We start from the raw sequence: 54331 nt of genomic DNA on the forward strand, positions 1-54331 counted from the left end.
GAGTGGGATTGTAAAACCATCAAGGTATATTTTCTCGCAATTTAGAAAACTTCTTTTAGGGTGGATGCCTTCTTTGTCTAAAGTAGAAAGTAGTATATATGTTTCTACATTCAATCTCCAGACGTGAAATTATGAATTTATTTTCTTATGCTCATTTAAAGGCACTTGACAATCGATGATTTTTATGTAAGTCAGGGCTTTTCTCTCAGTTTTGACCTCTGAGAGTGCTTTCATTATTCAGGATGACATTGCTTCTGGGACCACCTGGATCGGGGAAACCACCTGCTGCAAGCACTTTCGGCGAAGCCCGACAAGGACCTAAGGGTGTGTTTATAATAGATTATCACTTTGGTTTTGTTAAATACCTAGCTCAAGAGAAGTAGAAACTCCAATTGAACTGATATCTGACAAATAACAAGCAGAATTTATACCCTTTGGCTGTCATTTAACATTTACATTAGTCTAAGTTCTGTTAAGGGTACAGATTATGTCCAATCTCAATTTAACCTACAATTGCTTCCCTCATGGAGTTTGTTCTTGTATTTGCAACCGTTCGAGAATGTTCCTGAATTCACTGTTGGAGATTTGCTACATTTTGTAGTCAAGCTCAGAATCTAAAGTTACTTCATCATACTAACATGTTCAGATATCTGGAAAAGTCACGTACTGTGGTCATGAACTGTCGGAATTCGTTCCCCAAAGAACATGTGCTTACATTAGCCAACATGATCTTCATGGAGAGATGACGGTGAGAGAGACACTGGATTTCTCGGGCCGTTGCTTAGAGTCGGAATGAGATACGAAATGCTTGCTGAGCTGTCGAGAAGAGAGAAGGAATCAGGAATTAAAACCGGATCCGAGATAGATGCCTTCAAGAAAGCCAGTGCAGTGGCAGGCCAAGAAATGAATATCGTGACGGATTACGTTCTCAAGGTTTGCACTTGATCTCCATAGCGCTTTCTGACCTTTTTCGTTATTTAACGAATTCATACTCATATGTCAATAATATTAACAGATTCTGGGATTGGATATCTGCGCTGATATTATGGTGGGTGATGAAATGAGAAGAGGCATATCTGGGGGCCAGAAGAAGCGCGTCACCACCGGTATGTGAAAACAGAACCTAAGTGACTAAATCTTCTTTGGGAAAACTTGGCTCTGGTTTGTTCTTGCCATTCTTAACTTAGCTGGGAATATACATAAGCTTGTAATTGGCAGGGGAAATGCTTGTTGGACCAGCCAAAGCTCTTCATGGACGAAATATCAACCGGGCTGGACAGTTCTACTACCTTCCAAATTGTTAGATTCATGAGGCAGATGGTTCACATCATGGATGTCACCATGATAATCTCCCTTCTGCAACCGGCTCCTGAAACATTTGGAACTTTTCGACGATATCATCTTACTGTCAGAAGGACAGATTGTTTACCAGGCCCAAGAGAAACGTGCTCGAGTTTTCGAAAAGCGTGGGCTCAGATGCCGGAGAGGAAAGGCAGCCGATTTCTTGCAAGAAGTGACTTCCAAGAAAGCACCAGGACAGTACTGGTGCAAAAAGAACGAGCCTTTGCAGATTCGTCAGCGTACCCGATTTCGTCAACCACTTCAGCAACTTCCACATTGGTCAGAAACTTCATCAAGAGCTTGCGGTTCCTTTTTGATAGACTAAGTCCCATCCGGCTGCCCTAGTGAAGGAGAAGTCCAGCTGGACTCTTCCAGTTGGAAACTCTTTAAGGCATGCCTTTCGAAATGAAGCCCGGCATTGAAGGTGGAGGGAAGTGGCACTATTCTTCAGTCTCATTAACTAATGAAGCGCAGCGCTTTTTGTATATATTCAAGATTTGGAGTCCAAATCACCATCATGTCGATAATTGCCATGACAGATGAACTAATCATTTTTCTAAAATTCGGATTCAAATCACATCTTTTTCATGTCAAAGCACCAGATGGTGCACTTTTTCGATTGAAGGTGGAGGAAGTTCTACCTGAAGACTTTATCATCAATAGCTCTACTATTTTTTCTTCAGTCTCATTAACGTTATGTTCAATGGGATGGCGAATGCCATAGCTCCTTGACAAGAATGACCATCGAATTTATTAGGCTTCGGTATTTTCAACGCGGGAGAAAAGGGATTTCTTGTTTTTTTGCATTCCTTTTGCATGGGCCTTCGGCTTACCGATTTGAAACTACGAATTTTACTGTCAAACTGCAATCATTCGGATCCCGATTTCAAATGGAAAGAATAAGATTGTGTCTTCAGATATGGGTTCAGCATCTACAGCAATATGGAACTCACCATATACTAACAAGCTTAGACTTTTCCTCACTTAGCATCTATTTTATGCGAGTGTAGAATTGGCCCGTTGTTTTCTTGTGACCGGTTTTGCTTCTAAGCAGCACGAGATACCACTTTTTTCTCATGACCTCTTTTAGCAATTTGCAGGTGAGTTGTAATTTCACATTTTGAAAAACTTGATTCTTCTTGATCAGTTGCAATCTATTAGACCCAGCACATGGTAAATCAGAGGGGTATGCAAGCCCTTCCCATCCTAAACACTATGAAACAAGGAAAACCTAATTATATTGCACAACTGTCGAACGCAAGAAAATATGAACTCAACCGCAGATGCTTCCTCAATCTTGTCAGCCAGGAGACAGTTGACCTTATAGGTCACGGAGCCCAAGTGATCCACAAAATCTTTTAATGTGTTCACCACTCTACAATATTGTCAAGGCAATTTACCAGATGTGCAACAGGAAGAAATGCTCAACCCGGTACAAGACAATGAAGTGAAAACCTATTTATCTCACATTTGTAGCTATGTACTGAAGAAAACTATAGGTGTATTATGAAGTACCTTCAGCTATTCGATGTTCAAGCTCTCTGTTTCATGGAGAGCTCATCATAATTGGAAGCTTCCTGAGAAATGGAAACTGAAGAAGGCAACTGGAAAATCCATCATACTAATGTTTAGAGTATCTTCACCTGTTACAATGAAGATGCAGCAAACAGATTCAAATTCACACCCTCGTGCATTGACTGTCGTTATCCATTTCCATTGAAAATATACAGACCCACTCTTCATTTGCCACTTGGGATAATCCTGCATTCCAAAAGATAACATGTGTAATTGTTCAGGCTCCACAATACAGCTTTTACGTGGATGTATCCTTCCACACACTATGAAGCACTTTTTAAAGCATGAGGTTTCCTTACTGAGCACACCTTTTCAAGTTCAAACTCAGCAGAGCCACAGCAAGGGCCAAATGACACATAGATGTGGTAAGTGCAAGTTTAACATCAGTCCTTGATTCCAGAAGAAGATAAACAATCATAATAGTTGAAGAGGACATAGATCAGCAACTCAACAGAAGAGATTTTATGAGACCCTTCAAAGGTCTGAACGGATACTGGAGCGAATATTATCTTTTGACTTAATTAGTCAAGCGAGAACAGAATTCCAGTTAGAGAAAGCCAAAATCCTCTCATAATATTTACCTCCATGATATATACCGCGAGTTCTTGGTCGCAGGAGAAGAGGAACATTTGCCAGGCGTCCCCGATTGACAAATAATCATATGCTTTCTCGCTACATCCAGCAATTTCATCGCCGTTGTTCAAAGCGAAAGAGAAATGTAACCACACGTAAAAGAATCTCCAAAGTATAGCTTGCGGCCTTACATGTAGGAGACGGGGATACTGATAACAACAAAAAATACAGGAGACTGGGAGATGCAAAATGCACTGTTGTATTTCTCGTCATCGTTTGTCTATATATACAAAGAAATCAATTGCACAAGCCGAAAGCAAGACGCCCATTTCAGATACAAATGTACCCCAGTTCCTACTCCACATCCGCATTTCGTCAAACATCTGACCAGCACTATGGAAATGATCGGATCTCCTCTCCTCTCCTCTCCTCTCCTCTCCTCTCCAATGCAGCAGCTTCCAACGATGACTGTCTTCCAACGCCACGATAAGCGACGACTCTTATTTCTTCAGATGCCTCCCCCCATCCAGCCTTCTTTTGGAGAAGCAACGAATTCGCTCCTCCTCCTCCTCCTCCTCCTCCTCTTCCTCCTCCTCACGGCGCTCGCTAGAATTTTGCAGTCTTCCATAAGCAAAGTTGCTGAGTTCTCTCGACAGCGAGCGAAACAACAGATTCCACCCCCCCACTGATTTGGAAGTCCTCAGGGATGAGAGAGAGAACGAAACGAATGATGATTTATGATGGAAAGAAGACATGGAAAATAATTTGTCGAGGAATGCCATAATACAATACCCTCTATTTTCACTTACAGATATTTTTTTTTTTTTTGGTCATAAGTAACGATTTCATTGAAATAACTAAGTCATATATGGAGAAAATACATTAAAACCATCAGCACATAGTAAATCAAACAGGGCAGGTGGGGTATTCTGAAGCCAATTTTGTGGAAGAGTATTGTTCCTGCAAGCTTTCGCCAGCCAATCCGCTGGCTGGTTTGATTCCCTTTTGCAATGGGCCAGGGAAATGGCCCGAAACAGCTTCATTTTTGTTCTGGCCCGGCTCACCGTAGACTTTGCTTCCCAACTGAAGTCTTCGAGAGTGTTGCAACTGTGCACGAGTGGGAGACAGTCGGATACCACTTCCAAAGAAAGGTGAGTTCGGTTAGAGAGGAAAATTAGGGTTTCGAGAAGGGCGATGGCCTCCGCATGTTCTGTCGTGGACGCAGCCACTAGTTTCGCAAATCCATCAACAACCCGTCCGCTGGAGTCGCGACACAAGCAGGCTATGGCTCCTCTGTTCTCGCTTCCTCCCCTGTATCCTCTTGATTCTGGTTCGTCATCGCTGCTTGGGAGAAATGAGGCGTCGATGTTAATTTTCAGCGATTCAGGGGATGGGGGCTTCCATCTTTGAGGTATGGTATCGCTGTGTTGGTCTCCTTTCTTTTTGTTGTTCCAAGTGGAGAAGCTCTCGTGTAGAGCCTCGGCTTTAAGAATCGTTTGCTGTGGGTGCAGAGGGCGATGGCCATATATGAACTGATTGCGGTCTTTCCAAATGCTCCAGAGGGTAACCGTGATAAGGTCGAACTTTTTTGCACTAGTTTGGTTTTTTTTTACCATGTACAGCCATTCGTCGAACCTGGTTAACCCTATTCGGGACACTTTGATGTGCAGAGGGGCGGCTTTCCATATCCTTGTCGTCCAGGAGCATAGCAGCAGGGTGTGCTCGACTGTTTCGGCTTCCTGTTTGCAAAGAGGGCACAGCGGATTAGGTACTATTTTCCGCCTGTATAAATTCTCCATTGTGGGTATTACGTTGTGGCAAGCATTCCATAAAAAATGTTTGATCTTGGGTAGGCTATTTGATTGCCATATAAACTTCCATAATGCTGGTTTTGGCTGATGCGAAGAAGTTGCTATGGCATTTTGATATGATGGAGTGCCTACTTGTGCTTTTTGTATGGTGGATTGTCTCTATTGGCATAGTATCCACTTTGAACTGTGTATATCCCTGATTTGGTCTTCTCCCATACCAGTCTATCCTCTTCATTAGGCATTCCGATTGGTGTTGCTAATATGTCTTGGACTTTTTGGTCGCCAAACAATGTTTTTATCAAATGTTCATTCCAATTTCCAGTCTCTGGATCTATGAGACCAGCCACCTGCCTTGGTTCCCCATCCATAGCCGAGCCACCAATCTTTCCGCTTTTAAGCCATTTGTCCTCTCTAGTCGATATTGCATTACCATTCCCAACGGAGAACATTATGTTCGGAGAAATAGAGTCTCTTCCCATCAATATACTCGCCATCCCCATGAGGATCTTGATCCTTTGCCGCCTTCCAAAACTCACTCGTGGATAGTACAACCCTTTCATTACTTTGCTTAGTAAGGACCGAGGATGCTGAGAAATTCTCCATGCTTGCTTTCCCAACATAGCCTTATTAAAAGCTATTAGATCCTTGAAGCCAAGACCCCCTTCGTCCTTCCTGATTTTCAGATCTTCCCATTTTTTCCAATGTATCCCAAAGCATTCCCGGGTACTGTTTCTCCACCAGAAATTCGCCACCTTCGTCTCTATAGCTTTGCAAATCGAAATAGGGATTTTGAAGATAGACATGGCATGCGAGGAATGGCTTGTATAAGCGATTTGATTAAGATTTCCTTCCCCGCTTTCGTCAATAAATTCTCCTTCCAGCTTTGCAATTTCATGTGAACCTTGGCAAGAATCCATCCAAACATATCCTTCTTTGAAGCCCCCAATCCGACGGCATTCCTAAATACTTCCCAGTTTTTTCAATTTCCGTCACACGTAGTTCGAAGCCATATTTCTCCTCAAGTTGTTCGGGCAGGTTTTACTGAAATATATGCCTCGATTTGTTGCGGTTTTACACCGACTGATGCAAAACAGTATTGATGTATAATAGTGGCTAGGTTTTGACACTCCAATATTGTTCCATTTAGGAAAAGATAGAATCATCTGCGAATAATAAATGTGATAGAGTAGGGCAGCTGCTATTTAACTTGATTCCCTTAATGTGCCATCAGCTATTGCTTGTTTCATCATGTGTGAGAGCACATTTGCCACTAAAATGAATAAATAGGGCGAGAGTGGATCACCTTGTCTAATCCCGCGTGTAGGCTTGAAGTAGGGTAGAGATTCCCCATTGAAATTTATGCTGAAAGTAACTGTTGAAACACACTGCATGACCCACTGGACCCATTGCTCACAGAAACCCATTTTGATTAAGCTTGCCCTGAGGAAGTCCCATTCGATCCGTCATAGGCCTTTTGCATGTCTAACTTTAGAACAGCTTGAAACTTTCGTTTATTCTCCCTTGTTCTCACGTGTAAAACTTCCTGCACAATCAATATGTTATCTTGGATTTGCCTACCCCCACAAAAGCGCTTTGTTCTTCAGCAATTAGGCTAGGTAGCAAAGTGGTTTAAGTCTATTTGTCATCACTTTGGAAATAATTTTATATATGAAGTTGCAAAGGCTGATTGGTCCGTCGCTCAAGTTTTTCAGGGTTTGGGATTTTTGGGATAAGGGTTATATGGGTTTTGTTCATTTCGGGTTTAAGTATCCCGTGTTGAAAAAAATTCTGTGTTTCTTTGAGGATATCCCGACATAAATCTGCCCAGGTGTCTTGAAAGAATAGTCCATGAAGCCCATCCGGTCCAGAGCTTTAGTTGCTCCTAATTGTTGCATTGCGGCAGTTATTTCCTCCATACGTACATCCGCCACTAACCCGTGATTCATATTCTCGTCCACCAAGGCAGGAATACTGTAGTAGAGGCTGAAAATCTACGGAGCCTACTGATTGGTATAAGTTTTGGAAGTATTTCCTAGGTCATTTCCTTTAGATGTTGCTCCTCTCTTACCCATACTTCTTCTTCATTCTTCAGCATGGATATTCTGTTTCGATCCTTCTCTCGTACATCGTGGCATGAAAGAATTTGGAATTTCGATCACCCCATTTGAGCCATCGAATTCTGGATCGCATGCCCCAATACATCTCCTCTTGTCTCCACAGTTGTTCTATTTCTTGTGTAATTTTCTTTACTGCTACACTTTCTTGTAGTTCGCCCGTTCTATTCAGCAAAATTTGAAGTTCATTTGTTAGCCATGCAAGTCTCATTTTGGCATTTGAGAAACGGTTTTTGCTCCACTTCATCAACTTGTTTGCTGTAATTTGTAATTTTTCCACCACTGTTAGTTGTTGGCTACCGGGATCAGCCCAAACTTCCTTGACTACTTGTGTACATTCTTCTTCCTCAGCCCAGAATGCTTCGTATTTGAATCTCTGTGCATGTTTCTTCCATTGCGGGTTAAGTGTGACTAGGATAGGGCTATGATCAGACCCTATAGGTGGTAATGCTATACTCTCTGCTATAGGATATATTGTTCTCCAAGTAGCAGTGCAAAGAGCTCTGTCGAGACGCTTCTTTACTAACTGATCCCCTTCTCACTTACAGATATTTTACTCTCATCAATTATATGCAGCATTGCGGTTATTCATCAATTTTTTAATTTTCCACATCTGCTAATTATTCTGGGGGGCCCACCGCCCGACAAGTGACAACCCACAAGCTCACGCGCCCCTCCCTCCCTCCCTCCTCTCTCGCCGGACAGCTGGGGCCACCCTTGCCTTGGCCACCCACATCAATATCCCTCTCTCAAATTTCGCCGCACTTCCTCATCTCCTTGGATATTTCGTTCCAACAGTCATATGTAGAGACATGTGAAGGTACCACCCTCAATTTGTCACAATGGGAGATCCCTAATCGAGAAAGATGAGGCATGGCTCCTTTAGCGAACCTCCACTCCTCCAGATAAGGTAATCCATAAGAAAATAAATGCTTGAGTTGAGGAAAGCCTCCTGCAGAGCAAACCATTTCCTTTCCCACGAAAGAGAAAATTCCCAGCACGAGAACAACCAAGTGAGGCAATTTCTCCAATATTGGCATCGGATCTTCTTCGAGTCGAGAAAATAGTAAGACCAGCTTCCTCAATTGCTGGGGTAGATTTTTATGTTCCGGTAACTTCTCTATATTTCCAAAAATGGATAGCTTACAAGAATAGGGATAGTTTGACATTTTATTCAATTCACCTTCAATCCATAAAGAATGATGATTTTTGAAATAAAAAGACGAGGATCGAAGATATTTGAAATTGAATTCAGCAATTTGCGGAAATATCTCTAGCTTGATAGGATCATCCCAAACAAAGACATTCAATTTTTGCAAATTGCTAAGCTTGCCTACATCATTTACATCACATTTCTTCGGACTGAAGTTTCTCAATGTCCGTAGATTCTTTAAAGTGCCCAACCGCAACTTCTTCCGGGCCCCATGGAATTTCTCCTTGACATCAAAGTAGTAAGGAAGACGGAGATACCTCAACCTTCTCATCTTCCACAACACATTTGGCATGAAAACCCTAGCATATCCATCCATAAACAAGTCCAAGAATTCCATACATACAAGGTTCCCCATAGATTGCGGTAAGCCCTCGAATTTACTTTTTGCTAAACTTAGGAATCTTAGATGGACTAGGTCTCCCACTGATTCAGGTAAATTTCCTCCCACCACAAAAATATGTTCCAGTTTCAAAACTCTAAGAAACTTATAGTTGACAAAAATAGGTTGAAATTGCTCCAACATCCATTGGGTAGATTTTCCAAACGAGAAGAACATAAGAGTTCGAAGGTGGGGCATAGCCTTTATTTGTTCCACCCTTGAAGTCACCTGTCCTTCACCAATCTCACGCATATAAAGAGAAAGCCTCCATGTCTTGCAAGTTGCCTCAACTTCTGCTGCCTTTGAAGAAGAACTACCCTCCCTTTCATTGTCCCATTGAATGTTATGAAAGCTTAGAAACTTCTCATGCCTAGCCTTGAAGACACATAATTCTCGCATCAGGTCATGGAGGCGACAGGTTTTGATATTTCCAATCAAGTTGAGTCGTACTTGGACTAGTCCCCTCTTAACCAACTCCATTAAATATTGCTCTGCTACATTTTCCATTGTAGTTTCTCCCTCTTCATCAGATGAATCGACCAGCACAAAGCCTTCAGCAATCCACATTCGAAGGACTCTCTTTACAGGGATTTCTAAATCCTCCGGAAAGCCACCCAAATAGAGGAAGCATGGCTTTAGATGCCATGGTAGATCATCATAGCTTAAGGCCAACACTTTTAATACACCGCTCTCATCACGAAAATGCAAATTGATGTTTTTGTAAACCATCTCCCACTTGTTGACTGCCAAAAGTCCACCAAGCACAATAACAGCCAAAGGTAATCCCCCACACTTCTTAAGAAGTTCATCTCCTAACTCCTTCATGTCTTCAGTGATTTCTACATAATATCAAGTAAAAAAATGAAAGTAGATAGTAATAGGAAGATGCGATGTCATAAGAAGATAACGTCAAGGACAAATATTTGCTTTTCAATATATGAATTAGATGTCATAGTTCCTTATGTTCTGTGGTTCATTTATGTTTTTGTAAGGAGAAAAACTATGGAGACCCCAACAAAGCTGCTATATATGCCTCCATCTATGCTTGAAAGATCAAGAACACTAAATTAACTAATGGAATGTATTGTCTTTGTTATCCGTTGCTTGAATTAATTGACTTGAGCAAGTGTATAACAAAAATAATGCTACTCAATGAAGAAAAATGAAAGCAGTGCGGGGATATCCCTAGTGACTTGAGTGTGCCACTGATCTCCCTAGAAATTCTAGTGAAATCTTCATATTGTCACTCTATTTTGTTGCATAAAGATTCACAATTTTAGCAACAATCCCAAGTCTTATTTTTAAACCAATTATTCACAAATGCAAGGAAAGGTGGACCTAAAATGAAGCCTATGGAAGAAGTAACATAGCTAGGCTTCACATTAATTCATAAATCCTATCAAAATTGCCTATTATGATGGCCAAATGAAAGCTTTTTCCGATATTTATCCTCATCGGAGGACACAAGGAGAAAAATTTTGGATGTTGGCTTGGAGGTAAAATTGTCAGCTATTGAGAAGCAAAAGGTGAAGCAAAAGGTGCACCCGATTCCTTAAATGTTTAAATTATGGTGCCTAATATTGATCATCTAAACTCCACTGTAACTATCGATTCATTAATTGCAAAAGCTTCCAAAAGGCCAAATTGAGCAATGAACTACCTGGTATTTGTCCCTCCATCTCTGATTGTCTTGCAATACCTTCTACAGCTTGATCGGCAACAATACCTCGACCAACTCCAAGTCCAACAGAAGAAGGTTCAATAGCTACATTGACAATAATTATAGAAGCGCCATAAATTAGAATCAAATAGGCAATATAATCCTTTGAAGCCACTATATGTTAGGTTAATGACTTTAGAGAAGTCTTACCTTTTGTTTCAGGGAACGTCTTCTTCTTTAGCAGATCCCAGCTCTCCTCGTGTGATAAGCACTGAGGTTCATGGAGAAAACAATGAGGATCAATATGCTGCGCTACTTCTTTATTGCGGGTTGTTATCAATAGCTTGCTTCTCGTGTCCTTGATTGGGAATGCGGCACGAAGACTGTCCCATGCCTGTTTGGTCCAAATATCATCAAGAACCACAATACATCTCTTCTGTTTTTGGGTCATGTATAGAGTTTCTAACAATTTGTCATCTCTCATCTTCTTAACCTGTTCTCTTTCATCAGGGATCAACTTAACAAGAATTCCCTCCAATATATCCCTCACGTGGTATTCTTGAGATATGCAAGCCCAAGCAAAACTATCGAAATGGTTCTTCACTTCGTCATGAGCAAAGACTTTCTTAGTGAGTGTGGTCTTACCCAAACCACCCATTCCACAAATGGAAATAACTCTGTGTTGTTTACCATCCTTCAACAGCTCGTTCACCAACAACTTGATACTATCTTCCCTTCCGACAAAATCCTCCTCCTCGAAATGGGCATAAGTCAGTTTCGGCGTCGAAGCTCTCGCGTGTTTGTGCTTGCCCTCATTCAGAGGTTTTATGCCATAATCCCGCATACTCGTTCTAAGATTGGAGATGCTGGATCTTAAGCCATCAATCTTTATCCCCACACCATGAGCTCGCACGCACGAGCACTTCGCCATGAAGCAAGCATACGCTTTGATTATGTTTTGTCCCTTCTTCGGCACGACTCTGAGGATGTATTGCTCGATGACGTCCTCAGCATCATAGGCAAGGTCTCGGAGTTGCGCGACCCATTCTCGAACAGTTTGGTCGTGCTCTTGTTTCGTGTCCGCATCCCTCAGCAAGCACTGGATCAGCTTCAGCTCGTTTTGCAGGTCCATGACCTTGCCCTCCACGTCCCACAAGAATTTGGCTTCGTTGATGAGCAGCTTTCCTATTGTCTCTACCGCAAACGATACAACAGACTCAGCCATTGGTATTCACTACTTGATAACGATCAGTGGAGCTTATGGCAGAGATTTTGCAGGTGCTCAATTACTAGCTGCCCTTGGTCTCGAGTCAGAGTTAAAATAGGCCGCTCAAAACGACGCTGCTCTTTCATCCGCCCAGCGACATCGGGAACGAAAATTTTTTTGGTTTCACATAGGCTAATCGCAATAGTTCAGCATCACAATTTTTTTAAAATTTATATCACATGGTTTCACATGGGCTGATTGCAAGAGTTCGGCATGATAATTTTTTTTAAAATTGATTCCACATAGTTTCACGTGGGCTTTTTTTAATATCTATTCCACATGGTTTCCCATGGGCTGATAGCAAGAGTTCAGCGTGATAATTTTTAAAATTGATTCCACATGGTTTCACATGGGCTGATAGCAAGAGTTCAGCATGATAAATTTTTTTAAATTGATTCCACAAGGTTTCACATGGGCTGATTACACGAGTTCAGCATGATAATTTTTATAAAAATTGATTCCACATAGTTTCACATGGGCTTTTTTTTTTAGAAATTGATTCCACATGGTTTCCCATGGGCTGATAGCAAGAGTTCAGCGTGATAATTTTTTTAAAATTGATTACACATGGTTTCACATGGGCTGATAGCAAGAGTTCAGCATCATAATTTTCGTTTAAAAAAAAAAGGAGTCAAATCTTCATTTGATGAATGTGCAGTCAAAAGGAATCATATTTTCGTTCAGCGTGCCCTCAGAAGATGGGTTTCACATGGGCTAATGGCAAGAGTTCAGCATCATAATTTTTTTGAAATTGATTTCACATGGGCTGATGGCAAGAATTCAGCTTCCAGACTGGTTTCCCATGGGCTGATCGCGGTAGTTCACCATCATAGTTTTCGTTTTTTGCGTCATCAAAAGGAAACAAGTTTTCGTTTAATGTGCAGTCAAAAGGGACATAATTTCGTTCAGTGTGCCCTCAAAAGATGGGCTTCACATGGACTTATGCTTCTTCTTTTTTAATTTTTTTCAGACTTGGGCTTATGCTAACAGCAACTTTTTTTGTTTCTTAGTCGTGGGAAAACAAACCATCACAGATGTATTATCCGGGTCCGTACCATCCCATGGATGCACCCACAAACCGGCGAGACTCATAATGTTAATTAAATCAACTCCTCAAAATTAAGGGTAAGTTGTGATGATCGTATAATTTGAAAACTCTATATATTCACTTCTCTCTTAACGACTCATCATGAAAATAACAAAAATTTTGAGAAAAAGGATGACCTCCTTACTTGAAGATTTGGCAAAGTGCTTAAGCCATTTTGCGGTTACTTGATAATTAGATGTTTTGATTCGAGACTGTGAGTGTGGGAAAGGACCACATGTTTATAATCACAGCTTCACGAGAGAAACAATTTTGAATACTTTAACATGTGATTGCAAAATGCTATCTACTCCTTTATATTAATGGATGATATGTGTAATTTGTATTATCTATTCTCGTAAAATCCTAAAAAAAAATTAGTGATAGGTTGTTTTTTTGTTTTTTTTTTTTTTTTTTATGATCTAGGGCATAGGCATCAAGAAGCCCATGGAAGACTATATAAATCCCCCAATCCTGTCTTTGACAATTATAGGTGACCGAATTCAAAACAATTTATATGCAATTGGTGACATTTAGTGGGCAACCTCCCAATTGTGATGTGGAAATTTCCTGACGTTCAAACTACACGCGAGAGCTGTCAAAATTACCAAGATTTTGCAGTTCAAAAAGCATGATACTTTAAAGTTTGATCCTAATTGGAAATTGAAACTTTTTGTTGGGATTAGGTTCAGAAAAATTTTACGGAACCATTTTTGTAGGAGGTCAGTCCTTTCCTGCGGCTTTCCAATGGCGTTAACAATGTTTCTTCGGTGTTGCATAAGCAAATCCCTTCGGGAACAGTCCTAAATTTGGGACAGACGTCCTATCCTGTAAATTCCACTACTTGACCAAGACCAACCTCCTCAGATGCAAGGGTATATGCTTGTGCTCTGGCAAATTCTCATCTTCGGCTATGTAAGTATAGTTTACAAGCATAGAGATTGCTTGACTTTTTATGCAAATCGTCTAGTCTAAACACTTGCCAAGGAGCAACGAAACAAAAGAGGTGAATTGGAGGGGTTTGAAGGTAGTTTCACCAAGTTCCAGAATATATCCGTTTTTTCAGACCGTGCAGATTCCATACGGACAACTTTTGTAATTTTTGGCAGTATGATTAAACTTTTCACCTTGCATTTCTTTGGACAAACTTCCTTAACTTCTTTAGATTCTTCAAAGAATACAACCGTAGCTTCTTTAACCGATAATGCAGAATTTTATCTAGAAGATGGAGAAACCTCAAGAGTGTACATCTCTTTTTAAACCAATATTTAGATGTGGAAGTTGTTAGTGAGAAAGAATTGGATGAATGTGATTAGCCTTCTCAAGAGTACTTAGCTTTCTCCGCATGTCACCAACAAGAGTATATAGTACGTCTCTCTGTAAACCAATATTCATATCTATATACTTCATTATTTAAATATAGGGATATATGCTCTAAAAGTCATAAAACAATTTTAATGGAACCCTTTTTTGGGTTGTCAATCCTTATGTACGACTTTTCAATGGCCTCCACAATTTTTTCCTCAATGTTGCATATGCAGATCCTTTGGGTTCAGTCCTCAATTTGGGACAAACATTGATCCCAACTTGAGAAAGACATGGCATGGTTCCTTTAGGAGCTCTCCTTCTTTCTAAATGCCCCAACCTAGCCAAGACCAACCTCCACAGATGTAGGGGTCAATACTTGTATTCCGGCAAATTCTCGATTCACCTATATAAGTATGATTTACAAGCATTGAATTACTCGACGTTTTATGCAAATCATCTAGTCTAAATCCTTTCCAAGGAGTAATGAAACAAAAGGAGATAAAATTGAGGCACGTGAAGATAGATTTACCAAGTTCTGGAGTTATATCCAGCTTTTCAGGACCGTAGGAATTGCGAACGAACAAGTCCTGTAGTTTTGGCATTTTAATTAAATCTTTCACCTCACATTTCTCTAGCCAAACTTCCACAATGTCTTTAGATTCCCCAAAGAATATATCGCAACTTTTCTGTATAGGCAATGCGGAATTTATCAGAAAAATGGAGATACCCCTAGAGTATACAATACATCTCTTTATAAACCAATCTTTATAGGTGGAAGTTGTTTGTGAGAAAGAATTGGATGAACGTGATTAGCCTTTTGTTGCATGTCATCAGCAAGAGTATATAATACATCCCTTTGCAAATCAATTATATCTATTCTTTAAATATAATAAAAACCCGAGGACCTTGCAAAGTAACAACGAGGGACCATAGGAAGAGTCAGCCTTGATAAAAGAAGCCTACCCATTTAATTTTATAATTTTTATTGACAAAAGGTCTTAATGGGAACTTCATCAAAAGTTCTCGACATACACTTGAAGACAGAACATATTTTTCACTGTACTAGAAATGAAATGCAAGAGATTTCTCCTTACAAATTGAATTTTATGAATGGGTGCTTTAAAAATACTTGTTATGTATCCACTAAAAAAATATTTCATTTTCAAACCATTGTTTTCTTGTGTTATGTATAATTAGTACATTGAAAATGAAATTTTTTTCTGTTAGTTATGACTAATAAGTATTGGGGAATGATTCCTTATTAAGATCCTAATAAATTGATAAAAAGCTGTCGAAATTGGCCGGAGAAAGGATTCTCTCTCTTCCCTCGCTCCCTCTCATTGCTTCCATTCACATGTTTAGAGAAGGTTTTCCATGACATTATGATGCGACCTCTCCCTTCCAGATTTAATGATTAGCATCCAAAGGGACGAAGAAACAACTTTTACAGGAAATACTTTCGCCCGGATAACTGTGAGAAAATAAATTGTTAAGAAAGACCAATGCACATGAGAGGGTAGCCAATAAACAGAATCTGTCAAGGAAAGAAAAAGAAATGAGCAGTTGGAGCGGGGAATTTATTATAGGAATCCTATAAAGAATTGCAAAAAAAGAGGGAGGTTGCTTCTTGCTTCATGCTTCACGTTTCGACCACCAATTGCTTTGTCTCTTGTTTTTGTCTTTAACTTTTTTGTCTTTTTGGGTCCTTTGGTGGACAACTGCAAAAAATTGAAAAGAGAGACCAAAGCTCAGGAGCTGAAGAAATTATAAGAACTAAGAAGAGACCTGAGAAGGTGCCTCAATGCTTCAACCACCGTTGCTTTGTCGTTTTTCTCCATGTTGCTCGTCCCTTCGTTTAAGATATATTGGAAATGCCACTTGGTCTTTTCTTAATCACGGTTTTTCTTTTTTCTTGTTGAGTTTATTTTTTACGTCATTGTTCATCCAAACGCAAGAATTGAACTATCCAAACCCAGAACAACATGCCGCTTCTATTACGTGAGCTCGAACACAGTTTCAACTCACATGGGCATTTTGTCAAGAACCTAGCAGGGAGTCGAAAATACTCGGATCTTCCCTTTTTTAGCGTCGACTTTGACGCGATGCCATGAGCAATGACTCTCATTTCAACTTGTCTTGCATCAGCGTCCTTCGAGAAGCATTGGATTCACCTTCGCCTCCTCTCGCATGCCCTTCACTTGTCCCCTCGCAACCCCAAGAATTTTGCGTCTTCTACGAGCAAGTGACGAGCTCACTCTACTGCCAGTGGAATTAAAGAGAGATTACGCATTTGAAGCCCACGAGGATGAGAGGGAAAATAAAAGTTGGCCCCTAAATTTTTAATTACTGTTCAATTAGTCTTTGAAATTGAATTTTGACCAAATTGGTATTTGTACTCTGGTATAACCTAATTAATCCTTTTAGCCGATACATAATTTAACTTACTCCAAGAAACAAATCTGAAGCCACAAAATATCAATTCGCTAGAAAGGTCCATGAGCAACATTGGAGCCATCCATGAGCTATTGGGCCATAATTCTTGTTTCCAGAAATTACTAGTCCACTTTGTTGAAAGATTCAATTAAAAGTAAAATTTTTAATCCCTGCATTTGTTTATAGAACCACCCGTCACTTTATCACTCATTGCGTACTCCTTCATTTTGAATTTTTTTTTTTTTTTTTGTACCTTCTTCAATTTTAAACCTCGTCAATCAATTACAAGTTTGCTATCTACAAAGTCAAAATAGCCCTTACTTAAATAGGAGTCAAAGATTTTTTTTTCCGAGAATTACAAAATAATCCACAAGGATGATAGGGAAAATGAAACGAACAAAGAGGGCAAATTACATAATGAATAAATTATGATAATTTATGCATGAGTTTCAAAACTATAATACTCAATGACTGAAATAACACGGTTAAATTTCTAGTTCATTATTGAGAAAGAAAAGGCATGCTTCAGATATAAATATGATACAATCAATTTTAGAGATGATTCTAATTAAGCCGAGCTTGAGGTAGCCGTCCAACTTGTTGCCTGAGTTTGAGACCCACAATTAAAGATGGCACTTTCATTTAAGTTGATCATCAATTCCATTGTTTACTATTCAATTAACAACAAGCAAACCTTTGAAGACCCAAGTGCTTATGGTAATTTGTTTTCCAAAAACATTCTTTTCTCGAAATTCGATCATCGATTCTTCAACCAATGGCTTCTCTTCATTCACATCCAACTCTCTTGACCCATCAAGCATCTCACTCAAGCTGAATGCCTCTTCTCATATAATTCTGCTCATGTCTACTTACAAATGCTGAAAGTAATGGAGTAAATAAGGTACGATGCTGGTGCGATGACTTTTCAAACAAGTGATGATAAAATGGAACATCAATGGAACGCATTCATTTTATTAAAATTATATACAGTATACATGTTAGTGCTTGCACTTCTTGTGTAATGATTTTTTTTTTCATGCTATCAATGTACAAAATTAAAGTCAGAAATAATGAATTGTGGTGTTTAGGACTTTATATATACCGCTTTTCCGGGCAAACAGAAACTGGAAGTATCGAGTAAATGTTTCATCTCGTTAGCCATTGTACTAGTTATGCTATCGAGCTTCATTAATGCGATTTTCTTTTGTTACAAGTTAATAATAGCCAGCTTCACATTCAGAAGCCTAAGTGAAGGGAGAGAGACTATAATCTTGGTTTTGGATTTACTACCTTTTCACTCAGTATGATGCAAGACCTTCTTAACTCGCTGTGGAATTTTGCATTACAAAGTTATCGAGCAAAATCCAATTGTCGATCTAATGGTGAGGATTAGCTTGTTGTCTCCCGATCAATGATGCATCTCTTGCACATCCAACGGTAGAGAGGCGGCAAAACTTTTTTGGCCATTTGAAGAGTCATGGCAATTTCCCTTCTATATTTGGCCATGAAGGCGTGAGATCTTGTGTATAGAGAAGATAGATTAAGTTTTTCATCATCACCACAACTTCTTTGATGCACACAAACTTTGGAACATGAAACTTTCCCTAGCTTTTTCCCCCTCTTTTCTGACTATAATTTCACAAATCCAGCTCTCCTCTTTTGACACGCTTTAAGCATATCACACATCCAATCATATAACCTCTGTACTGTGATTCCTCAACATTTATAAAAACATTATATCTCCATGTTGCAACATGACAAGTTATTAAATTTCATTCTCTATACGTCTGGCATAGGGCGCAAGGTAATATTTTTCATTAAAGAAAAATCTTTTATGATTTTCCTATGTTGTCTAGCCAAAGTGGATCTTGCAAGATGGCTTCGGAATACCAACAATCGAGAGTAAACACAAGCCCACAGGCGGTGCCACGGCTATTTGAATCCTACTAAAGTAGAAATTAATTGATCTGGACATGAACAACCTAGTTGGCCTATTCCTACGTCAATGCCTTACAACTCTTTGACCAATGAAGACGTGTCATCAAGTGTGCATAGAGTCAATTCTACTATCATAACAGGTTAGGGTCAATTCTACTATGATAACAAGTTAAACTCAATTTTGTCTAGGTCTGTTCATGGGGTTAGATTGATTAAGAGTGACACATGCATTCTCCAAGTTGTCCATCTCCATGTGAGAACACTAATTTTGATATCTACTTCTTCCGAGCGGGTAAGACAAGGAAAATAGCCTATTGATCAAATGCAACATTTTGTTCAACAAAATGACAAGGATATGAGTACCAACATGAATTACCAAGATAGATTCCATCGCAATGATCAAATGAAGTTCCAGGCTCTAGAAAGAATATCACGTTTCTTGAAATGAGCAAAAGAGATGAGATCACATTAGCACAAAAGTAACCAATCTTTGAATGGTGCAAATACTAGTGCAGACCACCACGAGCGGCAGGTACTAAACAATCCGTCCTGACACTCTTGCTCAACCCAACGTCTGATTGATAAGCAATTTCCTTTGACGGTGTAGATTCCTTTGCCTTCTGGAAATATACAAACCAAATCTTAATCTTCCACTTGGGATGTTCTGAATTCCAACAGATATAGAAACGTTCAGCCTCCGCGATACTGTTAGAAAATAGTAAAATTGTTTTTGTGTTTTGATTATCTTATTTGTCTTTTAATTATTTTTGGCTAAGTGTGTGAAAGCAAGAGTTAGTCGGTTTGTAAAAAGCCAAAGAAAAGTGGGCTGCAAAGGAGAGAATTCTTGAAGAAGCTACAAGTGGTACTTGAAGAGTAGGAAGAAAGCTTCAACTTTGGAAACTTGAACGTGAAGGAAAAGTTTCAGCCCACAATTGTTGACTCCTTGGCCAAGAAGAAAAGTTCAACTTCAACTCTTGCATGTTGAAGTTAATGGTGGTGAAAATGCTTATAAATATAGGGTTATGTTAGTTTTTTTTTTTTAGAGTGTGAGAGTGTCTGTAAAAGTGAGAGAAAGTGAGATTTTAGAGAGAGTTTTAAGCTTAGCAAAGTTAGTGTGTGTACTCTCTTAAGCCTTTACAAATGCATATTGTGTAATATAATCTCTCTTTGTGTGTGTACTCTCTCCCTCCAAATCCTTTTGGTTCCAACAATTGGTATCAGAGCTAGCCATGGCATCCACTAGCTCCGTTCAGATGCAACTTCCAAAGTTGAACGGAAAAAATTACAACAACTAGTTCGTCCAGATGAAGGTTCTATTCAAGTCCCAAGACTTGTGGAACCTGGTGGAGAACGGCTACACCGAAGTAGCTGATGCTGAAGAATTCAATGCTTTGAGGAAAGAGGAGAAAGAAGCGTTGGTGGAATCTCGAAAGAAAGATTAGAAAGCATTATATGCGATCTTTCAAGCTGTGGAGGAGACGATATTTGAAAAAATATCGAGTGCTGAGACAGCGAAAGAAGCATGGGATATATTGCAAAAATCCTACAAAGGTGATGATCGTGTCAGGCGGGTGCGGCTCCAAACACTTCGAGGAGATTTTGAGTCTTTACGCATGAATGACTCTGAATCTATCTCGGCTTACTTTGATCGTGTACAAACCATCGTTAACCAACTTAGGGTTAATGGTGAAGAGCTCCAAGATGTGCGAGTCGTAGAAAAAATCTTGAGGTCTTTGACTGAAAGATTTGACTACGTGGTTGCGGGGATCGAAGAAGGCCAAGATATATCAACCATGACGTTGGAGAGGTTGATGGGTTCATTATGTTCGCATGAGCAAAGAATGAACCAGAAGTCTATCGTTCGAATTCTGAGCAAGCACCGCAGAGTCGGGTCACTCAATCAAATCGAGGAGGTCATCATGGTGGCCGAGGTCGTGGAGGTCGTGGTGGTGCCCGAGGTAGAGGTGGAAATCTGAATTCCACTAAAAGATATCAAACACATGACAAATCAAAAGTCAAGTGTTTTAACTGTAACAAATTCGGACATTACAAATCCGAATGTCGAGCAAACAGGGGGCAAGAGCAGCCAGAATATGTGCATGTTGTCGATGCAAATGAAGGCGTGGTGTTAGCATGCCAAATGGATGACTCAAGTACCATGGACACAAAAATTTGGTACCTTGATACCGGGTGCAGCAATCACATGTGTGGTCAAAAGGAGCTATTTTCGAAGTTAGATGAAACAGTTCGTGGTGAAGTCAACTTCGGGAATAAATCCAAAATTCTCGTGATGGGCAAAGGTAACATTGATATCAACTCAAAAGATGGTACTAATGTTACTATTGCAGACGTTTACTTTGTACCGGGACTCTTTTGGAATTTGCTAAGTGTTGGGCAACTATCCGAAAAAGGCCACAAAGTTAACATTGAAAATGGTGTGTGCACCATTAGAGGCGCAAACAATAAGTTGATTACGACGACACAAATGACGAAGAACCGGATGTTTCCTCTATCCCTTCAGACAAAGACTCTATTGAGTTTTCAAGCAACAACAAAAGATAGCAAGTGGCTATGGCATCTTTGGTTCGGTCATCTAAATTTTCGTGGACTTAAATTACTAGTCCAGAAAAAGATGGTGACTGGCATGCCCTTGATCAACGCTCCAGACCGCTCATGTGAAGGATGTCTCGTTGGAAAGCAACATCGGAAATTTTTTCCAATTGGGAGAGCTAGAAGAGCCAAGCAACCTCTCGAGTTGGTACATACAGATATCTGTGGCCCTGTTGAGGTGGAATCATTTGGACAAAAAAGGTACACGCTAATTTTTGTCGATGATTTTACTAGAAAAACATGGGCTTATTTTTTGAGAGAAAAGTCCGAAGCTTTTGGCAAATTTAAAGAATTCAAAGTCTATGTTGAGAAACATAGTGGCTTTAATTTAAAGACATTGAGATCGGACAGAGGTGGAGAGTTTACTTCCAATGAATTTGACAATTATTGTAAAATTCATGGAGTGAAACGTCAATTGACTGCTTGTCACGCCCCGAAGTCCGAGACACGTGAACAACCCGCCATGGTCGTGCAAATGCGACATTCCCAGGTAGCGTCGCCGACCCTGATTTTAATTTTTAATGCGCAAGCGGAACGTACTAAGAAACCCCTTACAAAAGCATACGGGATAGGACAGCAGGAACATCAACTCAAAATCAAACAACATACTTTCATACATCATCAACAATCCAGGGCTTACATACATCAACCGGATCCAGGGCCTATGCACCAAAAATGGGTTAGGGTTTATGTGCATCAAAAAGGGGTCAGCCTACATAGCAAGGATTAGTCCACCAAAATCAACCACTCTAGAACTACAGGTCAGCCCCATTGGACGATCCCACGTCCTCAGGATCCGACACCCAAGATTGCGGGGGCGAGGCGTTGATCACTCCACCGGTAGGAAGGTCCGCCAAACCTTCACCCAGGATGGCATTCAAGACTGCCAGCGGAATATCCATGCTATCTAGAGGGCCGACCCTAACACGGTCTGCTCCGGTACGATACCAAGCTCTAAACATGTATGGTAGTCTGTCATGCACGTTCACCTGGACCCAGATGAGGGTCCTAACCAACTGATAGACCCAAGGACTCCCAGGGTCAGGAGCACTCTCCGTCGTCTGGTCAATCTCCGTCAGCAGGCCACTCATCTCCGGGGGTCTTGCCATCTACGGTCCTGTAATATTTTTCCCCAAACCGGGATGAGACTTTGTCTCAGCAAGTTCACCCCTCCTAAACCCTTATTAGAAAGTAAATACGCCCCGAAGTAGCTTAACCACAACACATGGAAGACTTACCTCGGCTTAGCCCTCATCTGCAGGTTAGCACAATTTATATAATTCAACCACGTACAATTATGATAACCTACCAACCATGGTACAATCACATCATCAAAACGATTCAACCACTTGGATCGTCTCAGCGATCAATCGACTCAGCTGATTACATGTCATTTTAGCAAATCAATCATTGCTCTCAGTCACGGCTCTACTCGGCCAAAATTTGTGTGACAGCCTGAATTTTCATAACTTGTTTTCGATTAAATAAATCGGGCCTTTCATCGAAACGCTAATAGTGATATTCTCTGAGCTGATCACTCACGAGATAACTGGACTATCCGGGGAAACAATTAGGGAATCTAAATGCAATTGGACTTGAGAATTCGACCAAGAATCGACTGCTCAACCGTGTTGATCTGCAAGGGCCATTACAGCACCGTCGAGATCGATCGAAATCAAATATAGGTCGATTCGACCGAGATATGTGATCAAATTGTGGGTGATTCCACTTGATTGAAAAAATTCTCATCGATCGGCACTAAATTGATTTTACGTCGTTTTGGTACCCGGTGCCCGTAATTGAAACCTTGAGATTTTCACGACAACTGAGAGTTGCTAATGTGTCGAAGATGTACTTTGTGACTCGAGATAAATCGATCACGGGTCAATTGCACCAAAAATTCCTAAAAGTTATCCGGTAGACTAGGTCACGCTAAAAGCGCGCCGGATTGAAAATAACCGCAAATTTGAACCCGATTTCAGAAATTGAAAGTTCTGAGGTGTCACAAGCTATTTTAGGAACATCGACTCACTCTCCGAGAAATTTTCAGAGATTCCGGGATTTTTGCGGAAAATTGATTCGGACGTTACGGAAAATCAGCGGAAATTCAGATGGGCTAAATCGATGGAAATTGGGACTTCTAAACTGAGCATGTGAGCGTCAGGGACTTACAGAAAATTGTTCGGGATTTTTCCTTGGCGAAATTGGACCTCGACTTAGAGAATTGGTGACGAAATTGAATGGAGAGATTGAAGACTAAAGTGTGAAATTCGAATTATGCTTGGACAGCATTTTTTTGGCTTCATTTTGGATTAGTTTGTGAAAATTAAATTAGTAGAAAGTAATAGGGGACAAGGGAGTAAATGGAATGGCTAAGGGTTGAGGATATTGGGCCCCTCCTTGGCTTCCTTCACACGCCTCTCCACCGCCTCTCTCCCTTCGTGCGATGAGCTGAAGACCAATTGCATCTGTCCTTTTCTTTCTTTCGTTTTGGTCGAAGCTCCCTTCCCACGCTCTCGCCATTCCCACCATCTCTTGTTCTCCACGTCCGCGAGCTCGCTTCCTTACGCCGAGTGTTGGCCAGCAAGTTCCAGCGCCCACAGTCAATGGAAGACACGAGCAAGCTGCCCGTGTGTTGACTCCAACAAGTGGCCGAAGCTGCTTCTCCATCTCGCTTCCATCGACGCCAAAGCACGTGAGTCAACAAATCAGTTCATCTTTCCCTTAACCGACCGCAGCAGTCCACGTTTTTCGCCCCTCCTCGCGTCTTCTCCACCAGCTCGCGGCGAAGCCCCCATCATCGGTCAACAACCCAAGCTCTCCCTCTCCTTAGTTGACCACCGGGTGCAGCAACCGAAGCCACACCCCACCGAAACTCCTTGAAGCAGCTCACGGCGAGAAGCTGCCACCGTCCGTGACTCACCACCACCGAAGTCCCTTTGCTCGATTTCTTCAGCCCATTAACGCCGTGGACTTCATCCGCTCGAAGACTCCACCGCCAGCTGCTTCCCCGCTCCATCTTTCGTTTGTGTCTTCGCCAGCGTCACCTTGACTCGACGCCGCCTAAGCCAAAGCAAGCCCCAAAGACTGCAGCTCCGTTTACGCCGGTTGACAGCGCTCGGTCCAAAGTGGATTTCACGGCCCAGCGGTTGGGCCCGTCCAAGAAACCAGAGAAGCCCATTTTGTTTAACCCAAAGCCAAAGCCCAAATGATTCAAGCTCGGGCCCAATTCCATTGCAAGCTTAAGGCCCACTTGAATTCAAGCTCAACTCAGCCTTTCCAAGCCCGCGTTTAGTGAAGCCCAAGTCCACCGAAGTTCAGCCCGCGAATCAAGTGAAGCCCAGCCCAAGTTGGAAACAAATCTCAGATTTGGGTTGAGATTTGTTGGGCCCGTTTTAGGCCCGGTCCGAGAGTCCGCCGACGCCGCCGAAAATTAAGGTTTCGGCCGCCGTCGCGTCGTCGTTGCGGTGAACCGGTTTTCGCGATACACCGGTGAGTTTATACTCTAAACTCTGCTTAGTAGGTTAATGACGTTTAAGGGGTGTTTAGATTTATTTTATTAGGAATTAGGTGGTTAATTAGATTAAATTAGAAATTGAATTATTTAATTGAGCATGTTAGGTGGTTAGCATGGTTTAGCTAAGGCCTAAATAAATTGTACTATTTATCTAGTAGGGTTCGGAAATTTTCCGGGTCCGTATTGGTTACTAATTTAATGATTTTGGCCTAGGTTATTATTTGTAGAATTTAAATTGATTTATTTAATTAATTTCAGTAATTATTTAATTATTAATTATTTTTCCGGAAATTAGGCCGGGATAGCCGATGACCGGAATTTCGTGCTGATTGCAATGGTGTGGTTAATTTATGCAATTGAGTGTTAAATTATGCAAATTGAGTGCTGATTTGATTTTTGGTATTTAATTCCAAAAATTGTGAATTTCCAATATTTATTCAGAAAATCCCAGGTGTCGGGTTTTGATACCGAAAATGGTTTTTAGCACTATATGAAATAGTGGGGTTTGAAAAAGATAGGTATCAGTCTTCTGGTTCGAATTGACCGTGTACCCACACACGACTATTTTCGGGATGTTTTTAATACGAAGAAAAAGGCCAGGCTCACCATTTTAATTGAAGCATTTGAGTGCAATGCACGGTGCCCTGGGCCATATTTGAGTGATCGTGTGATGGCTATGAGAAATCGTCCCGGGCTGTTGAGCTGGACGTTATCCTTATTTGGGATACCCCCTGGACAACGGGAAGCCGGTCGCAGTTGATTCTGGACCCTATGCTCCTTCGGGAAAGCCATCGATAAAAGAGACGTTGCCATGCTCAATGGGGTGAGACGATGCCGGCAATGCCAGAAGACCGCCGAACTGAGAGTAGGCCGTGCTATATGCCGAGATCAAATCTAAGAACGCATGATTAATTGAGTGTGGCGTGTCAATTAATGGAGCTTATTTGTTGCTCATGCTCTCGTGTTGTCTGTGAGATAAATTGTACTGACCTGCAGGGTGGATCTGAGACGAGATAAGTCTCCTTGATTGTGTGATTGCGTGCTTAGGACGCTTCTTGGCGTATTTTCTCCTAATTGGGGTTTAGAGCTTAGACTCGCTGAGATGATATCTCACCCCGTTGTGGGACAACATTTTCAGGGTCGTCGAGTGGAGGACCTGGAGCCGAGAGGAGGTGATTGGAAGCGTAGGTCGATTAGGACCGCTTCTTTTGGAAGGCCGATCTTTTGTAGTCTTTTGGCCATAGACTTGTGTTCATGACTCGGTGTATATATAAAAGCATGTTTGTGTGTGAATCTATTATCCCGCCTTTCTATCCCGAGATGATTACCGTCGGGGATTTTTTTTCGCTTCCGCATGTGCAATAAAATGGAAAGGGTCGGCGACTCGTCCTGGGAAGTCGCAAATTTTTATCGACCAAATAGGGATGGGCACGCGCTCGGGGTCCGGGGCGTGACAATTTGAATCAGTGGCATCACGGCCCCACTCGGCGCAACCTCTAATAGGTGGCATATCACGGCCCCATCGGGCGCGACCTCTAGTAGGTGGCATATCATGGCCCCATCGGGCGCAACCTCTAGTAGGTGGCATATCACAGCCCCATCGGGCGCGACCTCTAATAGGTGGCATATCACGGTCAACCGCTCCTCAATTTCCACATTTAGAATTTTATAAAGAATCCTCATAAATCGAAAGCACATTCAATTCGTCACAACCAATCATCAATTTCAAATTCTACAAGCACAGCAATGATCGGCACGAAATTCTGAGCAACTAGGGCCAAAATAAATTTTCGAGTTTTTTTTTTTTTTATAAAAATAATATTTTAATTAATTTCGTAAAAAGATATATTATTAAATAATCCAACAATTTCAAAGCATTTATTTAAATCATAAATAAACTCCGTTAAGTCACATCAATGTTTATTTTAAAAATAAACATACTTAACCATTAAACTAAACACCATTTACCTTAAATAATCACCTTAATATAAACCACAACTAATTAAGCCAATCTATCCACCTAATCTCAATCAACTTAAGCTAAACATACTTAGGGCATCATTATCTCGCTAATCGCGGATTAGTGAGGTAAACTCACCGGAATCGCTTTCCGACGGGTTTTCGGCGAAGAGCACGACGACGCCGACGACAAACCTACACGGATCAAGACCAAATGAGCACTAGAAGGGGACCAAAACGGGCTCGGAAGATGCTAGATCTTGCTGGTTTTCCTTTCCAGCAACTAACCGGCTTGAAGGGGCGGCTGAACGGTAACGGCGTGCGACGGCGGCGAGACGACGACGGTGTGCGGCTGGCCGGCGAGACGGCGACGAACGGCGAGGCGGCGACGAACGGCGAGGCGGCGACGAACAGCGACCAGCAGCTCGGGCGAAGAGACGGCGGTGACGAAGACGTGACGGGCTCGCACCCGAGACCTCACGCGGACGAGCGGCGAACGGCGACGGCGTGCGACGGCGAGCGAGGCGGCGACGAGCAGGCGACGGGGGCGGACGGGCTGCTGCAGCTCGTCGGACCCTCTCTCCCTCTCCCAAATTTTCGAATCCCTCCCCCCAAGGTGCTAGAGGTTGAAGATGAAGTGGATGGGACACCCCCACTTTTGGTGGGCCAATCGGCTGGCGACACTTGTCAAGCTCTCCTTAATTTTGGCCTCCACCATGACATCACCTGCTGATGTCACTTTCCACTAACTCAAATCCTCACAACATCTTTCAATAGGTCCAATTCATTTTCCGCCGGGGTCCAAGCTCTTGCACATTTAATTATTTCAATTTCCATCAATTCTCTTCTAATCAAGTCCAAATTAAAGTCCATAAATTAATCCAAGGTTCCTAATAAGATTTGCAACACCCTTTGACTTTCAAATTTTAGAATTCAATTTCAATTTCACGGTTAATTTCACTCTGGTGCGATTTTAGCGCGCCTAGTCCACTGAGTAGCTTTTGGGGAAATTTTTCTTGCATCCGACCCGAGGGTGATCGGTCCCCAAGTCGACGCGGTAAAATTCCTTAATTACTTCGCTCAATAAACTAGTTCTCTCGTGAGTGGCCAACTCGAGAAACGAGCTATATGCACGAGATGAATTGCCCGACTCAATTGACTGAAAATAAACTTGAGAAAATCGGGATGTCACACTTTGCTAGCTATACTCCTCAGAAACAAGTATAGCGAAAGAAAGAATAGAACAATTTTTGAAATGGCAAGAAGTATGCTAAAGGCTAAAGCATTACCGAAGAAGTTTTGGGCAGAAGCATTTGCTTGTGCTGTATTTGTGTTGAACAGTGTCCAACAAGGAGTGTTCTTGGAAGAACTCCGGAAAAGAGGCTTGGAGCGGCAACAAGCCGGATGTTTCGTTCCTACGGGTATTTGGGTGTGTAGCATATCCCCATATACCAGATTTAACGAAGAAAAAAGTTGGATGATAAAAGCGAGAAGTGCATTTTCATTGGATATAGTAATGTGACTAAGGGTTATAAGCTATATAATCCTGTCACGGAGAAGGTAATTATTAGCGAGGATGTCCAATTTTTGAAGATGAAGCTGGGGACCGGAATCAAAAAGGCTGACCGAAGAAAGGCATTCCTATGGAAGATGAACCATTGGTGAGGAAGACCGAAGAATCTTCAATTGAAGATCCATCACTTTCACTGGTAGTTCATCCTCCTCACCAAAGAACGACGAGAACCATTGATTTGTCGTTCACAACGACCGCAGAAGACGCCAAGTAAAATTCAAGGATTATGTGGTCACAAGAGTTGATCATAATGACGGTGACGAAATCACTGATGAAACAATGGTAAACTTTTGTTTATTTACCGAATGTGACCCCATATCCTATGATGATGTAGCAGTAGATGAGAAGTGGAATCAAGCAATGGATGAAGAAATCCACTCCATTGAAAAGAATGACACGTGGGTGCTAACTTCTTTACCACGGTAAGAAGCCTATAGGTGTCAAGTGGGTGTACAAACGAAGTACAAACCCAACGGTCGGGTGGACCGTTACAAAGCTAGACTGGTGGTGAAAGGCTACAAGCAAAAGCCAGGTATTGATTATTTTGAAGTGTTTGCACCAGTGGCTCGAATGGATACCATTCGGATGATCTTGGCACTTGCAGCTCAGAACCGTTGGAAAATCCATCAAATGGATGTGAAATCGGCATTCCTTAATGGTTTTCTCGATGAGGAAGTATATGTGGAGCAACCACAGGGTTATGTGAAGAAAGGGCGTGAAAATCAAGTTTATAAACGAAGAAAGCGTTGTATGGGCTAAAACGGGCACCTCGAGCTTGGTACACGAGGATTGATACTTACCTGTTGGAGCATGGCTTTCAAAAGTGCCCTTATGAGCATACATTGTATATCAAATCAAATACTAACGGCGATATTATAATTGTTTGCCTTTATGTTGATGATTTGATATTTACAGGAAGCTGTGAGAAGATATTTGCTGAATTCAGGGAGGCCATGACAAGTCAATTTGAGATGACAGATTTGGGATTAATGTCCTATTTTTTGGGCCTTGAAGTGAAACAGACAAATGAAGGCATATTTGTTTCACAGCAGAAGTATGCTAATGATATCTTGAAGCGATTCAATATGGAAACGCTCAAATCAATTCGAACTCCTGTAGCAGAAAGGTTAGAGTTGAAGAAAGAAGGAACCGGTGAATTGGTAAATCCCACTTATTTCAAAAGTATTGTTGGCAGTTTAAGATATTTGGCTACCACTAGGCCAGATATAACTTATGGCGTGGGAATTATTAGTCGGTTTATGGAGAAACCATACCAATCACATTTGCAAGCAGCAAAAAGAATTTTAAGGTATGTCAGTGGAACTCGCGATCATGGAATTTTATATTCTTACACTGACAACTTCAGTTTAGTGGGGTATACAGACAATGATTGGGCAGGTGATACTGAAACATGAAAAAGCACTTCCGGATATGCGTTCTTTCTTGGATCAGGAATAATTTCTTGGTCATCAAAGAAACAACAAGTTATTGCACTCTCAACAGCTGAAGCAGAATACATTGCAGTATCTTCAGCAGCATGTCGCGATGTGGCTTCGAAGGATGCTTTTTGAGCTTATGCATGAACAAAAAGGTCCTACTAAATTGATGTGTGATAACAAGTCAGCAATTGCATTGGCCAAGAATCCCGTATTTCATGGCAGGAGCAAACATATCGACATCAAGTATCATTATATTCGTGAGCTGATTAAAGAAGGTGAGATGGAACTTGATTTCTGTAAATCCAAAGACCAGATTGCTGATATTTTGACAAAACCATTGAAGGCGGACTTGTTCGAGAAATTGAAGACAATGCTTGGTGTCGTTGTTTTTCAAAATCAATTTTAAGGGAGGCTGTTAGAAAATAGTAAAATTGTTTTTGTGTTTTGATTAGCTTATTTGTCTTTTAATTATTTTTGGCTAAGTGTGTGAAAGCAAGAGTTAGTCGGTTTGTAAAAAGCCAAAGAAAAGTGGGCTACAAAGGAGAGAATTCTTGAAGAAGCTACAAGTGGTACTTGAAGAGTAGGAAGAAAGCTTCAACTTTGGAAACTTGAACGTGAAGGAAAAGTTTCAGCCCACAATTGTTGACTCCTTGGCCAAGAAGAAAAGTTCAACTTCAACTCTTGCATGTTGAAGTTAATGGTGGTGAAAATGCTTATAAATATAGGGTTATGTTAGTTTTTTTTTTAAGAGTGTGAGAGTGTCTGTAAAAGTGAGAGAAAGTGAGATTTTAGAGAGAGTTTTAAGCTTAGCAAAGTTAGTGTGTGTACTCTCTTAAGCCTTTACAAAGGCATATTGTGTAATATAATCTCTCTTTGTGTGTGTACTCTCTCCCTCCAAATCCTTTTGGTTCCAACAGATACAGCTTTTTACGTGGATTAATTCTCCAATGCACTATGAATCTTTTGTTTACTATCTACATCAGCACTTCCTCAAGCACGACGATTCCCTAGGTAGCCAACCCTGTAGGCCAGACAACACGTAGATGTGGTAAGTGTAAGTTTTGAATCAGTTTGTGATTCCGGAATAGGAGAAAATCATAACCATTGAAAAGGACATAAATTAGCAATCCCATAGGAAAGGTTGTACGAGACCTTTCGAAGGTCTGGACTGACGTTTGAGAGTATACTATCCTTCTGACTTTATTAGTCAATTTACAACAAAATTCCAGGCAGAGAAAGCTAAAATTCTTTCATCGCAGGATTCTAGCAACATTTGCCGTGAGTCACCAATCGACCAATTTCGTGGAGGAAAGGCAGGTGTAGATTGTGGAGGCTGCAAACTTCGTCTCTTTCTCTACTTCACCAGTCCCCAGTTCAAGTACGTCAAGGTCCCCGCCTTCTCTCTCTCTCTCTCTCTATAGCAGGAGTTACAGCTTCACATTAAAGGAAGTGGAGGGAAATGGGGACGGAGTCTGGTGAAGAAGGCGTCACCCATGTCCTCTTTTGAGGGCCTTCTTCCCGGCTTCTCACAATTACGCCGAAGACTCAAGCCAATACCTATTTATCCAGTTTCAGACCATTTTTACCCAGCGTTATATGATAGAAAATGCTTGACGTTCCACTTTCTTCAGGCGGAAGTGGTTGATCGAGTTACCTGGATGTGTTTAGAGCGGTACAAAGGGATTTGATTGCATCACCTTTGAGCTCTCGACGCTGTCCAATTATTTTTGCATCCATTGGTGGAGCCAGATTTCAACTACCTATTGCACTGAAGTGATATCCCATTTCTGCCTCTGACCATTGTAACATTGTAGAATTGTACAATTTGAGGCACTGTCGTAGGTTATGAAAGTTTTACCTGGCTGAAATAAAAACCAATATGCTCTTGTCGGGTCCTACTTAAACTTGCTGGAACGATCCCATTGTCGCCAGCACATGCCTTTGGATAAATAACAGACTAGGAATAAAAAAGCATGTTCAACTTTGTACGTTCGTTTTGGTCTTATGTACAGATGTGAATGTATCCTCGTTAATTAGTGTGCTTCGTTTTATGGCAGCGTAAGGACTTATTGTTTCATATGTTTCCAAATTTTGTCTCTAACTGCACCTTGAAGATCATTCATTCATCTGTTTTCCATTTCTGCAGGTCAATAAGGCAGTCCTTGATGATGTGCCACATATTATAGGAAACTACCATATTTGTGTGGTTAAGAACAAGTGCCTCGACTCAAACCGTAGCTCGAGCGAAACAATTGAAGCTTGTAATGCAATTTGGTGTCGATCTCGAGGGCGCCTGCCCTTGTTTGCTCGCATCTGTGGGGCCAGGGGAGTTTGGTTTATCTTGTCGGTATTATCACTATGTTCCGTTAGATCTTAATTGAATTTAGTACTCGACATTTACATCTTTATGAAGTTGTTGATATGGACACTGCCACCAAAAATGGAATAGAAGTTGCCAGAATTCCAGGTGACATCACTGGAAATGCAGCATCATGTGCAGAGCTGGCTATTTATTTGATGCTGGGTTTACTTCGAAAGCAGGTATGTTTGATCGCTAGAAAAATCTCAAGTAGCTGGTACTTCATCTGATTCATTCTTACATTTTAAGTCCACAAGGTTTAGTTTGTCACATGTCGTGCTTCTTTTAGTTCCATCATAAGGAATGACATGAAGAATACTCTAGCTGTAACATTTTCTGAATTGAAATGAATTCCCCACTGTTTTGCAGTCTCATCCTTTTTTGGTCAAAGTTCCCAGTGAATGTTTGATCATTGGCACCAGTACCAGTAAATTATGTTTGAAGCCTCTGTAGGGTTTTTCAAAATGAAAGTGCACAGGTGCTTATCTTCATTGATAAACTGGGAAACAATCGTTCAAATTATACCCCAATTTCGAACCATAGCAAGACATCTTGCATGAGGCCTACATCTGAATGAAAATGTTAATTTACAATTCAAGGAAACATAAGGCTTCATATAAGGCTTCCTGTGTTTGCACGACACCACTTGGCATAGGGCTTCTTGTGTTTGCATTCCTTGGCTGCATACTGCTATCGCCAGCCATATTACTCATAGGTGCATCCACTGAAGATGTCACCATCATGGCCGAACTCCCATTATGCAACAATCCAGGAGTATCATCGTTGTCATTGAAATCGGATTGATTGGATTTCCATTATTAAGAGAAGAATGCTCGATCAAATTACACAACTGGTACTCCAATTTGCCTAGATTCATACACTCATCCTACATAATTGTAATTTCAAAGTAGCAAAAGAATGTCAAGTCCTATTCACCAAAAAGAGAGAGAGAGAGAGAGAGAGGAAATACTGATAAGCCCAAGGAAGAACAGGTGAAACCAGGCAAGAGAAATGAACAAATTATTGGCTTTCAAAAATGTAAAATGCAATGCACTAAAAAAAGAACCCAATAAAGGGCAATCATAAGCCGCCTTTTGTACTTTTAGAAAGAAGAAGATGAGAGAAATGATGAGGAATGGGAAGACCTTTGAGTAAGCAAATTTGAAGAGACCCTGTTCTAGGTGTCTAACGATATCCTTCAGCTTCTGCATTTGAGAATCATTAATTGGCTGTAGATGTCGCTGTGCTAAGAGAACAAAGCTGAAAAGGGACAGTGAAAAGTTCAATCAGCAAATAAGGACCAATGGAACTGTGGAGGTTAAAGCATAAGAACAAGTCCTCTAGATTAGATTACATCTTGTCTTGCATATAGTTCTGAGCTCTAAGAGGATCAGTGTCCACGCTCAACACAGCATGAGAGGCACCACTGCCTACAGCTACTAAATTCAGGACAACATTACCACTTTGCTAGGACACCCCAGGCAACTTAGTGCCTGATTGACTAGATAAGTGCCCCGACGTATCCACCTGCACATTCATTGCATCAATCTACAAAAGCTCTCACTCTTATCAGTCAAACTCACAGGGGGTCTACACATGCCTGAGCTTGCGCTACATATATAAAAACTCTATTCACAGTGAACAAACCACACCCAATACCACCGAGCACCAGTGCAGATGACCATAACAAGAAATTATAGAGAGCACATGCCTTTGGATACATTCTGTTAGGCATAAGGCTCGACATAAGGCTTCTTGTGTTTTCATTCATTGGCTGCATGTTGCTATCCCAGCCATATAACTAATAGGGGCATCCACTAAAGATGTTGCCATCATGGTCGAACTCCCATTATGCGACAATCCAGGGGTTGGAATCATTATTATCATTGCATCAGGATTGACTGGATTTGGATTATTAGGCGATGGACGCTTGATCAAACTATGCGACTGGGACTCCAATGTGCCTAAATTCATATACTCATCCTCCATAATTGTAATTTTCAAGTAGCAAAAGAATCTCAAGTACTATTTACCAAAAAGAAAGGAAATTACTGATAATAACGAGAAAAAGCAGGTGAAACCGGGCAAGAGAAATCAACGGAGTACTGGCTTTTGCAAATATAAAATGTAGAACACTGAACCCATAAAGGGCAATCATCAACCGCTTTTTGTAATTTTACAAAAGAGAGGAGAGAAATGATGAAGATGGGAAGACCTTTGTGTGAGAAGATTTAAAGAGACCTTCTTCTAGGCGTCTAACAGTATCCTTCAGCTTCTGCATTTGAGAATCATTAATTGGCTATGGATGCTACTGTGCTAAGAGAACAAAGCTGAAAGGGACAGTGAAAAGTTCAATCGGCGAACAAGGACCAAATGAAACTGTGGAGGTTAAAGCACAACAAGTGCCGTAGACTAAATTACATCTTCTCTTGCATGTAGTGCCAAGCTCCGACAGTAACCATGTCCACGCCGTAATAAAAGCATGAGGGGCACCACTGCCTATAGTTACCATATTCGGGATGACATTGCATTTTGCTGGGACACCCCAGACAACTGGGCACCCGATTCTCTAGATTCATGCCCTGACATATTCACCTCTACATTCATTTCGTCAGTCTACAAAAAGCTCTCGCTCGCTCTTCCTATAATCATTCAAACTCGCAAAGGGTCAACACATACCTGAGCTGGTGCGACATACATTAAAAAAACTCTTTTCACGGCGAACAAACTACACCCCTATATCGCCAGACACCAATGTAGACAGCCATCACAAGAGATTATAGAGAGCATCAACAAAACAATCAAAAGCAGACGACGTTCCACATCACTCTCTCGAGAATCTCCCAAGCACGGGAAGAGGGAGAAAATTGGAGGAAATTCACATCCAGATGCTGCAAAAATTCAAAGCTTTAATAACTGGAGACAGATTGAAGGATTGGAGAACCGTCGGGTGCTAAACAGAAGAGGACGAAATCGGGACCGACGATGCGTCCTTATCTTTAAATGTCATGGTGAGAAAAGTGAATCAATCAGAGTTTTTTTTTTTTTTTTTTTTTGGTCGATAATCAATCAGAGTTGGAGTGAGGGCTTGTGAGTGAGGAAGTAGGATCTTGCAATTTGCGCAGTCATGGGTGTCAAAACCAAATCAAAATTTCGTGCATTTTCGGTTCAATTAGTACAATGGAAAAATAATCAATTTTTTTTTTTTTAGGTTCAGTTGGATTAAAGAAAATATCTCTTCTTTTTCATCATTTAATTAGTTTGGTTGCAAGGGGGAAAAAAGAAGAAGAAGAAAAATAAAAAAATCCAACCGAACTGAATCAGGTTTTGATCGGATAAAATCAAATAATTATAGAATAGAATAGGATCAGAGTGAAAAAAAGAAAAAGCGGAAAAAAAATCCCGTCATCATCAGTCTTCGAGGAGAGGCTTTTAAGCTCGTTTCGCGCTCATATTAATAATTCATCTCCAGCCACGACCGTTTAAGTTCTCAGAAGCGGTATCACTCTCGCAGCAAATCACTCGCAGCTCTCGGAAATCCCTAGAAGATCTTTTTTCTTCATCCCCCAAATGCAGAAACCGCCATGGATGAGGCTCCGACGACATGGAACGTCACCTTCACGAAGCACCTCAAGCAGAAGCGCAAGGTCTACCGCGACGGCTTCCTCTCTCTCTGCTCCTCTGCAATCGATATGTGAATGTTCTTTCCCTGAATTTAGCTTGCTCGCTCGAACTAGATGGCATCGTCTGGAGGCTGCTTGGGATTTCGATCTTGTCTGTCATCGCCGATTGCTCTGTCCGGGTCGTTATGCTCTGCAGGATTGGGCTTGTTCGGAGTAGATTCGGTCGTTGCGTGATTGATGGTCGGATGTTTGACAGGTAATGCTGTATGATGACAGCGAGCAGCTGTTGGAATGCAGGATCTCGAAGAATGATGAAGTTGTTTGTTCTGGTGAGACGCTGACGTTCAATGCTTATTTGGTTGATGTTTGAGAGCCTGAAGGAGGGCAGAAGCCTTTGGATGATACTTATATTCATGACCGAGAAAAGAAAGTTCCTAAGCGAACGGCTTTGCTTCACAGGAACAAGTTCGTCGACGTGTCCAATTGCACCGGTATTGTCTGTTCTTGCATATTTGTCTTTCTTAATGCTGGTGTCTCCATTGATTTGAAATTTGACAACTCGTACATGTATCTTTGTAGTGTTGTGCTTATCATCTATCTGTATAATCGTATAATCCACCTACCTTACTTTTTAAGGAGATGAGAAGACCAAAGTGGAGAAGGATAAACGTCAGAGAATCAGGAGAAAATATTGGGTACCTCAAAGGACCACGTCATCGGTGCTCTGAACGATTCACCGTTCGACACCTGTCCAGCGACAGGTCCACGTCGGCCTCTTCGCTTCTCTCGCGCTTCTCTCTCTCCTCTCTTGTCTCACTCTCTCCCAGTAACTCCGCGGCTGGTGGCTCGGCTCGGCTGAGTAGAAGAAAGCACGAGCGAATAGATAATAAATGCGCAACATCCCGCTTAAAATTTCTCTCTCCTCACTTAAATATTTTTTGGACTCTCTCTCCTCGTGAACGAGCTGCAGTTCTTCTGTTTCCTTTTCAGCGCATTCCACCCCTCCGCCTCCGCCTCCGCCTCCTCCTCTCCAAGAGGCCTCGCCGGTCATCTACCCTCGGCACGTCGCCTCCTCCAAGAGCCCCACCAGTCGCAGCTGGTTCCCAACCCCTTCGCCTCCAACGGTTTCCAACGCCGAGATCATTTGTGCTCGCGTTGGTCTCTCGGCAACTTCGGGCCTCCGTCCGATTGCCTCCCTTCGACGAACTCGTCATCAACTCCGACTCCGAGCCGCCGCCGCCGCCGCCGCCGATGGCGTCCTCCGTCTCTCGGCATCTGCTCGTCCACCCCCTCCCTCTGGCCGAAGATACTGCCGGCCTCCGCCGCGAAGCCGTCGGCCTCCGGCAGGAGGGAGGCGGTCTCGGTCTCGTTCCCGAGCGGCGCCAGGCTCCCGCCGTTGACCGGGTGCTGTCCCCGTCGCTGGTCCGATCGGTCGCGAGGGAGATCTCGGTGCACCTAGGCGGGGGCCGACGGCACGGCAAAGAAGGAGAGGTGCGGGCTAGAGGGTTGGAGGTCGCTGTGGACGAGGTACGTGGACTGGCTGCACCAGCACCGGATTTAGGGCTTTTCCTTGGACACAAGCCAAATCGGGTTGACGGACGAGTTCGTGGAGAAGATGGAGCCTCGGTTCCAAGCCGCGTTCAAGGCGATGGAGGAGCTGGAGAAGGGCGCGATCGCGAACCCGGCCTGGACGAGGGCCGCATGGTCGGGCACTACTGGTTGAGGAAGTCGGAACTCGCGCCGGCCCGATTCCTGAAGGCGCAGATTGAGAGCACGCTCGACGCCGTCTGCAATTTCGCTGCCGACGTGGTCAGCGGTGAGGTCAGTTCTGGAATTCCGGTCGTTGTTGCTCTGTGTGGTAAGAGAGTCTGTAGTTCCCTGCGTTTTTTTTTTCTTTTCTGGGAATCGGTGTGCTGTCGTAGATGCCTGTGTCAGTTTTCTGGTAACTATGCTGTTTCTAAAGTCGTGAGGCACCTTCTAGTTTTTCTTTATATTTACACTGAACCCTTGTTGAATCATAACAGTGACCATAGGCAAATTTTTGTCTACAAGATAAAATTTTGTCCTCTTTTGTGTCAATTAGATGTCTTGAGGATTCGTATCATTTCGATGTTGAGGACTTTTTGAGGACCATCTATTGTTCTCTCGGTGGTGGTTTTTGTAACATTTTGTCTTGCAGTATTACTATGAAGGCGTTATTTGTGATAGCTCCCCAAACCTTTCATATTGAGTGCCTTGATCCTCCTCTCAAGGTAGTTCATAGCTATTTGAGGGGTCTTGCCTTGAGTTCGATGTGTTAATTGCTGTCATTTGTCTTATCGTACTTGATTGAGATAATTTAGTTGTCTAAAAATGGGGAAGTTCTTAGTTGAAGATGCTCTCCTGTCTGTCCTCTTATCTAAGATTTACTTTTGATCCCAATATGCTGTTCCCTAATGTGGGTTACTTGTTACTTTCCAAGCAAACCCGAAGAGTGTTGCTTTAATTATACTGGGAGGAGGTGCTGGAACATGATTGTTTCCACTTACTAGCAGAAGGGCCAAGCCAGCAGTCAGTGATTATTTGTATATGCCCATTGCTTACCCACATAGCACTCTCTCAACTATATATTCAATTATGTGGTTTTTTTAAATTTGCAGGTTCCTATAGGAGGATGCTACCGGTTGATTGATATCCCAATGAGCAATTGCATTAACAATGGTATCAGAAAATATTCATCTTAACGCAGTTTAATTCCTTTTCCCTCAATCGCCACCTTCCTGGACATACAACTTTGATAATGGCATTAGTTTTGGTGATGGATTTGTGGAGGTATAATTTTTTCCAATTTATTATTTTGGATTCCTGATGACTTAACTCAAGAAACGACTGAAGTTAATATGAAAAAATTTGGTAACACATATAGGTCCTTGCGGCAACTTAAACTCCGCGTGAAGCTGGAAAGAGGTGGTTCCAGGGGACTGTTGATGCTGTTAGGCAATTCATATGGGTCTTTGAGGTGAGTGCTTAGGGTTTTGGCAATTACTTGTGCAAAGTTTTTTGGAGTTTCTCTTGAAGTTGAATGTTTGTTTCCAATTATTTCCGCAGGATGCCAAGAACAAGAATGTGGAGAATGTCTTGATTTTGTCTGGTGATTACCTGTACTGGATGAATTCCATGAATTTTGTGCAGGTACTTTGAAGATTTCATTGTAAGCTCCTTCATCTAATATGTTTGTGAGTTTAAACTGACCAGTTGTGGCTTGATTGCAGAAGCATATTGATACAAATGCCAATATCACAGTTTCATGTGTCCCAATGGATGACAGGTTCTCATTGTGGTTAAATATATTGCCTTAAAAGATTTAAGAGTATTTAAAGCTCAGAAGATTTAAGAGCATATAAAGCTCAGTTCTCCTTGACATTCCACTTATGGTTGGGAAGAACAAATTTTTTGTGATTATATTGTTTCTTACGTCCGTTTTCAGTTGCACTAAATTTATAGCTACTGATGAGTTTTGCAACAAAAACCAGAAACTAACCCTTTCTGGTTTTTGTTGCTGCAGTTGTGCTTTGGGTTGTGGACTGATGAAGATTGACAGAACTGGACGGATTATCCAATTTGCTGGAAAACCGAAGGGCAATGAGCTGAAAGCAATGGTATCATTAATGCAATAAACACTTCCTATCATTTGACGTGACTGCTTTAGCTGTTTCCTTAGCAGACATCATCTCTGCACATCATGTAATGCATCAACTAGTTACTAATCTTATTTCGATTCTCGTCTCCTGCACAAACCTCTGCCCATAGCAAGTTGACAGTACTCTTCTTGGGCTATCAAAGCAAGACGCGGTGAACTTGCCATACATTGCCTCAATGGGCGTCTATGTATTTAAAACCAACGTGTTACTAAAGCTTCTGAGATGGAGCTACCCCTTATGCAATGATTTTGGCTCTGAAATAATTCTGTCAGTTGTTGCAGAGCATAATGTCCAGGTCAGGACATTTTCTTTAACATAGACTAAGCTGCAGGCTTTCTCTCTGTCTCTCTCCCCCTCATTAGAGATGTGTGTTTATAGGTAACTTGTACTTGCAAGCTACCTTAACAGAAATGCTGACTTATCAGGGTGCATTGATTTGTCAGGCGTATCTGTTTAATGACTACTGGGAGGACATTGGAACAATCAAGTCATTCTTTGACACTAATTTGGCCTTAACAGAGCAGGTGTGTGTGTGGTATTGCATCTTCTGCTCGATAACTCAAAATTGGAGATGTCAATGTCATCTGCTAATTCAGTCATCACCTTCTATAGTCGTTAATCACTTGATATGCTGGCTTAACCTTAGGGCTGGAAAAATACTTACTCTTTAGATCTTTTTGGCTACAATTTCTATGTCAATCTGGGGCCTCATCTCAATCACATTCTCAGAAAAATCATAGAAGCTTCGAGTTCAAACTTTGGCTGTCATAAAGCGATATTGTTTGTCCTTTGAGGAGACAGTGGGTTTTCTAATAGTGGGTTAATTTCCTGTAATGCAGCCTCCAAAGTTCGAATTTTATGATCCACAAACACCTTTCTACACATCTCTGAGATTCTTACCCCCAGTAAAGTTGATAAATGTAGGGTAAGCTTGTCAACACAATAGAAAAGCCTCATTCTCTTGCGTGAATATCTCTAGGTTTGAAGTTATCTGACATGGCTTCATCCAGGTGGTTACTGAAGCAGACATCGAAGAGTTTGAGGCAAACTATAGAGGTTCTGATTCTGAAAAGAATGATCTTATTGATCTCTACGAGAAATTCAAGGGTAACATGAACAGGTGGGGTTTTTTTGATATGTCCTTTTTCCTCTCTTTTTCCTTTCTTATAGATGCCTATCTGACATAAAAGTATTTGAAATCTTTTGTACCTTTTCCTTCGCAGGCTTTTCTGTTCGATGCTCTGCTCAGATCCCAAGCTTGATTCCCACCGCTTTAAGGATATCATTGATGATGCAATAGCAGCAGGTTGGTTTTTTGACAATTTGATCTCTTCTTGACTGTTAGATTTACTCTTAAACCTCAGTCAGAATTTGAGACTTCAAGCAGGGCTGGGCTTCATCGTGTTTTATAGAGTTTAATAACAGCGAGGTCAATATTTAACAAATAATTTTCTTTCACAATGATAAAATTTAGCACAGGTTGCTCATTTACTTTTATGGAGGGCATCCTTTTTTGTCTTTTTATGTTTCTAAATAATGCTGGTCTGAGGATATTGGTGTTTAGTAGCCTAGATCTTATGCGTGCTTGATAATGTAGCGTACACTATCCTGATATAGTGCTTAATGCATGCTCTGTTTCTCTGTGTCCTACAGGAACGTTGAAGACAACCAAGGCATACGAGAAGTGGGCAAAGCAAATTTCCAAAACTGAACCACCTACAGATCCTCTTAGAAAGAGGGGGAAGTGAGTGACACAGCTGCACCGGGCTTTCTATTCTACATAATTTTTGCTTCAATTTCTTGACTGTACTGTTAGTAGTATGTTCTTCTTTTGAATTGGAATGCTAACCTTTGTTTTCCATTTCTGATAGAGCGAAGAAGAAGTCAGACAATCTTCTTGCAATCATATCTCAGTGCCGTAGTGAGCGAAAGGAGCATTTTGATTCCATGTTTTCATCTCTGGTGAATAAATATGGTGGTGGAATGCAGAGTTCAGAACCCAGTGAAGAAGAGTTTGAGGCTGCAAGAAAGAAACTTGAGAGCCAAAAGTCTGCCAAAAAGTCCAGGCAAAAATAACAGGAACATGTGATGTATTGGATTAACTGTGTATAGCTTTGGTTGATTTGAGCACTCTCTTATGCTTCTAATTTCGGTAGCCAAAATTGGTGTGTTTGATTTCCCCTTTGTTTGAATGATATTTTGCGATGACAGATGCTCAATGCACTCTTGGTTTGTTTCCTTATCTTCTGGCAGCGCAAGAACTACATTTGTTGTAATACTGGAAATTGCTGCCTATAGTTTTGTGCATGCTTAAGTTACAGGAACTTTACTTTCCCAAATGGGATTGGACTACTTTTCTACCAAATGGCTAATCATTCTCCAGGGGTTCATTTGAACATTAAAAAGACTGCCAATGAATGTTCAGCAGCTTCTAGATGAAGAAAAACTAGAGAAGCTCAAGTTTTGGATTATGAGTATGGTTTAATTCATTCTGCTTTCTTGATTTCATCAACACCACCTGTTTAATTTTGGTCTATTGCATAAGGTGATGGCATGAACGAATTGTAATAAATATTATTTTACATGAACTCAAGACATCGTTCATTATCCTTGAGAGATTAGTTTGAGTTGATTCCATATTTATGCTATCCTTGAATAGAGGGGGATGTACATATGATCTTTTGAGTAGAAGACTTGCTCAGTATACTTCATCTCAATTGTCAAAACAGTGGAGCCAGATTTTAAGTATATAAGACTGACTTGTTCTCAAATCTCTTTGTTTGCTTGGCAAAACAAAACTCGTTAATGCTTCCCGCAAAACAAGTAGGTATCAAGCAATTTTAGGTTGCACTGAACTCTCAATTCTGAAATGAATAAGGTTAAAGCTTACACGATTCAGTCAAAATTCTCGATTGCAACTTCAGAGCAATGTCTTTGTCTAATTAGATTAGAACCGATCAAGATTTTAGTATAATGCCATGGCCGCATCTTGGGGTTAGGAGCAATGTGTCCTACTTGACTCAGTTGGAAATAGTTGAAAGGAGAACTAGCATTTAACTGGGTGTCCAGCGTAAGGACGATCAGCAAGTTGGGAATTGGATATCCATTTTGTGCAGATTTTGTTTGCAGAGCCTAGGCCAGTTCACATACTAAAATGCACGAGACGTTTTGCATGCTTACGATTTGCCAAATCTTAACTAGTAATACTTCAAATCACAAATTTTTACAACCAGAATGACACCATCCATCCGAGATTCCGAGTGGCATGTCGTTAGAGACACAAATTCCGTACCCAGCAACAAATAAATTGTGCTATCATAAGCTGTGTTGCAAATGCTGTTTACATGAGAAAATGTCCTCAATGCTAAAGCTTCAAGACATGAGCTAGCTGGCATGCTGCGCTCACAGGAAGTCAAACTAGCATCAGACTAGTCTGAGACCCTTCAACGCAGCTCCCGCATTCTAAGATATTATCAAATTCTTATTGCCTTGATGACGGATGGGGATTCCTTTAGCAATAGCATCCTGGGCAGCGGTCCAGTGATCAGAGGGGCAGCCATGCATATCAGAATAGTGATGCTGATGCACCATCTCGAAGAGCAACCGGAGGTCATCCGTCTAATCTCATCTATTTAGTGCAAACTGCTTTGGATTAGGGCCACCTGCATAGGCCAAAGGACTAGATTTAATCAGTTCATGAGATTTGTCTTTATTGCATGGTCTCTAGGTAGCTGGATCTTCTCACCCGTGCTGAATTATAGGAAGTTGCTGCACCTGCAGTTGAACCCAATCAAATCCACCTGCTTTCATCAGGCAGTGCACCCAGTAGGTCCAAAACTTTTGAATAACATTATAGCTGAATTACCACTTGCATTGGATTTTGGTGAACTCCGATTGAGGAGACTTTGATATCCAGCGCAACCCTTGCACAGCCCTTGCTCCAGCAACTGTGTGCTTCCCACTCTTGCCAGAGCTTCCCGTGACAATGCTGCTACCAGGACAAGCTGCAAGCTTAGCTTGTTCTTGCCTCGGCAGCATATCCATGTGGCACTTGGAAGTTGGGAAATATATTGGCTGTGGTGGCACTTCCAAAAAAGCCTCAGTTATTGATGGAAAGGATGGGACCTTTTGTAGTCTGGCATCTTCACTTGCCATAAAGATTCCTATAGAGTGAGAGAGAGATATAGTAAACAGGGGCTTCTGCATTCTTAAACCTGGATAATTCAATCTGAACACAAAAATCATTGATCACTTAATTCCCTTAACTAGATTATATGACAGTTTCTTTTATATGTATGATTTCAAGTGCTTCATCTCAAATCATAGTGAATTCTTTCATTGGTCTAATCATTAAAAAAGGCCCCACCCTCTCGCAGAGATCATTCATTGGAAGAAGACAAGAAGTAAAATGAGTTTTTAACTGCTCCCAAGCACGAGAGCACAACAGCTTTGAAATGACAACTAAAAATTCACAAGAAAGCATCAACATAGGTATTGCTAGTCCCTAACAGAATATACCTAGAGCATGCAAGCTGATAAACAGAAAGACTGTAGATCCAACATGATAAGTTGACAGCAAAGGCAAACAAATATTTCGCAATGCCTTACTTCTAAATCATTCTTGCAAATATGATTTGTAACAGCACAGAAAATACTCTCCCAACACTTGTATGAGACAGTTGCCTTCTCAGTTTGAATTTTATGAGCTCAGAAAACAAAAATCCTTGCTTATTGTCATTTCGTAGACTTTCTTTCATTCTAAAAACATCAATATAATTCTTAGGAGTATCTTTTTTGTTGTGGGTGCAACTTCAGACAGTCTTGAGAATATTTTTCCTAATAGTTTGTTTAACCAGAAACAGCCTCTTTTTTTTTTCTTTTTCTTTTTTTCTCTTTCCATATTCCGTGATTGAAACTACCATTTTTTTTAGTCCCAAATTTTAACTCTACCAGAAAAGGAACAACAGATACGGCAACAACTCACTGTACATTATCAGCATGGCCTGCCCATGAATGGCCCTAAACTCTAGAAAGCACATCTATTGTTGAAAACACAAGGTAAGCAACTTCAATTCGTGTTTCCCCTAAACTTTATGTAGCAAGAACCACTGAGTCTCTTCCTCCCTACAGGCATCCTCGACACAATATCACACAATTTATTCCAAAGAGTCCAATGCCCTACATCTTGGGATGGCAATTGCAACCTGTTCACGTGGCGTTACCTTTCCTCCCACTTGAAAGCAGGCGTTCTATTGCCAACACCCCAAAAAGCAATTAATCATGCTACTCATCATCAAACAAGTCGGGCACACAACATCTTCATCTTGTACATTTGCAAATGAACCAAGCACTCAATCTAAATCTGACCAAAAGAACTACCCACATGAAAGCATTCGAGAAAGACCAACATAATGGAATTAGGCGAGGGAGACGGACCGAGTTCTCTGTAGACCTTGCTTCTGCCGTCGACGGAGCTACAAGCCCGGACCATACAGCGCGAGACCATGGACTTGTGCGGCTGCGGAGCCCACCATCTTGACCCAAACGAAGCAGATTCTCAAGACCTTGCTCTTGTTGAAGGAAAATTCTCAAGACCTCATGGTTTTCCATCAGTACTATTCACTTCCCTGCTCAATAATAACTCAGAGAGAGAGAGTCAGTATGGTCCAAAAGCGTGGAGGTCGTGGGAGAGGCGAGCGAAATCGGCCGTCGGGAGAGAGCGCGATTTAAGAAGAAGTGCGCTGAGAGAATGGAGCCCTGAGATGAGGCCGTCGAGGGGAGAGAGAAAGGCCGTCGTCAGGAGGGAACGACGGTCGTCGGAGGAATCGCTAGACCGGAAGGAGCGTCGGAGGAGGAAGAGAGAGCAAAGAGGAGAGAGAAAACTGTCTGCTCTTCCACGAGGAGAGAGAGACAAAACCCAGAAAATTTAAGTGAGAGGAGAGAGAAATTTTAAGCGGGAGTGCTGCGCATTTATTGCCCATTCATCCGTCCTCTCTTCTATCAGTCGAGCCGAGCATTATTGGAAGGAAAGAAGCGACGAGAAGAGAAAGCAGACGTGGACCTGTCCCTGGACAGGTGTCGACCCGTGAATGGATCAGAGCACGGATTGCGTAGCACTGTTAGGGTACCAATTTTTTCTCGAACTGAAGGACATCAAGTACCGCAGGTGAGTTTGGACTCCTGCTGACTCATCTATGCCCATGCCAGGCCGTGTCTTTCTCTTGATGTATCTCCTGGATTGTAAATCCGTTCTTGATTTTCTTTGAGGTACAGTTTCTGCACATCTTTATACAACATACAGAGTCTTTTCAAGGTCGATAAGGATTCTCTCAACTCTGCTGCTTTGTATATCAAATCTTTGCAATCACAACGGTTTCATATATTTTCATGGCTTATCTTGAAAATCATTGGAGCTTTTTAGCATATATCCAGACATCTCTCAGAAAACTGGTCTCCATATTCTCTATGCAGTTATATTCGAGAGTGTTATTGTTGTCTCAGCATGGCAGTTGACATGATATCCCTTTTGATGTAGATTGGTATGCCTTGTATACAACAAACTTCAACTCAAAAGTCGAAGAAATATCATGATGATTCTTACGGTGTACGAGCAGTGGATCTATGACTAGGCAGGTCAAGCTCTACAGTCTACGTCTCCTTCGCATTTTTACCCTTACATAATACCACCATTCTTTACCGTTGCCCAAACCTGAGCTAGAACAAGCTGTTCAGTTGATTCTTTGAAGTCATGAAGAGCCTGGGTCATCCTTTCTTTGATGATACAGTATCCATCAGGATTTTCAAATGCTGTCAGCCCCAAGTATGGCGATGGCAGCTTTTTTCGATCATTATACCCAGCAGGGGCTTCAGTCTCTGAATTTTGATGATGTATAAATTTGGAAACAACTTCTCAGTAAAAACTCAGTAGCCGCGGCTTCACGTGCCATTGCAGACAGTTGGAACATATCAAACTTCAAGCAAGAGGCAACTTCATATTTTAGGACTCTCAGAATTCATAATTCTCACACAATTTATATGAAGTCAGGTGAAATGGGAGGTGGAAGTGGCGAAGAGCCACTGATATTTGTAGAAGGAGAAATCCCAACAATCAATTCAAACTGCTTTTTGAAGAGATAGAAAACAGAACCGTATCATCAGACCCAATTTCTCGACTAGTCAAAGAGGAAAAAACAGTCAAAATCACACGCGACAAATTCAGATTAGTTCCAAACGAGGAAAAATTTCGATTTTCCAAAAATCGTAAAACCAGAGAAGACGAAAACGAAGCAAGTAAACGCGGGTGGAGAAATAGTCAACCCTCAATTCTCAAGTCTCAGATGGCCGAAAAAACAGAGCTTTTCAACGACCCAACTCCAGCTCAATCAGTCGTGATCCGCACAAACCCGACTCGAAACCAAAAGCGAACAAATTCGAACGAACTCAAGACTGACATGCGACAAACTGAGAGAGCAATCGGAGAGGCGGACCCCGCCTACACCGCCTCCTCCCCCGCCGCCGGGTGCGGCGGCGAGCTTGTCCTTGAACCCGCAGGAGAAGGCCCAGAGAGGCGAGTTGGGCTGGTCGGAGGCGGACAGGACGAGGGGAGAAGCGGTGAAGGGGAGCTGATGATCCATCATTGGCCAGGGACTGTAGACGTCGAGTTCTAGGTCGGGCTGCGGACTCGTCGGGCTGTCGCGGCAGGTGCGGCCGGGGCCGTCGTCCTCCAGCTCGGGCATTTTCTCGGGAAAGGACGGGATTTTCCGGGAGAGTTCGCGAGGGTAGGAGAAGGAGAGGAGGATGGTTGAGAGAGAGGGAGAGGGCGATTCTTATCCATTTATTTTTCCGGTTCTCTTCTTTAGTGGAAGTCAAGCAGTTGGACCAGTTGCGCCACGAGGAGGGAAGAAATAACAGGGGAAGTGATTCTCTACAGCAGCCAACCACCATGGATTGTCTACAAGTACTATTCTCAGGTAAACTCGGTTGACATTCTTAGCTGAAAGAACGACGACGACGATGATCATTTAAGGAAAATTAATTTAACTATGTGATGATAATGTAAGTATTCCTTTGTCGAGAGTACGAGTAAGTTTTATTAGAATAGTCTTATGTTAGAGAATTGATGCGTTAGGATTTATGAGCTAAGGGATAGTCTAGGTAGACAGTTTCTCTGAATGTAGGCCTCCTAAAAGGTAATGAATGCGTGCAAAGGTTTCTTCGGGTCAAATGGAAATTGTCCCTTGGCTTGATTGCAAGATCCACTGCTGAGTAGGGACGAAAGTCGGCCTTAGTAATTCAACGATGCCAAGTGGAAGGCCATTGCTCAACGGATAATAATTACTCTAGACATAACAGGCTAATCTTCTTCAAAAGTTCATGTCGGCTGTGAGGTTGTTGATATCTTATAATTAACTCTCAACTCATTGATTTGAGTGTTTTTTGGTAAATATTTTAATGGATTCAAAATTGGGATCCCTTTTGCCGATATCAACAAATGGATCTGTAGTAAGAAGAGATGTAATATTAGTTTTGCATTGCAACCTCCTATGGGAGATTCGTCATTAATGGAAACAACGTGAGATCTATTTTAATGTAGTATGTTATGAGTTGAAATATAACAAATAGACACAATTGATATGTTAGATCCATTCAAATATGGAAAACATAGTTTTAGAAGTTCTTGTTCTTGCTTACAATTTCGATCAATGACCAAAAAAAATAAAAAAAAAAAGATCTATCTTCATTCTTTTCATCTTTGTTAAAGGTGAAGGAGCTCTAACATAATGTGAAGTAGTCATCGGGATGGCAAAATTTAATGTCTTTACATTCGTTTTTTCCTCTCTTTTAAATATAAGAGGTCGATTTCCTTGTAGCCTTTTGTCACGCCCCGAACCTCGAGCGCGCCAACATCCCACTGCGGTCGATCAAATGCGACGTCCCAGGTTAAGTCGCCGACCCCATTTTATTTTATTATTGCGCAAGCGGAACGTATTATAAAACCCCGACCATAAAATACGGGATAGAAAAGCAGAAACAATTTCACAACCAATCACTTACATAACTCAACGTAATTACAAACAGAGGTCTACGGCCAACGGTCACACAAGACAAGGCTCTTAAAAAGGAATTGTCCTATGGCCTACAAGTCGGGCACGTCCTCCAATCCTTATAACTTCCCTCTGCAACTCCTCAATCCCAACCAAAGCTATCTGGTCGCTCCGCCCACCAGGGACCTGAAATTTTAATCCCACAACCGGGATGAGACGATGTCTCAGCAAGTTCAACCCCCTAAACCCCTATTAGAAAGAAAATACACCCCGGGTGGCCTAGCCACATCACACAGAAGACTTACCTCGCCTCAGTTCCTTCCTGCAGGTTAGCACAATTTCAAATCACTCAATCACAGATAGTAATAAGAACTTAAACAACCGGAACGCATTCTTTTTCATATAACCAACCGTGACGTCCCGAAATTCGACCCGTTTCGATAAAGTGAAATGGGCATTTCGTCGGCGTGCCTATAGCCTTTTTCTCTCGAGCCGATCACTCACGAGTTAACTAACCTATTGGGTGAAGCCGTTCGAAGGGATGTATCACCGTAAAATCCCTAAAAGCTACCTAATTGGTTAGATTGAGCTAAAATCACGTCCGATCGATTTTTAACCACGAAATTGAACTCGATTTCGGGAATCGAATTTTAAGCGCGTCATAATTCTTATTTTAGGATCCTGTCTCATCGCTCGTCAATTTATTGACGAGTCCGAAATTTCAATAAAGAAATTATCGGAAGAAAATTGAAGCCCAAGTGAAAATAGAAAAGAAAAGGAAAATTTGCATAAAAGAATTATGTATTTCCTTTTCTTTTTCTCTCTCCCTCTCTTTTCTTTTCTTTCTTTTTCTTTTTCTCTCTCTCCTTTCCCTTTCCCTTTCCCCTCGTGCGAATAGCCCCACCCACTCACTTTTCTCTCCCTTATCTCTTCCCTCTCTCTCCTCTCTCTTCTCTCCCACTTTTTCCCCCACGCAACCGAACCCTCTGTTTTTCTTTCTTCCTTGCGTGCGAACGAGGAGCTCGGAGACAGCAGCTCGCCGAGAACCGCTCGCCGCTCGTCCCGCCGCCGCACCGCCGCGCCGCGCCCGTGCGCCCGCCGCCGTCCGTGCGCGCTCAGGCCGCGCGATCCAGCGACCCAGCTGCTGTTCGCTTCTGTTACAGCTTCGTCCAGCCATCCCCGGCCACCTCCGGCCACCGCCCAACCCCGCCGGACCTCCCCCGCAACCCCCTCGCCCTCCGCCGGCTTTCCCTCGCCGCCCTAGCCGCCGGAGCAAGCCCGATCGGCTCTCGTCAGCAGACCCACGGAGTGGGTTTCAGCCGACTTCGGGCCCGCTTTTGGGTCGTTTCCGCCCCGAACCCGAGCCGTGCTTTGGGAACAATCGTTCCTCGCGTCGCCGCCGTCGGATTGATCCGATTTGCGGGCGATTTGGTGAGTAATCTCACTAATCTTGGATTAGTTGACTAATTATGCTTTAGGTTGGTTTAGTTTTAATTAATTATGTTTAGGTTGTTAGATTAGAATTAATTAGCAATTATTAGTCAATTGTGATGTGATTTAAATAAATTGATTGTGCAATTAACAAGTAGACGTGGTCTACTATTTATTGAAGCATCTCGAATTTTCCGACGCCAAATCGGGCTTCAATTTGGCGATTCGGGCCTAAGTGAGATTTTTGGGCATTTAAATATTAATTTTCGGAATTAACTTAAATAATTATTTATTTTCCGAAAATTCAAGGGAGATGGTTCGGAACCGGAATATTATGCTGATGACCGTGGTGAAGTCTGTTTATTTAATCGGGCTTTATTTTAAGCTAAATTGAATTTTAATATTAATTATTTAATTTTAGAAATTAATTAATTAATTATTTATTTCCTGAAAATTCAACTGAGATGGCCTGGAACCGGAAAATTATGCTGATGACCGTGGTGAAGCCCGTTTGTTTAATTGTGTTTTAGTTTGTGCTAATTTGAATTATTAGTATTTATTAATTAAATTTCGAAATTAATTAATTAATTATTTATTTTTCGGAAATTAAGATTGAGATGGCCGACGACCGAAATCTCGTACCGATTGTCGTGACGCAGTCCGTTTATTTATTTGAGCTTTGAATTGTGCCAAATTAAATCTTGCAAGGGGTCGAGTGGGACCGTAAAGCCATTAAATCTTGCAAGGGGTCGAGTGGGACCAGTAAAGCCATTAAATCTTGCAGGGGGTCGAGTGGGACCGTAAAGCCATTAAATCTTGCGGGGGTCGAGTGGGACCGTAAAAGCCATTAAATCTTGCAAGGGGTCGAGTGGTACCGTAAAGCCATTAAATCTTGCAAGGGGTCGAGTGGGACCGTAAAGCCATTAAATCTTGCAAGGGGTCGAGTGGGACCGTAAAGCCATTAAATCTTGCAAGGGGTCGAGTGGGACCGTAAAGCCATTAAATCTTGCAATGGGTCGAGTGGGACCAGTAAAGCCATTAAATCTTGCAAAGGGGTCGAGTGGGACCGTAAAGCCATTAAATCTTGCAAGGGGTCGAGTGGGACCGTAAAGCCATTAAATCTTGCAATGGGTCGAGTGGGACCGTAAAGCCATTAAATCTTGCAAGGGGTCGAGTGGGACCGTAAAGCCATTAAATCTTGCAAGGGGTCGAGTGGGACCGTAAAGCCATTAAATCTTGCAAGGGGTCGAGTGGGACCGTAAAGCCATTAAATCTTGCAAGTGGTCGAGTGGGACCGTAAAGCCATTAAATCTTGCAAGTGGTCGAGTGGGACCGTAAAGCCATTAAATATTGAATGTTGCTGAGTGGGACTCTGAATAGCAATAGTTTGAATGACCGGGAAATGGTCAGGTTGACATGTAATCGACAAGGTCGATTGATCATTGTTTTGATTTGATGTTGTGAATTGATTGACTGAATGGGAATGACCGTGAGTGGTCTTGTTGAATTGTCATCGACTAGGTCGATTTGATTGATGCCTTGATCGGTGATACGATTGCTTGAGTGCCTATTGTGAATTGTACTGACTTGCAGGTGGGATATGATGCTAAGGTACGCCTTCTGACCTATGTGTGTTTAGGCAGCCTTTAGTATAATGGTTTACTAATCGGGCTTAGTGGGGTAGAACTCGCTGAGACGTAGTCTCATCCCAGTTTGGGGAAAACCATTTCAGGACCCCGCTAAGGAGCTGAGGAGGAAGAGTTGGAGAAGGATTTTTGGAAGAAGAAGATAATCTTGAGAAGGGCCTTGAGGACGGCCCAGGTGGACTGAGATGTTATCTTCTTTGATATCTCCATTTTGATGTGAATAGAGCTTAGAATAAAAAGTTGTGAATTGTTATGGTTTGTGTTTTGTATAAAAGTGTGGTTATAAATTTCAATATGAAAAATATGGCCCTGCTTTTCTATCCCATCGTTTTATTGTCTGGGGATTTTAACTGCTTCCGCATGTGCTAGTTAATGAAAGGGTCGGCGATACTTTGTCCTGGGATATCGCATTATAAAATCGACCAAATAGAAGGATGTGCACGTGCCGAGGATCGGGCGTGACACCAACAACCGCGAGGGTCCTGATTATAGGACTAAATCGTTATGACACGTCCCATTCCATGCCACACAATTCCGTCCCATAATCCGACACATCAATAACACCCAACATGCATTCCAGTTATTATTCACTGCCACACAAGGGCATAGCCTACTCGCTGTTCGGCTATCTTCTGACACTAATGCCAGGCATCGCCTCCCCCCATGGAGCGCGGCTTCGTCAGTACGTCGACGGCATTCCCGAAGGAGCATGGGCGGAATCTCATGCGACCCGCATCCACCGCGTGGGCATCCCATATAGGGGCAAGTCCGGCTCAACAGCCCAGGACGGTTCCTCTTAGTTATCACACAGCCAAAACATACTTTCTCAGGACACTTTATACTTAAATCAATGCTTCAACTTAAAATAGTGGTCGTGCCATTTTTCTTCATATTAAAAATATTCCGAAATAACTCACGTGTGTGGGGACACACCAATTTCGAATCAACAAGCTAATATCTCACCTTTTTCAAACCCCACTATTTAATATAATCATTAAAATCAATTTTGCAACAAAACCCGACACGTGGGTTTTTATGAATGAGATCCATATTTATCACAATCAACACTCAATTTGCCACATCAATTCATCAAATTCAAATTCTAAATGCACAGCAGCGATCAGCACGAAATTCGAGAGTATAAGGTCCCGACGAAATTTTCGAATTTTAATAAATAATTAAATTTATTCCGAAAATTAATTAAATAATAATATTCACATTTTTCGCAATCCACATTCAATTTATATTATCCGACCATCAATTTCAAAATCCGAACACACAAAGCAGCCGATCAGCACGAAATTGAGCAAAGAAGTCAGCCAAAAATAATTTTTCCGTTTTTTTTTTTTTTTTTAATAATAATAATATTTTAATAATTTCGGAATTAATATAATATTATAAATTTCCAGAATTTCGAAATCTTTAAATAATTCAAAAATAAAACCCTATTATGTCACATCAAGGATTTATTTTAAAAATAAACACACTTAACTTTAAACTAACCACACTTTAACTTAATTAAACATCCTAATCTAATCATCAATCAAATAAACTAATCTAACCACCTAAACTTGCTTAACTTAGACTAAGCACACTTAGGGCATCATTAACCCTCTAATCAAGATTTAGTGAGTTAAACTCACCGGATTAACGAGCCGAGCGAACCAAAACGACGGGGACGACGCGAGGATCGACTTTCCTCAAAGCGGGCCGAGCATCCGGGCTCGGGAAGGCGGCCAAAACGGGCCACGAAGGGGCTGCCATACCCATTTTTCTTGGCTGCTGTCCATGGCGGTTTGAGGCCGAGGAAGGGTAGATCCGGAGCTTGGATGAGATGGGGAAGGATCGGGGAAGGTTGGGGGGTCAAACCGGACCAAGGCGGGACCCGAACGGCGGCCGGAGGTGGCCGAACGGCTCCGGCACGAGCTGGTACAGCAGCTGCGATGCGAGCTGAGGCGGAGAGGAGACGCGAGCGGATCGGCGAGCCGGCGAGCGCGCGCGGGCGGCGCGGGACGGACGCACGGCGGCGCCGGCCACGACGGCGTGCGAGCGGGTGGCCGGCCATGGCTACTCCTTCTTCTTCTCTGCAAATTTTTCTGGTTCTTCGCACAAAGAAGATGGAGGAGAAGCCAACGAGAGAGAGGAAGAAGAGAGGGAGGAGAGAGAAGGAGTGTGGGCTTTTTCTTTTCTTTTTCTCTTTCTTTAATCCACAAAAATGGCCCACCACCATGACATCATTCATGATGTACGCCATACTCCACTCACTCAAAACTCTCACAACATTATTCCAAGTGGTTTCACTTCATTTTTCCGCCGGGTCCAATTTTGTGCAACAATTTCTTCAATTCCACTTGATTCTCTTCCAATTGAATCAAATTGAAGTTCATAAAATTAATCCAATGCCATCACACTTTAATTCACATCTTCACTTGTCCATAGAACAAACTTAAATCCCAAAAGCGCGACCAAATGCGAGCCTACTAATTTCTCAAGTCAAATTAACCATTCTCTGATTTAATTTCTGAAAAACTCGGATTGCATGAAAAATCTTCCAAAGATGATTCGATGATCCCGAAATGATTTGTGACACACCCAGACTTTCAATTTCCGATTCGATCTCAATTCCACGGTTAATTTCACTTTGGCACGATACTAGCGCGGCCCAACCTAGGGTAGCCTTTAGAAATTTTCACGCATTTGACCCGTGGTTGATTATCTCAAGCCACAATGTACATCTTTGAAACATTGGCGACT

At 41.9% G+C, this 54331-nt stretch overlaps 7 protein-coding genes, 1 long non-coding RNA gene and 1 pseudogene across 10 annotated transcripts; 4 read left to right on the forward strand and 5 right to left on the reverse strand.

Moving 5' to 3' along the window:
* Positions 1-4346: 4346 nt before the first annotated feature.
* Positions 4347-5288, reverse strand: LOC120296210. The gene has a single exon (XM_039317915.1). It carries the CDS (start codon positions 5286-5288, stop codon positions 4347-4349), a length of 942 nt encoding a protein of 313 aa, XP_039173849.1.
* Positions 5289-5428: 140 nt separating this feature from the next.
* LOC120296211 (uncharacterized mitochondrial protein AtMg00310-like) lies at positions 5429-6217 on the reverse strand. Its single transcript, XM_039317916.1, has one exon. It carries the CDS (start codon positions 6215-6217, stop codon positions 5429-5431), a length of 789 nt encoding a protein of 262 aa, XP_039173850.1.
* A 1946-nt stretch (positions 6218-8163) lies between these two features.
* On the reverse strand, positions 8164-11891 carry LOC104446063 (putative disease resistance protein At1g50180). Its single transcript, XM_039317917.1, has 3 exons — positions 10877-11891; positions 10667-10771; positions 8164-9845 (listed from the first exon to the last, which is right to left on the reverse strand). Exons 1-3 carry the CDS (start codon positions 11889-11891, stop codon positions 8164-8166), a joined length of 2802 nt encoding a protein of 933 aa, XP_039173851.1.
* A 25136-nt stretch (positions 11892-37027) lies between these two features.
* On the forward strand, positions 37028-38118 carry LOC120286058. Its single transcript, XM_039317918.1, has 2 exons — positions 37028-37597; positions 37956-38118. Exons 1-2 carry the CDS (start codon positions 37028-37030, stop codon positions 38004-38006), a joined length of 621 nt encoding a protein of 206 aa, XP_039173852.1. The 3' UTR covers positions 38007-38118.
* Positions 38119-38150: 32 nt separating this feature from the next.
* Positions 38151-40385, forward strand: LOC120296212 (annotated as a pseudogene).
* A 66-nt stretch (positions 40386-40451) lies between these two features.
* Positions 40452-41795, forward strand: LOC104446061 (chaperone protein dnaJ 6-like; the record flags this gene model as incomplete). Its single annotated transcript, XM_018873152.2, has 4 exons — positions 40452-40576; positions 40680-40762; positions 41110-41200; positions 41328-41795. Coding segments are annotated over 4 exons (504 nt in total), but the record flags the coding sequence as incomplete, so codon positions are not given.
* An 834-nt stretch (positions 41796-42629) lies between these two features.
* LOC104443890 lies at positions 42630-45047 on the reverse strand. Of its 3 annotated transcripts, XR_005552881.1 has the most exons (4): positions 44893-45047; positions 43322-43619; positions 43202-43230; positions 42630-43118 (listed from the first exon to the last, which is right to left on the reverse strand). XR_005552881.1 is itself a non-coding variant. In XM_039316670.1 (3 exons), the coding sequence occupies exons 1-3, from the start codon at positions 44960-44962 to the stop codon at positions 43109-43111; spliced, it is 378 nt and encodes a 125-aa protein (XP_039172604.1). In that variant the 5' UTR covers positions 44963-45047; the 3' UTR covers positions 42630-43108. The 3 variants fall into 3 exon arrangements, 2 of the variants coding, with proteins under 2 accessions (XP_039172604.1, XP_010055748.1); XM_039316670.1 differs by lacking the exon at positions 43202-43230; XM_010057446.3 differs by having other exon boundaries at positions 42630-43230.
* A 3470-nt stretch (positions 45048-48517) lies between these two features.
* Positions 48518-53721, reverse strand: LOC120295533. The gene is made up of 2 exons (XM_039316747.1): positions 53221-53721; positions 48518-48686 (listed from the first exon to the last, which is right to left on the reverse strand). Exons 1-2 carry the CDS (start codon positions 53640-53642, stop codon positions 48659-48661), a joined length of 450 nt encoding a protein of 149 aa, XP_039172681.1. The 5' UTR covers positions 53643-53721; the 3' UTR covers positions 48518-48658.
* LOC120295534 lies at positions 49871-51897 on the forward strand. Its single transcript, XR_005552922.1, has 2 exons — positions 49871-49931; positions 51664-51897. It is a non-coding gene; the product is annotated as an uncharacterized LOC120295534 (long non-coding RNA).
* Positions 53722-54331: the final 610 nt, after the last annotated feature.

This window comes from Eucalyptus grandis, chromosome 7 (genome assembly GCF_016545825.1).
Source record: "Eucalyptus grandis isolate ANBG69807.140 chromosome 7, ASM1654582v1, whole genome shotgun sequence".
NCBI classification, from domain to species: Eukaryota; Viridiplantae; Streptophyta; class Magnoliopsida; order Myrtales; family Myrtaceae; genus Eucalyptus; species Eucalyptus grandis.

What these genes read in the sequence shown, in the direction of transcription:
- LOC120296210 (XM_039317915.1), bottom strand. Translation starts at nt 5,288, where the DNA reads ATGGAGAATTTATACAGGCGGAAAATAGTACCTAATCCGCTGTGCCCT.
- LOC120296211 (XM_039317916.1), bottom strand. Translation starts at nt 6,217, where the DNA reads ATGGATTCTTGCCAAGGTTCACATGAAATTGCAAAGCTGGAAGGAGAA.
- LOC104446063 (XM_039317917.1), bottom strand. Translation starts at nt 11,891, where the DNA reads ATGGCTGAGTCTGTTGTATCGTTTGCGGTAGAGACAATAGGAAAGCTG. An exon ending in GACGTTCCCTGAAACAAAAG is followed by an intron (nt 10,772 to 10,876) that starts GTAAGACTTCTC and finishes TTGTCAATGTAG; the next exon opens with CTATTGAACCTTCTTCTGTT. An exon ending in GATGGAGGGACAAATACCAG is followed by an intron (nt 9,846 to 10,666) that starts GTAGTTCATTGC and finishes GATATTATGTAG; the next exon opens with AAATCACTGAAGACATGAAG.
- LOC120286058 (XM_039317918.1), top strand. Translation starts at nt 37,028, where the DNA reads ATGGCGTCCTCCGTCTCTCGGCATCTGCTCGTCCACCCCCTCCCTCTG. An exon ending in CCGACGTGGTCAGCGGTGAG is followed by an intron (nt 37,598 to 37,955) that starts GTCAGTTCTGGA and finishes TTTGTCTTGCAG; the next exon opens with TATTACTATGAAGGCGTTAT.
- LOC104443890 (XM_010057446.3), bottom strand. Translation starts at nt 44,962, where the DNA reads ATGGTCTCGCGCTGTATGGTCCGGGCTTGTAGCTCCGTCGACGGCAGA. An exon ending in CAAGGTCTACAGAGAACTCG is followed by an intron (nt 43,620 to 44,892) that starts GTCCGTCTCCCT and finishes CTCACTCTATAG; the next exon opens with GAATCTTTATGGCAAGTGAA.
- LOC120295533 (XM_039316747.1), bottom strand. Translation starts at nt 53,642, where the DNA reads ATGGCCGGCCACCCGCTCGCACGCCGTCGTGGCCGGCGCCGCCGTGCG. An exon ending in TCGCTCGGCTCGTTAATCCG is followed by an intron (nt 48,687 to 53,220) that starts GTGAGTTTAACT and finishes TTAAAATTTCAG; the next exon opens with GTCCCTGGTGGGCGGAGCGA.